This window comes from Erinaceus europaeus, chromosome 2 (genome assembly GCF_950295315.1).
Source record: "Erinaceus europaeus chromosome 2, mEriEur2.1, whole genome shotgun sequence".
Lineage (NCBI taxonomy): Eukaryota > Metazoa > Chordata > Mammalia > Eulipotyphla > Erinaceidae > Erinaceus > Erinaceus europaeus.
In genome coordinates this window covers 58,824,929-58,879,551 of record NC_080163.1, presented here as the reverse complement: position 1 = coordinate 58,879,551, position 54,623 = coordinate 58,824,929, and the positions used below count along the sequence as shown (strand labels likewise).

The 54,623-nt window shown below is 42.9% G+C and overlaps 1 protein-coding gene across 5 annotated transcripts; it reads left to right on the top strand.

Moving 5' to 3' along the window:
* Positions 1 to 728: 728 nt before the first annotated feature.
* SH3BP5L (SH3 binding domain protein 5 like) lies at positions 729 to 18,880 on the top strand. Of its 5 annotated transcripts, none has more exons than XM_007516430.3 (7): positions 729 to 875; positions 1,325 to 1,933; positions 8,796 to 8,858; positions 9,377 to 9,505; positions 13,493 to 13,654; positions 16,307 to 16,480; positions 17,022 to 18,880. In XM_007516430.3, the coding sequence occupies exons 2-7, from the start codon at positions 1,751 to 1,753 to the stop codon at positions 17,490 to 17,492; spliced, it is 1,182 nt and encodes a 393-aa protein (XP_007516492.1). In that variant the 5' UTR covers positions 729 to 875; positions 1,325 to 1,750; the 3' UTR covers positions 17,493 to 18,880. The 5 variants fall into 5 exon arrangements, with proteins under 5 accessions (XP_007516492.1, XP_060037335.1, XP_060037346.1 ...); XM_060181363.1 differs by lacking the exon at positions 729 to 875 and adding an exon at positions 2,140 to 2,234 and having other exon boundaries at positions 1,795 to 1,933; XM_060181352.1 differs by lacking the exon at positions 9,377 to 9,505.
* The last annotated feature ends 35,743 nt before the right edge of the window (positions 18,881 to 54,623 follow it).

Genomic DNA, 54,623 nt, shown 5'->3' with positions numbered 1-54,623 from the left:
ATCAGCTCCTATCATAGATAAACAGAGGCATGCCACAAACTCCTCCTCCTCCCCTTTGGCTTTAAAGTGCCTAGTGTTAGAGCACAGAGACTAGGTGGATGTTTTTAGTTAGAGCTCAGTGTAAATGAAAACCTTGCCCAAATGACGTTTCGTGGGAGAGGTCTCCACTCCGGGAGGGGCCCTTTAAGGCTGCGGTGACAGCGCCGGACAAAATTTCAAAGGAAAAGTATCAAATCTGCCAATCGAGACACCATTTTCCCACTGATTCCATTGACGTGAGGACAATTACTTCTAAAAAATGACCTTACATGCCAAAAGCTAAGTCAGTAAGTCCGTAGACCGACCGTACAGAAACTAGCGGGTTGAGTCCCACAATCCCATTTCTGGCGTCTCCTCTGCCTTCCTGAGCAAGGCCGGAAGTGGCTTTCTCACAGCCAGAGCCGCTACACCGTACAGCAAAATGGCAGCACTCGCTTAAGGGTTTCTTTAATTCTCGTTTTATTTTTAAGTACTTCCCTGCCCACGAGTCTACCTGAATCACACGACCAGTGTTTTCCATCACCGCTAATGCTCAAGTTTCATTTTCTTTCACTCTTGGCGGACGATGGGCTGGCGGCTATGAAAGGAAAGTCTAATGAATGTGAAGCGCCATCTTGTACGGACAACAAAAGCTGGGCGGGCACAAGTCTGCGGAATCTTGACGTGACCCGGCGGCGTAGGTGGGAGGGGCCCGGGAGCTGGGGGGCGTTGTTACCAGATGAGGCATTTCCGCTTCCTCTTGGCCCTGATGTATTTGGTTGGACAGGCTTGTTGCGGGGAGGAGGGGGGAACATTGTTTGCAGTCTGGGAGCTACGCGCACGGAAGGTAAACTGAGGTAAGGCTGTGCCACCGGCCTGTATTCTCGAGTGTGTAGAAAATCTGGTGGCAGGAGCCTTCGGATGGAGACAGAACACGGGGTTGGAGACAGGAAGGCTCAGACTGCCCTCCGGGTTGGCTAGAAGGGGGAGGGCTGCTTGTGGTGGGGGATTACAAGGTGAATTGCTGACCTGGGGCAGGGGTGGAGTGGGCAGGGTGGAAGGAAAGGAGGGGATGGAGGAGAGTGAGAGCTCGAAGGGAGCGTGAGTGGGGAAGGGCTTGGATGCAAGTAGCGGGAAGAGTCGGATCTCCAGACCTTGAGGACCGAGCAAAGAAATGGATGTAGCAAGCTAGTTGGGTCTGGGTGATGTGGAAGGATCTGAGTGGAGTCCCTGGGAAGGCTTGGAAGGGGCTGGCGACCAGTATTGTGATGCTGACCAAGTACTTGGCCTTTTGTTGTCCTCGCAGCTCCCCAGGGACTCATCCCTCAGCCTCTGCTCCTGCCCTGCCTTCTCTCTCCAGCTGCCACTCCAGCCTGGAGGCGCTTGCCTCCTCCCTCCCGAATGGTGCACCTTTTTGCAGGCCTCGGCCCAGGATCCAGGCCCCCTTTGCCCTCTGCCCCGAAGCTGTTGCTTCAGGCCTCTCTCGGTGGATTTTTGGTAAAGGAGAGGAAAGAACTTTTGCACAGACAAGGCTATAGTTCTAGTCACCCCGTCGACAACTTGGATCTTTGCCCCTAACGGAGTGTGAAATTCTTTCTGTGACTCCTTCTTCTACCCTTTGAGAAGATAGATCCTTCTTGTCATTCAGAGCCCAGGAAGCCCCAAACTGGGGCCAGGATCCGAGCATGTCAGTCCTCTCTTGTCCATAGGGCTATGCCCTCTCCCCATCAGCATGGCTGAGCTCAGGCAGGTTCCAGGAGGTCGGGAGACCCCACAGGGGGAGCTTCGTGCTGAGGTGGTGGAGGATGAAGTGCCTCGGAGCCCGGCTGTTGAGGAGCCTGGAGGAGAAGGAAGCAACAGCAACGAGGCCAAATTGTCTCCAAGAGAGGAGGAAGAATTGGATCCTAGAATACAGGTGAGAAAACTGAGTAGGGAGAGACCGGGAACCCAAACTCCACAACTTTCTAAAAAAAACTGTCAGATGACTTAGGAGCTGTTAGACCTGCTCTCTTGCAGGCACACTGGGATGGGAAAGAAAAGCAAATTTATTAGAGCATTTTTTTTTTTTTTTTTGCGATATTATGTCACTTGTACTAAGAGGGTTGTGTGTTGGGTGTGCAGAGAAAGACCCAGCCTGAGTGCCTGGGATGTGTTGCTGAGGCTTCACCGAGGAGTGAAGGTACAGATGGGCAGCAGATGTAGGAGGCACACTTTAGGTAAGTGGAGAGTTGAGTTGCTGTTCTCCTTTCCATATAAAAAGAGGGGCTGGTGGTTCAAGAGATGCGGACTGAATGAAGTGGGAAATTAGGAACCAGTTTGGAACGTTTTTCTCTCTCACCTCCTTATGCCTCCCACAGATGATATTCACATCTGTGAAGGGTGGACTCTTTGATGATTTATAAAGGTGACATTGGGTTTAGGCCTGTAAGAGAATTGGATGTGTTCAGGGTGTTTCATCTGTTGTGATGAGCCCTTAGTAATGCACATTCTTGGTTCTGAGTGTGCTGGATGAACACAAGAACATGATTTATTAGCTTGGAACATTTACAGGCTGATCTTTGTAAAGGAGACCTCAGAGTTATGGGTGAAGAGGACAACTTACATAGACTGGGTTGTACTGTTTATATACAACTGTATAGTAAAGTAGGCATTACATCTTGGAGATGCTGTTAGCAGTATAGACGTAAAATATTTCTCTCATCACGGATAGCACTGTCAATGCTATCAGGTAACGTCTACCATTGTAAAAAGAATACTAAACAGGCATGAGATTTATCTTGTTTTCAGTGAACTTACAGTGTTACAGGAGTTAGACAGGCAGACCTATTCTTGCTAAGCTGGGAGATACGTTTTGGAAGAAAATACATATTTAAGGTATATATTTGGGGGAAAAACTCTTTTTTTCCTTTTTAATTTTTATTGGCACAGGGAGATTAATCATTTACAGTAAATACAACTATTGATACATGAGTAAAATTTCTTAGTTTTCTGCAAAACACTGTCACCCCTAGTCTGGGTCCTTCTCTACCATTATGTACCAGGACTTGAGGACACCCCCACCCCCACATCCTTTGCTTTGGTGTACACAAAACCCAGTCCAGGTTCTACATTGTGTTTCTCCTTTCTTATTTCTCAACTTCTGTCCATGAGTGAGATCATCCCACATTCATCCTCTTTTTCTGGCTTATATCACTTAACATGATTCCTTCAAGCTACATTCAAGATGTGGTGAAGAAGGTGAATTCATCATTCTTAACAACTGAGCAATATATATATATATATATATATATATATATATATATATATATATATATCACAACTTTCTCAGTTACTCGTCTGTTGTTAATACACCTAAGTTGTTTCCAGGTTTGGGCTATTACAAATTGTGCTGCTGTGAACATAGCCATACATACATCATTTTGGATGGGTGTGCTTGGTTCCTTGGGATATAGCCCCAGGAAAGGAATTACAGGGTCATAGGGTAGGTCCATTTCTAGCCGCCTGAGAGTTCTCCAGACTGTTCTCCACAGGAGTTGGACCAGTTTACATTCCCACCAGCAGTGCAGGAGGGATCCTTTGCCCCCCCCCCCAACCTCTCCAGCATTTGTTACTATCCTTTCTGATGTATGACATTCTCACAGGAGTGAAGTGGTATCTCGTTGTCTTAAAAGCTCTTCTTGTAGGACTACCCACCTGTGTCCCCAGTTGATGATACTGTGCTAGCCTTTGCAGGGACTTGGTGTGCTTTTGTCAGTTGGGCAGGCAGGGGGTGACAGCCTTTGTGAATGCTTACGGTTTTCAGCTTTTCTGGGGTTGGGCTCTTCTGAATGAGGAGATGTGTGTGCCTTTGCAGATCCCTTTTAGTGTTGACATGCACAAGTGGACCATGCTAGCCTGAGAGTACCTTTCAGACTTTTAAATGGATGTTTATTTTTCTGGATTCTCAGTGCATTCAGTAGGTCTAGCTTACAGATCCATTAGAACCCTCCTGGGAGCTATAGAAATACTCACTCCTGAGCCATGCCCAGACAGTCTGCTGGTCTGGGTGTGGCAAAAAGTGGTTCTGTCATGAAGCTTGGGTGAGTTCCCTGGGCTGGGGAGATCTCAAATGTAGTCACCCTGTTCACTTTTTTTTTTTAATTACTATTATTATTTTTTAATTTCCAGAAATGGTTGCTGTTGGGGTGAAACTTTTTTTTTTTGATCTGGGGAGTGGGGTTTCTTGGCATGTCAGTGACTTACCCCCCCCCCCCCCAGTGGAATGGGCTTCCTCTGAAAGTTGGAGGGAAGCTAGCTAGAAGCCAGCTCTGGGCCTACCTGGAGTTTGTTGTTCCTCAGACAAGGTCACCAACTGTGTTTCCGTGTCTTGACCTCAGCATAATTCTCTAAGATGAGACTCGGAGACAGTATAGTGGTTATTTATGCCTGAGGCTCTGAGGTCCCGGCTTCAATCCTCAGTACCACCATAAGCCAGAGCTGATCAGTACTCGAGTATCTCTGTGTCTGTCTTTTCTCACTAAAAGAAATACATAAAAAATATGTAAAAAAAATGAATCCTCGCACCACCATCAGCCAGTGCTTAACAGTGTTCTTATTAGAAAGAAGGAAAAGAGAAAAGAAAAGAAAAGAAAAGAAAAGAAAAGAAAAGAAGCTCTCTAAGGTGTCCAGGTTTGTCCTTAGTTTTCTGACCGATAAGATCCCAGCATGGAGAATGAGAGTGGTGCTACACCCCTGAGCCTGAATCTGCTAGCCTTGACTTTTGGTGCCCTTTGTGCTGTGTATCCATCCTCAGATAAGTTAATGGATACAGACTTCCCCCAGATGGATACAGACTTCCGCCGGATGGATACAGACGTCCCCAGATTCTACTTTGCCTGCGTCCTCATTCAAAAGTGTCAGTTTAGCAGTAGCTCCCACAGGACAGTTGTATTTCCCTTACTTCTGAGTCTTTCAGCTTCCTGTCACATTGGCCCTCCTGGCTGACTTTGACTTGAGGGTTTCAGTGGCTCAGACAAGGTGAGCAGGAGCATCTGTAACCTGAGCATCCATGCCTGTGGCTCAGTGGTCAGGCATCTGCGGAATGTGCAGGAAGGTCACCCTCCCGGCCAGCTGACTGCTCATTGATGGATGACGCCTGCTGACTCAGACTTCACCCTCCTTGAATTCCATTTTAGTCAGGTGCTAAGAGTTCCTGGTAGAGCAGGCCAAAATGTAATGTTACCAACTGCCCAAAACAGCCTTAGGTGCTCCTGCTCAGCCTGTTCTCTTTTTCCTATTAGGAAGAGCCTAACAGGAAAATGATAGGTAGACCTTCTTCACAGAGGAATTTATTTGCTAGAAGTACCATGTAGTTTGCCAGTAGTCAGAACCTTTTTCCAGTGGGAACAACTTATGCAGAGCCATTCATTACTTGGATTTCTTTTCAGGGACTGGAAACTTTTTTTTTTTTTAAATATTTATTTTATTTATTTATTCCCTTTTGTTGCCCTTGTTGTTTTATTGTTGTTGTCATTGTTGGATAGGACAGAGAGAAATGGAGAGAGGAGGGGAAGACAGAGAGGAGGAGAGAAAGATAGACACCTGCAGACTTGCTTCACCGTCTGTGAAGCGACTCCCCTGCAGGTGGGGAGCCGGGGTTCGAACCGGCACCCTTATGCCGATCCTTGTGCTTTGTGCCACCTGCGCTTAACCCACTGCGTTACAGCCCGACTCCCTGGAAACTCTTTAGAGAGTTTCTATGGAGTCAAATGGGATTCAGTCTGACTTAGAACTCAGTTCTTCACTGGGCCTTACTTATCTCACAGGAATAACTTCCTCCACAGCATCTCCATTTATTGCTTAAGGCCTGTCTTTGTGCTTTCCTCCCATGGCTGTGGGTTTTTTTTTTTAGGCAGAGGTTTTTCTGTTTTATCTCTGAAGTATCCATCCAGGGACGTCTTTTATACTAAGCAGATCAAATGTGAGGTCTTGAATCCAATTCCAACTCTATCCCTATTTCTCTGCTTTATTATTATTATTATTATTTTTAATTTATTTTTTTGTCTGTCGGTTGTGAATGAAACGAGAAAGGTGAAATGGCGAAAGATCTGACCACTTTATCTCCCAGATAGTCTGAAACACCCTGTGAGTCTGGACACAGTACAGGGAGCCAGACCCATGAGGAAAAAGGTTGCCTCTGACAAAATGGTCTTATCCATGGGCCCTTTGTGTAGTCCCATTACCTGAAGGTGATGTCTTTGTTAGGAAGGCATCAAAACTTATCTGTGTGAGTCAGGTGGAGTTAGTGCTAACCCTGGGCCTCCCGTGAGGTCCTCTGAACCATGTCAGCTGCCTGTTTTCCCATAGTAGCTTGTTATCTATGGGCACTTGTCGATTGACTAATCAGGTTATCTGTGTATACTGCCTTCTAAACCTGCAATAAAGGAACCAGCCATGTGCTACTGACCAAATTGAAATATGCTCTAAGGGTCACGTGCTTGGGAGTTTCAAAGGCAATTAAAGAATAATAAAAAAATAAGTGCTGTTGGTTGTTATTTGTGTTGATATGTGTTGTTATAGTATTTCAGAGGCACTGGCTTAGATTACATGTATGACTAGAACTTTTCTGTTTGAGCTTTTTCTTTTCTTTCTTTTCTAAAAATTATTTTTGTTCCTTTTTTTTTTTTTATTATTAACATGTATCTGTTAGAACTATAAGTTCCACATGAGACTTAGGTAATTTTTTGATGGTCAGTTCTATTTAGGAAAGTTTAGAGCCACATTTGTGGACCTCTTGGGGACAGGCTCTAGATTGTTGTAGGGATAATGTATTTTCACCTTTGTTTCTGTTGTGTTTTTGTTGCTCTTTTTAAAACCTTTTTTTTTTCCTTTGCTTATATAGGACATAAGACTTAATTTCCTCAATTCTTGTTTTTGGATTCAAATAGTTTAGGCTTGTGCAGGACTGCAGACATAGAAAGGGCTACAGGGACATGATATACAGGGCTGCTGGAAGTATCATTTCCTGCCAAGTACACACTGTGTCTGGGCCATGGGACAACAGATAAATGCCAGACTGGGTCACACTGTCTGTCCAGGGATTGCTGAGCTCCTAGAGGAAGATCCATTAGCTGAATACCAGCATTTATTTGGACATTGCTTCTTTTTAAGAGTGTCTTTGGCTTATAGGATTCTGGGAAGTTGATCCAGAAAGCACAGGGGAGGATAGTGGAGGTTATAACCTCTTCCCATTCTTTGACATGCTATAAAAAGACCCAGATGAAAGCCTCCCCTGTTCCATAACTTCATTCACCAGCCCTTAGGCCACCTTTGGGTGCTCAAACCAGTGTGTCTGGTGACTTCTCATTGAGGAGGATCTGCTGGGCAGTGTACCTGGGACTTCTGGCACACCACCCAGTTAAACAGACTCTTTGTTATTCTGTGCCCAGCATTTTCCTGGTTTTTCCTCCCAACTCTTAATACTACAGACATCCTCTATTTTTTTGTCTCCCTGGCCCCTTCCAGAGTTTTACTCCACATTGCTTAGATCTACACTTCTAAACCTTCCCCTACACCCATCCTTTCTGGCCTCTTAGCTGACACCCTGTATGCTTCAAGCACCTACTTCCCAGTTTTCTTGGGCCTGGAAGTAAGTGTTCTAGGCATCTGACCCAGCTTCCCACTGCCAAAGTAGTGACTTTGCTCTCCCCCACATACACACCCACCCTTTTAAAAAATATATATGTATATATTTAAAATACTTATTTATTGGGGCAGGGTGGTGGGGCACCTGGTTAAGCGACATATTACGGTGTGAAAGGACCCAAGTTCGAGCCCCTGGCCCCCACCTGCGGGGGGAAAGCTTTGTGAGTGGTGAAGCAGGGCTGCAGGTGTCTCTCTGTCTCTTCCTTCCCTCTCAATTTCTGGCTGTTTCTATCCAATAAATAAAGATAATAAAAAGAAGAAATTAAAAAAAATACTTATTTACTTATTCCCTTTCGTTGCCCTTGTTTTTTTATTGTTGTAGTTTTTATTGTTGTCATCATTGCTGGTTAGGACAGAGAGAAATGGAGAGAGGAGGGGAAGACTGAGAGGGGGGAGAGAAAGATAGACACCTGCAGACCTGCTTCACTGCTTGTGAAGTGACTCCCATGCAGTTGGGGAGCCGGGGGCTCGAACCCAGATGCTTATGCTGGTCCTTGCACTTTGCACCCACTGCACTACCGCCTGACTCCCCAACACCCGCCCTTTATACAGCTCTTCAGACCACCAGAACCTGTTGCTTACTAACTGGACCATGAGTTACTAAGCTGCCACCTCTGTATTCTGAATTTTTAGGTTTCATGGTGCTGAGTTATAACTATGCAGCAGATTTGTATCCAGTGGGTGGCGGGGGGGGGGAGGCTTGTTTTTTCTCTGAGCTAGAGACTGTTAGCTCAGAGAGAGCCTCCTTTTGGCTGGAGTGAGATGAAGAGGTGGTAGTGGAGATGAATAACAGATTAAGAAGTTTGTTGGAGAGATAGTAAATTTGCTGCCATTTTGTTTTATGCATAGGCGTGTTCCCTGGCAGAATCTCAATTTCCTCTTCTTTAAAATAGGGATTTCCTGTTCTGCTACGGAGTGGGGATTTTAAAGATTGTGGGACACAAATACATTAGATCTCTCCACCAAAGAGGCATTTGATAATGCACTCTTCCATTTTTCTTCTCTGGTCAAGTGGGCCTTTTCTCAGAATATGGTGCTTCCACCTCATCCTGTGCCCTTTCACTGTTCTATTTCTCTGCCCCTCTTTGCTGCAGGAGGAGCTGGAGCATCTGAACCAAGCCAGCGAGGAGATCAACCAGGTGGAACTACAGCTGGATGTGAGTATTACTTCTTTTCTTCACAGTTTTGGATTGGTCCTGGAGGTTTCTCTTTCTCTCCCCATTCTGTGCATGGCCGGGTGGTAGCGCAGCGGGTTAAGCATACATGGTGCAAAGTGCAAGGTCCGGTGTAAGGATCCTGGTTCAGGCCTCAGGCTCCCCACCTGCAGGGTGTGGGGGGTCGCTTCACAAGTGGTGAAGCAGGTCTGCAGGTGTCTGTCTTTCTTTCCTCCTCTTTGTCTTCCTGTCTTCTCTTGATTCCTCTCTGTCCTATCCAACAATAAGGGCATCAGTAACAACAATAATACTATGATAATAACAACAACAATGATAAAATAAAAAGAGTAACAAAAGGGAAAACATAGCCTCTCCAGGAGCAGTAGATTCATAGTGCAGGCACTGAGCCCTAGCAATAACCCTGGAGGCAAAAAAACAAAACAAAACAAAAAAAACCTGAACTATGAAGACTGGGGACCCATACATTTGCCTCTTTGTCTGTATCCCTATTCTTCTACTAGGAGGCTAGGACCACTTACCGGAGGATCCTGCAGGAGTCAGCGAGGAAACTTAACATGCAGGGCTCTCATTTGGGGAGCTGCATTGAGAAAGCTCGGCCCTACTATGAGGCTCGGCGACTGGCTAAAGAGGTAAGGCCAGTTCTACTCTATTGGTATAGAATCTGAGGCAGAGCACCCGTTCCCTCTTCTTCTCTTCCCTGTGGTTTATTTCTCACTTTGTTTATCCCTTCACTCCTTTACTTTTGTTTCTCCCTTTTATTTTTTCTTTCTTCTGTCTTTCCTTTCTTCCTTTTCTTCCTTCCCATCCTCCTTCCCCTCCTCCTCCTTCTTCTCTCTCTCTCTCTCTCTCTCTTTTTTTTTTTTTTTTGCCACCAGGGTTTTTGCTGGGGCTTGGTGCTGGCACTATGAATCTACCACTCCGGGTGGCTATTTTTTCCTTTCTTTTTTTTTTTTTCCTTTCCTCTATTATACTTGAGAGGACAGAAATTGAGGGGGAGGGAGGTACAGAGGGAGAAAGAAAGATAGACGTCTGCAGATCTACTTCACTACTTGTGAAGCTCCCCCCCCTGCAGGGAGTGTGGGGTTTGAACCCAGGTTCTTTCACATTTGTGATATGGGTGCTTAACTGGGCATGCCACTGCCTGGCCTACCCATTTCTTTACACAAATAATGTAGGAAGATAGGACTACTGTAATTATGACTATGACTGTAAAATATGACTAAGAGAAGAAAACCGAGACAGCCTTAAATGTTGCCACATGTATGTTTTGTGATGTTTGTACCTTAGAGTCACAGTCACACATAAGATGACAGACACAGAGGCAGCTGTGTTGAAAAGCTTATTGCTTAGAGCTCCTATGAGGAAGGGGATGCCTCTCTGCAGAGCCACAGGAGGAAGCACTTGTGTTGGTCAGGAGGCAGAAGGCAAGAGAGGAAAGCTTGGCCCAAAGCCTTTGTTGTGGTTTTCAATGAGAAGGAATGGGTAAGGAAAAGTCGGCAAGTTTGAACAAGTTTAGGATTACTCTGAATAATTGTGATTGACTTTGGGGTATAGAGGTTGTCTGGTTTTCTGGTTCCTGGACACAGTGTGATTCAGGGCAGGGGAAATACTGGTTTGATGTATGAGAGGTAAAATAAGTTGTCTTGTTTGTTTGTTTTAAAGGAGAGTCACTGAAAGAAACTACAGCACTGAAGCTTCCTTCAGTGTGGTGGAGGCCAGGCTTGAATCTGGGTCTTGCACATGGCAAAGCAGCACACTATCCAAGTGAGCTATTTCACTGGTCCAAGAAATTGTGAGTTTTAGGTCAGTTGATTTGCATACAAAATGTGTGCTGACAGAGTTCACTGTCCCTAGGAATTAATTTTCTGTGGGAGGTTCATCATAGAAACCAAATGTTAAAGCACTGAAAAAGTATAGAAATTTAAAAACTATGGTTAAGGGGTCCAGAGAGTTCAGCAGGCAAGGACATCACATGCACTAGGCCACAGTAGTTGGTAGATTGGTATGCCATCCTGCTCCCTCCAACCTCCCCCCTCCCACTCTCTCAAAAGTAAAAAGAAAGCTGGGGACTGTTAAGCTAGTTCACCAGGGAGCTCAATGACTTTGCCATATATATATGTGACTCAGTCAAGCTCCAGTTCTTATTGGCACTGGAGTAAAACTTTGGTTCTGTGGTATCTCTCTCTCTCTCTTACCTTTTTAATTTTTTTAAAAATTATTATCTTTATTTAATGGATAGAGACAGCCAGAAATCAAGAGGGAAGGGTGTTAGAGAGGGAGAGAGACAGAGCGACACCTGCAGCACTGCTTCACCACTTGTGACACTTTCCCCCTGCAGGTAGGGGCCAGGGACTCGAACCTAGGTCCTTGTGCACTGTAATGTGTGCGCTTAACCAGGTGCACCACCACCCTGCACATCTGTGGTTTCTCTGTCTATTTCTATCTTTATCTGAAAAAAGTTGTCCTGAGATGTTGAAGTCTTGGTGAAGCTGGGTGACAGAGAAGGTAGCTTGTGCAAGTCTTGAGTTCAATCCCCAGCACTGCTTATGCCAGAGTGATGCTCTGGTTCTCTCTTTCTCATTAACAAATACATTGAATATATATATATATATATATAAAATTGGGGCAGGAGACAGCTTTGTGGCATCTTGCCTGTGTGAGGCCCTAGTTAGTCTCCAGTGCCTCATATGAAAACATGATTAATACAGTGTTAAGAACCCTTTAAATGTTTTCTTTGAGGAAGGGTATATATTTCCTACCAAATTGAGATGCATTTAGTGCTATTATATATGCTTATTTTTTCCCTTCTTGTTGCTAGGGCTTCATTGCTGTGGTCCAACATGTTCAGACAGAGATAAGCGTGTGACACTACAGTATCGAAACTTCCCCCAGTGTGGTGGGGACTTGACTCAGACCTGACCCTCACACATGGAAAAATAGGCACACTATGCAAGTGAGCTACTTTGTTGACCCGTGCTATTTAAGGATTTACTTAATTTCATGTAAAATGGAAGGGGGGGTGGTGGAGAGAGAGAGTGAAAGAGAGAGAGGGAGGGAGGAAGGGAGAGACAGAGGAGACAGAATACTGCTTTAGTACTAACTCTTGAAACTCAGGCATATAAGTCTTGCACTTTATTAGCTGATCTATTTTCATGGCCACATAAGTGCTTTTATTATTATTATTATTCCTTTCTTTTTTTTCCCCTCAATTTTTATTTATGAAAAGGAAACACTGACAAAACCATAGGATAAGAGGGGTACAACTCCACACAATTCCCACCACTAGACCTCTGTATCCCATCCCCTTCCCTGATAGCTTTCCTATTCTTTATCTCTCTGGGAGTATGGACCCAGGATCTTTATGGGGTACAGAAGGTGGAAGGCCTGGCTGCTGTAATTCCTTCCCTGCTGAACATGGGCATTGACAGTTGATCCATACTCTCAGCTTGTCTCTCTCTTTCACTAGTAGTGGGGTAGGCTCTGGGGTAGTGGGGCTCCAAGACATATTGGTGGGGTCTTCTCCCCAGGGAAGTCTGGTTGGCATCATGGAACCTGGTGGCTGAAAGAGAGTTAAGATATAAAGCAGAACAAATTGTTGACTAAATTGTTAACCTAAAGGCTGAAATACTGCAGATGAAGATTTGGGTTCTCCAAATTTTGAAGATAGCTAGTAGGCCTATTTTAGTTACATTCCAAAGGCCTATGACTATACTAGTTTTTTCCTGAGCCTGACATCTGATATGCAGGTGGACCCAAGTTATTGTCTGGGGAGATGATGTCATGGCTGGAAAAAGGGCTAGTACCACTAACTCTTAAACTCTGCCATATAAGTCTTGCACTTTATTAGCTGATCTATTTTCCTTATATAGTGCTTTTTTTTTTTTTTACCCCTTTATTTTACTTAGCATTTTGACATATCATCCGTGCAACCCTCATCACAGGTCTGATTATTTCCCTCAACATAAATTTGTTGTCCTGTAGTTGATGGTTTGGGTTGGACATTCTGTAAGATTTGGTACTCATTAGTCATTTTCCAGTTCAAGTATTGTGAATTATTTTCCATAGGATAAAAGAGCAACAGTCAAGGAGCCGGGTGGTGGTGCACCTCCATGGCGCACCTGGGTGAGCGTACATCTTATAATGTGTAAGGATCTGGGTTTGAGTCCCTGGTCCCTACCTATAAAGAGAAAGCTCCACAAGTGGTGAAGCAGTGCTGCAGCTGTCTCTCTCTCTCCCTCTCTATCAGCCCCATCCCTCTTCATTTCTGGCTGTATCCAATAAGTAAAGAGAATAAAAATTATTATTATTATTATTATTATTTTTAAAAAAAGAGCAGCAGTCTGTACAGAGTGCTGGCTTTTACAGACTCACCCTCCACTGTCAGTGTCAGTCACTATTTTTGCATTTCCTTCTCACACATCATATCCTTATAAATAGGTCTGTATAGGATACTGCTTGCTTGACATTTATCTTTATTTAGTTTAAAATATGAAGCTGAGATTGTGATAGTCTTCCCTCTTATTTATTCATTTATTTTTTAAAATCCTTCCAAGATGGGTCTCTGCAGGTGGTTGGAATCCCTTGGGCTCCTGGTCCTGATAGTTGTTTCCCTCCAGGCCCAGCAGGAGACACAGAAGGCAGCTCTGCGTTATGAGCGGGCTGTGAGCATGCACAACGCTGCCCGGGAGATGGTGTTTGTGGCTGAGCAGGGTGTCATGGCTGACAAGAACCGGTTGGATCCCACATGGCAGGAGATGCTCAACCATGCCACCTGCAAGGTGAGGTGGGCAGGTGCCCTTCACTAGTTCCAGTGCTTTCTTTATTATCTCTTCATCTCAGTTGCCTTTCTCTCTCCCCAGCCTTCCACTTCAGCCGTTCCTATACCTTCCAGTGTTTCAGGCAAAACATATTTCTTGCTAGCTTGCCCTGTTTAGCTTTTAATACTTATTGTGTATTTTTTCTGACCTGGGCTTAGGAGACAGCATCATTAGTAACACAACAGATTTTCATGGCAGAGACAGTGAGGTCCCAGTCACTGTTCAATCACCATAAAGCAATGCTGAGTAGTACTCTTGTTAAAATTAAAAAAAAAAAAAAAAAAAGTTTTTCTGACTTAAATTATTGGGCCCTTCTTCAGCCTTTGCCTCCTAATGTAGGATTGACCTAAACAGTTCATTCCTGACTTCTTACATACGATCTAGTCCATAGAAATAGGTGTCAGCTCCTGACGGTTGGTCAGGTAGGGCATTTTTACATTACTGTGCACAGAGACCTAGGTTCAAACGCCATCCCCCACCTGCTGGAGGGTGGGGAGCTTCACAAATTTTAGGACTGTGCTGCAGATGTCTTTCCTTCTCTCTTTGTCAATTATTCTTTATCAAAACCAGAAAGAATATGAAGCAAAAAGCCCCTCTCCAAACCCAGAAATATTAAATGAGAACACTACTCAGCTCTGGCTTATAGTGCTGACAGATAGAACCTGAGGCCTCAGAGCCTCGGGTATCAGAGTTTTTTTGCATACACTGTCTCTTCAACCCAAGTTTTTATGCACTTCTTAGTGCTTAAGGGGTGCCTGGAGGCCTTGCCTGCTGCTTGCTCAGACATAGTAGCAGAACTCAGTGCAGAACTATGGCTCCCAACACTGGGGCCATCCTTACAGCCCCGGCCCCTGGCACTGAGGTGATGATGATAGTGGCAGATGTATTCACAGACAATCTCAGCTCATGAGCAGCCTGGAGGGCCCCAGCACCTTGGTAGTAACAAAACTGAGTGGCTGATAGCACAGGTTACACTAGGAAAGTGTAAAGACCCACTCTTCTCTTTTGTGTCCTTTTTTTTTTTAACTTTTTTTTTTTTAACTTTTTACTTATAAAAAGGCAACACTGACAAAAACCATAGGATAAGAGGGGTACAACTCCACACAATTCCCACCACCAGAACTCCGTATCCCATCCCTTCCCCTGATACCTGATAGCTTTTCTATTCTTTTTGTCTCTCTGAGAGTATGGACCCAGGGTCATTATGGAGTTGCAGAAGGTAGAAGGCCTGGCTACTGTAATTGCTTCCCCGCTGAACATGGGCATTGACAGGTCACCTATCTCTCTCTCTTTCGCTAGTGGGGCAGGGCTCTGGGGAAGCGGGGCTCCAGGACACATTAGTATTGTCGTCTGCCCTGGGAAGTCCGGTTGGCATCATGGAACCTGGTGGCTGAAAAAGAGTTAAGATATAAAGCAGAACAAATTGTTGACTAAATTGTTAACCTAAAGGCTGAAATATTGCAAATGAAGATTTGGGTTCTCCAAGTTTTGAAGATAGCTAGTAGGCCTATTTTAGTTATATTCCAAAGGGTCTGTGGCTATATTAGTTTTTTTTTCTTTCTGAGCCTGACATTTGATATGCAGGTGGATCCAAGATTTCATGGCTGGAAAAAGAACCAGCAGAAAGCTGGGTCAGGGAAGAGAGTAGCTCTCAAATATGGGAAAGGTGTATAAATATTGTTGACTGTAAACTCCACTGATTTGATGTGATCTGGGGACCTGTATTGAGCTTTGGAGCCTGTGTGACCTCTGCGTCCCTGTAGATCCGACCTCACATTCTGTGGTCATGAGTAGGAAAGTTCCAAGCTGCCCCAATTTCAGGACCCATCTTTCCCAGGTGGAAGATAGAGTATGTTGTCCAGCTTCCCTTCAGAGGATGGAACATGTTGAGGGCAAGGTCCTATGGGGGCCCACAAAGGGCCATATTGTGTTGTTCCTGATAGAGATGACTGGTAACTATGGAGAGAGGGGTTCAGTCGTGGTCTAAGCCCATCATGTCTGTTTGGGAATCTCAGGACTCCCTGTCTAGGGCCCCAGCTTTTTAAAATTTTTCATTTAGGGGGTTAATGCTTTCCAGTGCAATTATTGTCACAGGCATATAATTTCGTTATGCATCTGTCCACAGTTCTCTTCCACCCCTTCTTAACCCCCCTCTCCCCAGAGTTCATTGCTTTGAAGCAATACACCAAGCCCAGTTCATGTTTCACTTTGTTTTCTTCCTCCCTGTCCCTAATTATTAGGTCCCACTTATAAGTGAGATCATTTGATATTTGTCTTTTTGGCTTATCACACTTAACCTGAAGTCTTCCAATTTCATTTAAGATGACACAAGGAAGACAACTTCATCATTTTTTTTTTTTCAACTTCATCATTTTTAACAACTGTTAAAAATGTGTATTTATATCACAGTTTTTTTTTAGCGACTTATCTGTTGTTGGACATCTAGGTTGCTTCCAAGCTTAGCTATTACAGATTGTGCTGTTATGAACATGAGCTCAGTGTTCTCTTCAGGCTCTGCAGTCTCTGGTGTCATTATTCCTAGGGCAGCATTTGGGTTGGCAACCTGGAACAGGAACTGTGGGTAATATTTGTTTTTCCCTCTCCTTGGGCCAGGTGAATGAAGCAGAAGAAGAGCGACTTCGTGGTGAAAGAGAGCACCAGCGGGTGACAAGACTGTGCCAGCAGGCTGAGGCTCGAGTCCAGGCCTTGCAGAAGACGCTCCGGCGGGCCATCAGCAAGAGCAGACCTTACTTCGAGCTCAAGGCTCAGTTCAGTCAGATACTAGAGGTAGCTGAGTAGAAGAAAATGGGTGGGTGGAGGAGGGACATCAGTGGCCAGTGAGCACAAGTAGAGGGGACCCAGGTCTCTCTCTGGGCCAGTGTGTTGGGACAGATGGTGACAGGGATTCGGAATGGCCAGATTGGGAGGTGGAGTTTGGGGGGTGTGGATGCTCGTAGAGAACAGTTATAGGAAGCTAAGCAAAAAAGCGAGAATGGGGAGAAACCTGGGAGTGTGAGGCAGAGGAACTAGCTCGGTAAGAGAAGGAAACATACAGAGAGGAAGGGTAGGTTGGAATAAAGACCTTAGAGAAAGATCTTGGAGGATTGCACTCAGGTCATAAGCAGGTAGGAGTGCTGGTAAAGGGGCAATCTCGGAGGAGGAAGAGGAGGAGGAGGCTGGGGTGAAGCACTGCAGGTTTGTGGTAGGTGGTGAATAAGTGGAGGACAGGAAGTGCCAGCACAGAGTAATCTGTTAGGCTGACAGGATCTATCAGCTCCTTGGGCTGTGCAGAGTTGCCTTGTGGGTCACTTTGTCCTTCCCTTCACAGGAGCACAAGGCCAAGGTGACACAACTGGAGCAGCAGGTGGCCCAGGCCAAGACCCGATACTCAGTTGCCCTTCGCAACCTGGAGCAGATCAGTGAACAGATTCACGCTCGGCGCCGGGGCCTGCCTTCTCATCCTGCGGGCCAGCGGCGCTCTTCTCCCATTGGGGCTGAGGCTGGGCCTGATGGAGGCGAGGATGGGGATAGTGGGATCATTGAGGGGGCTGAGGGTGGGGGGCTGGAGGAGAGCAGCAGCCTAGGCCCTGGACCTGCCGCTGACACGGACACGCTGAGCCTGTTGAGTCTGCGCACTGTGGCCTCGGACCTGCAGAAGTGTGATTCAGTGGAGCATCTGCGAGGCCTCTCAGACCACACCAGTCTGGATGGCCAGGAACTTGGTTTCCAGAGCGGGGGCCGCCGAGGCAGTGACGGTGGGGGCCGAGGGGGCCGCCATCAACGCAGTGTCAGCCTGTAGCCCTTGGTTCAGGACAGTAGGTTCATCTCTTGCTATCACCATCCCACACAGGGCTGGGCAGACCTTCAGCTCTGTCTGCTTAGGTCCCTGCTTCCATAGAAGAAGCAGGTCGGACCGTCAGAAGTCTTATCTCTACTCGTCACGTCTCCCCGCCTCCCCCCCCCAACACCTCAGTCCTGAGGCCCTTTTTTGCCCTCTTTCTGACTTCGTTTATCTGTCTAACTTTCCCCTCAGGAAACCTGGTCTAGAAGGCACAGGGAGGCACACCAGAGATGTGGGTGCTGGACCTGATCCCTGCATCTTGGTTCCCAGCCTGAGTGGATGGACAGGTGCCCTTTCTGTAGTTCCAACCCCTCCCACCACCTCTTCTCCTGGGGGTGCCCTAGGGATGCTGCTGAACCCTCTCAGAGCCTCGTGCCCTGCCCTCTGTGTGTAAACTGTAAGATGCACTGTGGGACTACGTGCCTCCGGAAGACACTACCTGTTCCTTCTGCACCCACCCTCGTGACCTAAGCAACTCTTGCTATGCTTGTTCCAGTGCGGGGCTGAAAGGGGACCGGTATCAGGGTAGTTGAAACCTAACCCTAGTGTCAGCATAGGGAAGGAACACCACCGATTGCACAGGCTCACGTGTGCGTGGCATTTCCCCAGCTGGGCTGGGCCCTTAACGTTGCCAGGGTGCTAGTGAGTCTCCAATGGTGTTCATGTTGAGTGGATGTACTAGGTACCTGTGGTTGAGGACCCCGTCATTCTTGCTGTGGAGTTAGGTTTACTTTTTTTTTTTTTTTTTTCTTTTTCTGACTGGAAGGTGCTGAACTGCATTCCAGCACCTTCCTGCAAGGTGGAGTTAGGGAATTTGGTGCTCAACTGCTCTCCCTTGCTCTTCCCCAAACCAAATCATACCTACTCCAGGATCCCTTCGGGGGGATATTAAAGTTTGACAGCTGAATTCCTGCAGGGAAGGACTGGTCTGGGACGAGGCCCACCCTCTGCAGGGAACAGCTCCAGGTGTCCCATGACGTCCCTGGGCTGTGTATGAATACATAGGGTGGGCGAAGGGGCAGTTGAGAAATCACACCAGAGGGTGCCTTGGGAGAATTGATCCTTCCTGTCCCACTCCAGGAGGGTTGAGAGCTGGACTTTGGGCATGAGATCTGCCTAGCCTGCGCTGCTGCCATTGACTGGAGGGGAGTGGGCCTTCTCATTTAGGGTGTTTTCTGTTCTGGGGTTGAGGCAGGATGGTCACGATGAAAACCACTGGGTTTGAGGTGGCCAGGGGTGGAGGGAAGAACAGGAGAATTTGGGCATGCGTGCATGTATGTGCCAGTGTGTGTGTATGGGAAAGGCTCCGCCCCTGATTTTATTTAAATAAAATAGTTTATGTAACAGTAATGTTTACTGTCCATGTCTGGGAAGGGAAGTGGGGAGGGGGGTAGGGGGAAGAAAAGAGTAACATGGAGAGTTCTCTATGGAGAAGTCGGAGAGGACTGGAGGTGAGCAAGTTCATGGCAACAGGGGAGTTAAGTGTGCTTCGGGGGTTGGTTCCTAGTTGTGAGTCTGGGAGGAGTGAACTGGACCATCGTAGATGTGGGACACTGGCTTGTGTAGTATAAACGGGAGCTAGTGCTGTGAGATGGGTGTTGATGGGTGATGCGTGACTGGATTCAGACTTCAAGGTGTTTGTTGGTTACTGTGTAGGCCAGATGAGAGATGAGAGTGCTTAGAGGACTAAGATCTTGGACATACCTGCTTGTGAGCGTGAAAGAAGGAATGATAGAAATAGGCTGGTGGAATAGCTTCCTGGTAGGGCATGTGTCTTGTCATGTGCAAGGCCCAGATTTAAACCTTGGTCACCAGAAGGGAGATTCTGTGGCACTAGAGGAACCTCTAGTTCTGATTTCTCCTCTCTGTCTGAAAGAGCCAAAAAGGTTTAAGAAAGAGGGAGGCAGACCAGAGCCACAATTTCATTATAGGCAGTGTTGGGTATGGATCCTGCAACCTCATACGTGCAGGAAATGCTCGCTACCCACGGGGAGCCCTCTCCTCAACTTACAAATAGTTCTTTTATCACTGGAAATGCTTCTATCAGAGGATATGGCCTTTGTCTTTGAGTGGGATTGCTGAGATCATATCTCTTGGTAGGTATTATTTCAACCAGCCGCTAACTGTGGGGCCTCTGGTGCACAGGAGTTGCAGAACGGACGGGCTGGGTGTCCTCTCAGTTTCTGTCATCTAGCAGAGAAGGACAAGAGTGGGAGACAGCAGATGAGTTAGAGCTAAAGGCTGATTCTAGATGGAAGAAGACAGCCAGTATATAATGTATCTCCCAGAACGCCTGACTGTGGTGACTTACACTCAACTAGTGCATCTCCTGTGCCAGGAATATGCATTTACCCATCAACTTTAAAGGGATATCCTTTAACAAGCAGAGGAAAACGCTCTCAGTAGGGGTGCCTAGTTTGCCTTCATCTTGTAAAAGGTGATGGAGAAAGTTGAACCCTAGCATCCAAATGCAAGCCCTTGAGTGAAGGTTCTTACAAGGATTGGAAGCATGAAAGATCTTTTAGGGTGCTTAACTGAGAAGAGGAAGCCTTTGAAAGTCCAAGGAATTTCAAAACTGTAATCAAGTGTCAAGCTCAATACCCTCTCCTCAAAGAATTCTGCTTTAATTAATTAATTTTTCTTAAGGCCACCAGGGTTATCACCAGGGCTCAGCGCATAATAGAGAGGGAGAGAAACAGGAAGACACTTGAAGTCCTGCTTTACCACTCATGAAGCTTCTCTCCTGCAGGTGAGGAGGGGGCCTTGAACTCAGGTCTTTGTTCATGGTAACTGCACTCAGCTAGGTGTACTAAGGCCTGGCCCCAGGATTCTGTTTTTTTTTTTAAATTTTTTTTAAAGAGGCAGGATATGGAGTATGTCATTCAATACATCACTCTGGGGTTAATTCTTTTGAATGGTGGGCCTCAGGCACCTAGCATGCCTGACATCTCATAGAGGCTAGTTAAATATGCTTATGTGCCTCCCCAGGGTTACTTATTTTTTAAAATATATTTTATTTATTATTGGATAGAGGTAGAGAAATTAGATGCCAGGCGATGGCACACCTGGTTAAGCACACACTGCAGTGTGTGAGGACCCGGGTTCAAGCCACCTGGTCCCTACCTACAGGGGGAAAGCTTCATGAGAGGTGAAGCAGGGCTGCAGGTGTCTGTCTCTCTCTCTCTCTCTGTCTGTCTTACCCTCCCCTCTCAATTTTTGTATCCAATAATAATAAATATTTAAAATAAATTGAGGGGGGAATAGAGAGAGGAAAAGAGACAGACATTCATGAAGCTTCCCCCCTGTAGGTGGGGACCAGGGCCTTGAACCTGGGTTCTTGTGCATTGTAATGTATGGTCTTAACTAGGTGTGCCACCTCCTGCCCCCCCCCCCTCGGGTTACTTATTAAAACCGTTGTTAGAAGTTAAAAAAATCGGAACTCGCCGCCCTAGGATCTTTTCACATCACTGGGACTGGGGGGGGGGGTTTCTTGAATTTTTGTACATTTCAGTCTCTTTTTTGTATTTATTTACTTACTCCCTTTTGTTGCCCTTGTTGTTTTATTGTAGTTATTGTTGCTGTCATCATTGTTGGATAGGACAGAGAGAGAAATGGAGAGAGGAGGGGAAGACAGAGGGGGAGAGAAAGACACCTGCAGACCTGCTTCATCGCCTGTGAAGCGACTCCCCTGCAGGTGGGGAGCCAGGGACTCGAACTGGGATCCTTACACCCATCCTTGCGCTTTGCTCCACCTTCGCTTAACCTGTTGCACTACCGCCCGACTCCCCACATTTCAGTCTTACTAACTATAAAATGAGGAAGCCTTGATGTGCTTATAATTGATTAATATTACCAACAGTGATACTTGTCAGCACTTCTGCAGTTTCCAGATTCAGTGAACTGCACCCAAGACCTCATCCCATTTCGTGCTAAGAAGCTCGTTATAAACTAAAGAACCAGTGGAGACGTGCATTCCTTTGTCCTGTGGATGTGATGTTGACAATCTTAACCTCTACTCACCTTTCTCTTACCCGTTTGTCAAGGAGAGCTGAGCTTTCTTGCCTGTCATGGTCCTTTTCTGTCACCAGGGGGCAGCACCCACCTAAAGCAGGCGGAACATGATGTAGTCCTGGCTTGGCAGTTTTACTGCCTCTATTCAGCCCTTTGAGATCTGCCATGTATTAGCCTCTTGCACCCCTGCATATCTGTGAGATCATCTGCTACATGTGGAAGCTGAACCAGGCGTGTGGTCAGTCATTTGAGACCCGATGGTCATGTGTGTTGATGGCAGCTGTTTTCTGAGCTCACCTCTTTCCTTGTGGTCCTCCTAGTGTCCTGCACTTATCCTTCCTTAATCTTTCCTAGTCCCAATCCTGGGAGATTTGTCTGGCTTCTGCCTAGTACCATTTCTGAGCCCCAAGCTGTCTCACATTCCCTTAATGAGAAAATTAGGGGACCACTTCACTAACTGGAAGGGAAAGTATCACTATATAGTTTATTATCTACCAGGGTCTTTCGAAGTGCAAACACTGATGGGACTTTTACGAAGAGTAGAAATTATAATATCACAGGTGCACACCGGAACAGGTGATTCAGGGCAGTAAAAAAGAATGACGGGGGCTGGGCGGTAGCACAGTGGGTTAAGCGCACATGGCACAAAGCATGAGGACCAGTGTAAGGATCCTGGTTGGAGCCCCTGGCCGAGCCCTGGCTCTTCACCTGTAGTGGGGTCACTTTACAAGCGGTGAAGCAGGTCTGCTGGTGTCTGTCATTCTCTTCCCCTCTCTGTCTTCCCCTCCTCTCTTGATTTCTCTCTGTCCTATCCAACAACAACAACAGCAATGACAACAATCATAATAACAAGGGCAACAAAAGGGAAAAAAAACTATTTTAAAAATAAATGATATATATTGTATATTTGTTTTAATGAGATTACACACATATACACACACCCCAGAGTACTGCTCAGCTCTGGCTTTTGGTGGTGCTGGGGACTGAACTTGGGACCTTAGAACCTCAGGCATGAAAGTTCGTAACACAAATGTAAAAGACTCAGGTGGTTGTGGGGGGGTGGCTGGTGTTCAGGTCCTGGACCATGATTGCAAAGGAAGACCTGACAGGTGGGGTTAGATTATATGGAAAACTGAGAAATGTTACACATGTACAAACTGCTGTATTTTACTGTCAACTGTAAACCATTAATCCCCCCAATAAAAAAATTTCTTGCATAACCATTATGCTGTCTCCCCAGCCCAAGAGAATAGATTTTTTAAAAGATTTGAAATTTAGTACAAAGTATTTGTTATAAAAGATGGAGGAGAGTGGGTGGGGGTAGACAGCACAATGGTTATGCAAAGAGACTCTCATGCCTGAGGTTCCAAAGTCCCAAGTTCAGTTCCATGTACCACCAAAAACCAGAGCTGAGCAGTGCTTTAGTAAAGAAAAAAAAATGGAGTAAAGAGACTAGAGCACTGCTCAGGTCTAGCACATGTGGTGCTGAGGGTTGAAATTAGGGTCTTAGGCTTGAAAGTCCTTCGTTCAATCACTGAGATAGCTCCCTGGCCAGGATAAAATTCTTAAATCTGAAAAAAGTAAGAACAAGTGGGAACATAAGTCATTAAGATTATATTTGTCTTCTGTAGTCTATTCAGTTCCAGTGTAGACACTGTCACTTTGTTGTTGTTGCTACCATGAAGCCAACCTGTCATCCCTGGCCAGAGGACCTCACCAGTGTGTCCTGGAACCTCACCTCTCCAGAACCCTATTCCACTAACTAGGGGAAGATAGAAATAGGTTTGGATCAACCTGCCAATGCCCATATTCAGCAGAGAAGCAATTACAGAAACTAGAACTCCCACCTTCTGAACCCTCAAAAGAATTCTGGTCCATATTCCTAGAGAGTGATAAATGTTACATGAAGATGACCAGAGGGTTCTGAACTCCAATTCTTTTTTTTAATTTATTTTTATTTATTTTTATTTTTTATTTAAGAAAGGATTATCGAACAAAAGCATAAGGTAGGAGGGGTATAACTCCACACAATTCCCACCACCCAATCCCCATAACCCACCCCCTCCCATGGTAGCTTTCCCATTCTCTATCCCTCTGGGAGCATGGACCCAGGGTCATTGAGGGTTGCAGAAGGTAGAAGGTCTGGCTTCTGTAATTGCTTCCCCGCTGAACATGGGCGTTGACTGGTCGGTCCATACCCCCAGTCTGCCTCTCCTATCAAGACGTAGAGAAGACGAAAAAAAAGGAAACACATTAAGAAGTAGCAACAGGTGTAGATATGACGTAGAAAGGAAGAGAATGTAGGACTATAGGAAAAATGGGCAAATATATACAAATTTGGTTAGTTATGGAAATAATAGTCACCCATATCTGTGACCTTGGGAGAACTATGGCCATTTCCAATGGAGGGAATGGGGACACAGAATTCTGGAGGTGGGAATGGTATAGAATTATAACTTACCTCATAATTTTGTAAATCAATATTAAATCACTAATAAAAAGAAAAAATGTAGAGGTTCAGCTTTCTTTATAGGCTTTACAGTCTTTTATTCTCAGTTCCACAATAAATCTATAAATTGAAGTATTTGTCAGAGTGTTTTCTTGTGAATTTTCTCCACCTACTGAGTTTTAGTGTGAATAATAGTTTATCCAAAGGTCTTTGATGACGTGTGAGTTCTATTAGCTACTCCACTGCCCAGCCCCTAGGCAGAGGACTTTGGATAACCATAACAAAAAAAGTATTAATTTATTTGATACACTTTTATTTAATTTTTAAAATAATTTTTATTTCATAGAGACACCCATTATTTTATTTCATAGAGACAACCAGATAGCGAGAGGGAAGGGGGAGATAGGGAAGAGAGACACTTGGCACTACTGCTTCACCACTAGTGAAACTTTCCCCCTGCAGGTGTGGGTATTTTTAAACAATTATTTTATTTATTTATTGGATAGAGACAGCCAGATATCGAGAGGGAAGGGGGGAGATAGAGAGGGAGAGAGACTGAGAGACACTTGTAGCTCTACTTCACCACTCAGAAAGCTTTCCCTCTGTAGGTTGGGACCGGGGTCTTGAACTCAGATCCTGTGCATTATCCCATGTGAATTCAATCAATTGCACTACCACCAGGCCCCCATAACTAAAAATTTTACTACAATGTAACTGACAAGGAATTTAAAAAAATTATTTATGAAGTAGAACCTGAGCATCACTCCGGCACATGTGTTGCTTGTGGTCTAGTTCAGAACGTGCCTGCAAGTCCAGTGCTTTTCAGCCTTCTTCTTTCAGGTCACTGGACAAGGAATTTGTTCAATTCTGTAACAAATCATTACTTCAGAATACTAACCAGTATATATATGAAACAGTTAGACTTTATATGAACTTATAACACTCAAATGAATTTTTAGGGATTAAATAGGATTAAGCCTTTTCTTATTTATGATGATCCTTTCCATGAACTATAAATATACTAAATAGGACCTGATTTACATGTATTTCTTTTTCAAAAAGGAGAAATTATTGAGATGTCATAAAGGGATTCCCAAGATCTTCTAAAAACCAATTCTCTTTAGTCAATCACATATTTTATTCCCTCTTCCTTTAGAATGTTGACCTTTAGGAAGCCTTGTCATGGATATAGAAGGTATAAAATAGGGGGCCAGCGGTAGTGCAGTGGGTTAAGTGTAGCTGGCGCAAAGCGCAAGGACTGGTGTAAGGATCCCGGTTCGAGCCCCTGGCTCCCCACCTGCAGGGGAGTCGCTTCACAGGTCTGCAGGCATCTTTTTCTCTCCCTCTCTGTCTTCCCCTCCTCTCTCCATTTCTCTCTGTCCTATCCAACAATGACAACATCAATAACAATAATAAAAACAAGGGCAACAAATGGGAAAAAAATATATATATATTAAAAAAAATTTAAAAAAAGGTCTAAAATAATTACCCTTTTCACAAATGTGACGAAGATTTTAAAAGAAATATAAAAACTCAGTTGCCAGAAAACTTAGTTACTTTAAGGATAAATTTCTCAACTCTCATCTCTATTAGTAATTTAAAGGTGGTTTATAAGATCATAAAAAAAATTTTACCCTGTTTTAACTAACATACGTATGCTATTTATATTAAGCTTAGTTTAGGGAAATCCTTTTACAATTTACCAATTATACCAGCTTGATTACATATAAAAATCTTCCTTATCCTCCTAAATCTTCTATCACACACAACTCATGTTTCCACCGTCTCCCATTTTTTTGTCATCTCAGAGCTTCTCTGCTCCTGGCTGCCTTTTTTAGAGACAGAGAGACATAGAGATGGGGAGGAAGTGGTTGGGGGAGTTGTCTGGGCTTGAAGTTGTGTTGTACATATGGCTGAGCGGACTCGTTACATTTTTTTCACTTTACAAGGTACATTCATCTTCATCTTTTATAAATTTTCCACTGAGACTTGTTAATTATTTTTAAAAATTAAAAAATTATTTATTATTTATTCCCTTTTGTTGCCCTTGTTGTTTTATTGTTGTAGTTATGATTGTTGTTGTTGTCGTTGTTGGATAGGACAGAGAGAAATGGAAAGAAGAGGGGAAGATAGAGAGGGGGAGAGCAAGATAGACACCTGCAGACCTGCTTCACCACTTGTGAAGCTTCCCCCTGCAGGTGGGGACTGGAGGCTCAAACTTCTGTCTTTGTGTATCGTAACATGTGCGCTCAACAGAGTGTGCCACCACCCAGTCCCCGTCTTTTCTTTTCTTTTTAAAATTTTGTTATCTTTAAAAAAATATTTATTTATTTATTTATTCCCCTTTGTTGCCCTTGTTGTAGTTATTATTGTTGTTATTAATGTCATCATTGTTGGGTAGGACAGAGAAATAGAAAGAGGAGGGGAAGACAGACAGGGGGAGAGAAAGATAGACACCTGAAGACCTGCTTCATCGCCTGTGAAGCGACTCCCCTGCAGGTGGGGAGCCAGGTGTTTGAATGGGATCCTTAGGCCATGTGCGCTTAACTTGCTGCGCTACTGCCCGACTCCTTTTTTCTTTTTTTCTCTTCTTTTCTTTTCATTTCATTTTTTTATTTCTTTTCCATCTTTCCCTTTTCCCCTTCCTTCCTTCTTCCTTCCTTCCTTCCTTCCTTCCTTCCTTCCTTCCTTCCTTCCTTCCTTCCTTCCTTCCTTCCTTCCTTCCTTCCTTCCTTCCTTCCGACCTTCTTTCCTTCTGTCCCAGTGTCGGGCTGAGCTTCACTGACGGGAGACAGACAACCAGGGACTCATGGTTGAGCTGTATGCAGTATCTCTTTATTCATGCAGGACGCAGCGCAATCTATACCAAGCTAAGCTAAACTAACAACTAACTAAAACGAACAATGTTGTCTTTATATATACTTCCCAAGTAGGGTGTGAACAGGATGTGATGCAGAGAGGGTGGAGAGAAAAGTGACTGGTGAAAATCAGGGTGTGACAAGGAGAGGATCAGGGTGTGACAAGGAGAGGGGGTGAAGCAGGTGAGAATTCTACCACTAAACCACCAATGCCCTGGAGGGAAGGTGGTGCTTTATGTAAATGTAAAATTGATTTATGTAAATAGACGGCAGTGGTTATGTAAATAGAATACAGTGGTTATGTAAATAGAATGCAGTGTTAAGCAGGGGGGATTTAAACCAAATGAAACAGAAGGGGTTTTTAAAAGCAGAATTAGAAGATACCAACATCCCAGAGCACTGCTTAACTCTGGTTTATGATGGGACTGAATCTGGTACTTCAGAGCCTCAAATATAAGTGTCTTTTTGCAACAGTGCTTAAGTTGTTTTCTATTTAGTAACTGTCTCCTCAGTATGGCAGAAATGAGTAGAATGCCAGTGAATTAGGAAGAAGAAGTGTGGCATGATTGCTAGGTTCAGGTTTAAACAGAGACTTTGGAGAGTGTACTGTATTTAGCAATGCAGAGGGTAGTATTACAGAGGTAGGAAAAAGAAAAAGGTCTTATTCCAAGTCACATTTAAGTAGTTGGAAATGACAATGTCCCAGGCATCTGAAAAGAATTTGTTGTCTGTAGCAGGGTAGTTGCCAATGACAGCAGAGTTAGACCAAAGAAGCAATTAGAATGGGGATATCATTAGAGCAGGTGGTTAGTTAGCTATAGGGGTGTGGCTAGACACGGCAGGAGAGTTAAACACTACAAAGTGGTGAGGGAGGTTAAAGGAGACCCACTCAGATTATTAGAAGGATATGGCTTTTTTCCTCGAAGTGAGTCCCAGAGAATGAGTAGATTAAGGCCATCAACCTACTTGGGAAGGAGTAGGAGCTTCTGAACCACTTGGTTGACCTGAAGATGGAGCTGTCCCAGCTAGGTGTCACCAAAGTGACAGGTGGTGTGATGCCCGAGCTCTTCAATATCTTAGTGGTTTGCAAATACCAGTGCTTGTGTTCTCACTGTCATTAACCAGACACAGAAAGGAAACTTCAGAAAATTCTACAAGGGCAAGAAGTATAACCATTTGGAGCTCCCGTCCAAGAAAACTCATGCCATGCATCACCAGTTCAACAAGCATGAGGAGAACCTCAAGGTCATGAAATAGCAGAGTTTTATATTTTTTCAACTTTTGTTTTGAAAATACTCCAAACAAAAAACAAACAAAAAACAAACAAAAAACAGAAGCATGCAAGCTGTTTCTGAGACTTGTGAGAACTATATTTGAAAGCAGGTGGTAGGGACACAGAACTTTAGTGGTGTTGTGGTGTGGGACTATACCTAGTAATTTTAAGATCGTATAACCCACTATTTTATTTTTTTAATTAATGATTTAATAATGATTGACAAGATTGTTGGATAAGAGGAATACAACTCTATACAATTCCCACTGCCAGAGTGCCATATCCCATCCCCCGCATTGGTAGGTTCCCTATTTTTTTATTTTATCTTTTTTTGCCTCCAGGGTTATTGCTGGGGCTCCATGCCAGCATTAGGAACCCACTGCTCCTGGAGGCCTTTTTTTTTTTTAATTTTTAATTTTTTTTAAGATTTTATTTATTTATGAGAAAGATAGGGGAGAGAGAGAAAGAACCAGACATCACTCTGGTACATGTGCTGCCAGGGATTGAACTCAGGACCTCATGCTTGAGAGTCTAGTGCCTTAGCCACTGTGCCACCTCCTGGACCACCTGGAGGCCATTTAAAAAAAATTATTGGATAGACTAGAGAGAAGTTGAGAGGGGAGGGGGAGATAAAGAGGGAGAGAGACACCTGCAGATCTGCTTAACCGCCTGTGAAGCGACCTCTCCCTCTCCACCCTGCAGTAGGGGAGTAGAGGTCTCCAACCAGGAATGTTTTTTTTTTTTCTTTCCTCTTTTTTTTTGCTTGGGTCATTGTGCTTGGAACTACATGCTTAACCTGGTGTGCCACTTCCTGGCCCCTAGGCTTCCTATTCTTTTCCCTCTGTGAGTATAAGCCAAGGATCTTTATGGGGTGCAGAAGGTGGGAGGTTTGGCTTCTGTAATTGCTTCTCCATTGAACATGGGTACTGGCAGGTTGATCCATACTCCCAGCCGGTTTCTGTCTTTCCTTAGTGGGGGCAACCACCATTCTTATGTGTTGCATATTGTCTTCAGGAGGCATGGGGTGTAGAGAGATCCAGGAACTAACTGTAGCTTATAGGGAAAGATCGTGGGAGGTGTAGAGAGATCCAGGAACTGATTGTGGCCTGGTTCTTGTACAGTAATCTAGACGTATGACCTTCTGTATTGTTATATGCCATTCTGCTCATTCTGCTTATACCATAGAGTTGTTAAATGAACCGACTTACATGATGACTAGAAAAATGCTTTTGCTTTCATTTTTCTTTTGTCTGGACTCTCCTAATACAAACATATACTCATGCACCTATGCATGCACACAGATATATGCATGCTTTGTGCAAATGACCATGGTCATCTGATAGTCAAAGAATAATTGCTTGTTGTAGTACTGCCATCAGGATGTGGAGAGAGGCAAATGCCTGTGAAAGACAGACTTTAAAAAAAAGAGTTTTACAAAGATTTTGGAGCTCAACTTTGTTGGGACCATGTGTAAGCCTGATAGAGCTTAGGGAGAACCACCCCCATCTTTGGATGGAGGTCTGAGAAGATAACCTCTTGGTAAGTCTCTCTCAACCGAGGTGAGCATAAGGGGGGAAACTCAGACTTGGTTCTTTCCTTTTTTGACTCTCAGGCCCACAGAAACCCCAATACTTCCCTCCATTAACTGCAGGCCACATAGCCGCAGATTCACTTATTCAAAGTCACCTTCTGATCACAGAAGAACACACCTTATCACAAACCTCATCACACACCTCAGACCCCAGACAAGAGAAATTCCAAACAATATGGCCTTTTGATATCCATCTTCTCTCTATCTCACCCTTCTGGTTTAACCCCTATGCTTCTCTCAGATACCTTTGGATAATTAAGTTGCTTGTGTCATGGAGAATAACTGTCTTGTATCTCATCAATTCCTGTCATACCAGCCCCCTACCTTAGGGGCATGCTGACTGTTAAGAAACCTGTAATTTCTGACATTTTTCAACAGTAATTACCTCCATTGCTTTTCTATTTAACTCATGTCCACTTTGCTAATAAACGGACTCTAGGATTCTGGGATTCTAGGACTCAGATTCTAGGCACGCTGAGAGTCCCCTGGTGTCTTTTACTTCGTGTCACCCCTGTCGTGAGCGAGAAAGAACCAGCCTGTTACCTTTCCCCTGGAGACCACCCTGCCGGAGAGGGAGAGAGATACCCCGAAACAACTTCCTCTATTGACTCCCACCACCCCATTCTCTTTATGTTCTGCAGAATGACAAGTGTCAGATGGAATCTTGGATATTTGTTAGCTTATCTCCTACTTTATTGGTTCAAAAGTGACAAAGATGATTCAGAGTAGCTGTTCCTTGAGTCTATTCTTTTTTAAAAATTAAAAAAATTAATTATGAATGACAACTCCATTGGGTAAGAGAGGTACAATTCCACACAACTCCCACCATCAGAGTTCTCGATCCCACCCCCTCTTTGAGTCTATTTTTGCAACATGGTTTTGACTTTTTGTGCTTCTTGTGTGGCCAGTGTGGTACACAGAAAGTAGACACTACAATGCCTCAAAAGTGTTTATTTTCACTAAGATGTACTTAAGTTACAAGAAAACTTTCCTTCTGCATAGCTGTCTACATTTTTTTTTTTAATTTTCCACTCATTCAGTATGGAGTGAAGTTAGATACTCTGTTTTTCTTATGCCGTGATCTTCCTTAACCATAGGCTTGCCACTGAAAACAATAATCATTTTATCTTACTAACAATTTGGGGATTGTGGAAAGCATTATAGAAGTCCTTAACTATAAGCAAATTTTTTAGTGGAATCTTTATGTATTTACAAGGAACATCTGAGACTGTAGATAGTTGAAGGCTTATCTATGTTGTGTAACCCACTATTAATCACACACACAAAAGACTGAGGCAAAGATTGGAGTGATACAGCCACAAGATAAGGTCTCTGCAGTAACCAAGTGCCAAGCAACACAAGGACATTTCCTTCCTGGGAGCATCTAGAAAGATCTAACACTGGCATTAACTTGATAGCAGATGTCTGTCTAGTCATCAAAGCTGTGTGGAAATTCATTTTTTTAACTGTTTAAGCCATCTAGTTGGTGATAGTTTATTATTACATACCCAGAAAAATAAAACAGTCACTTTTGATTTTGAAGCCAAGAGGACTTCCTGCTTCTTTTGTGACAGTGCAAATCTGTCAGAAGTGGCCCATTCACCATTCCCACACAGACCTGTTATTTTTTACTTTCTAACTTGTTTCACTCTTTGGAAATTCTCCATGCTGCCATCTCGCCACCCTCTTCTCTCTCTCACTCTCTCTTTCTTCCTTCACTTCTTTCTTTCTTTTTTTTATTTCCTCTTTCATATTTTTTATTTATAAAAAGGAAACACGGACAAAAACCACAGGATAAAAGGGGTACAACTCCACACAATTCCCACCACCTATGGGGTGGCCTGATAGTGACCAAAAAGTCATCATTAAAGTATGCCAGTCTCCACCTGAGGAAGATGGGTCAATATTGGGGCAGCTTGGAAGGTTCCTACTCATGACCACAGAATGTGAGTTCAGATCTACAGGGATACAGAGGTCACATAGGCTCCTAAGCTGAGTATGGGCCCCAGACCAAATCAAATCAAGGGGATTTACAGTTAACAATATTTATACCCTTTTCCCATATTAGGGAGCTACTCTCTTCCCTGATCCAGCTTTCTGTCCCTTTTACAGCCATGATATCACCTCCCCAGACAGTAATTAGGATCCACCTGCATATCAAATTTCAGGCTCAGAGAAAAAAAAAAAAAAAAACAGACTGGTATAGCCACAGTTCCTTTGAAATAACTACAGACCAATATCTCTGATGAACATAGATGCGAAAATATTGAACAAAATTCTAGCCAACCGAATACAGCAGTATATCAAAAAGATTGTTCATCATGACCAAGTGGGGTTTATCCCAGGCATGCAAGATTGGTTTAATATACGTAAATCAATCAATGTGATCCACCACATCAACAAAAGCAAGACCAGAAACCACATGGTCATATCAATAGATGCAGAGAAAGCCTTTGACAAAATACAACATCCCTTTATGATCAAAACACTACAAAAAATGGGAATAGATGGAAAATTCCTGAAGATAGTGGAGTCTACAGCAAACCTACAGCCAACATCATACTTACTCAATGGTGAAAATCTGGAAGCATTTCCACTCAGATCAGGTACTAGACAGGGCTGCCCACTATCACCATTACTATTCAACATAGTGTTGGAAGTTCTTGCCATAGCAATCAGGCAGGAGCAAGGAATTAAAGGCATACAGATTGGAAGAGAAGAAGTCAAACTCTCCTTATTTGCAGATGACATGATAGTATACATGGAAAAACCTAAGGAATCCAGCAAGAAGCTTTTGGAAATCATCAGGCAATACAGTAAGGTGTCAGGCTATAAAATTAACATTCAAAAGTCAGTGGTATTCCTCTATGCAAACACTAAGTTAGAAGAAATTAAAATCCAGAAATCAGTTACTTTTACTATAGCAACAAAAACAATAAAATATCTAGGAGTAAACCTAACCAAAGAAGTGAAAGACTTGTATACTGAAAATTATGAGTCACTACTCAAAGAAATTGAAAAAGACACAAAGAAGTGGAAAGATATTCCATGTTCATGGGTTGGAAGAATTAACATCATCAAAATGAATATATTACCCAGAGCCATCTACAAATTTAATGCAATCCCCATCAAGATCCCAAGCACATTTTTTAGGAGAATAGAAAACATACTACAAATGTTTATCTGGAATCAGAAAAGACCTAGAATTGCCATAACAATCTTGAGAAAAAAGAACAGAACCGGAGGCATCACACTCCCAGATCTCAAACTGTATTATAGGGCCATTGTCATCAAAACTGCTTGGTACTGGAACATGAACAGACACACTGACCAGTGGAATAGAATTGAGAGCCCAGAAATGAGGCCCCACACCTATGGACATCTAATCTTTGACAAAGGTGCCCAGACTATTACATGAGGAAAGCAGAGTCTCTTCAACAAATGGTGTTGGAAACAATGGGTTGAAACATGCAGAAGAATGAAACTGAATCACTGTATTTCACCAAATACAAAAGTAAATTCCAGGTGGATCAAGGACTTGGATGTTAGACCACAAACTATCAAATACTTAGAGGAAAATATTGGCAAAACTCTTTTCTGCATAAATTTTAAAGACATTTTCAATGAAATGAATCCAGTTACAAAGAAGACTAAGGCAAGTATAAACCTATGGGACTACATCAAATTAAAAAGCTTCTTCACAGCAAAAGAAACCACTACCCAAACCAAGAGACCCCTCACAGAATGGGAGATCTTTACATGCCATACATCAGATAAGGGTTTAATAACCAACATATATAAAGAGCTTGCCAGACTCAACAACAAGACAACAAATAACCCCATCCAAAAATGGGGGGAGGACTTGGACAGAATATTCACCACAGAAGAGATCTACAAGGCCAAGAAACACATGAAAAAATGCTCCAAGTCTCTGATTGTCAGAGAAATGCAAATAAAGACAACAATGAGATATCACTTCACTCCTGTGAGAATGTCATACATCAGAAAAGGTAACAGCAGCAAATGCTGGAGAGGGTGTGGGGTCAAAGGAACCCTCCTGCACTGATGGTGGGAAGGTCAGTTGGTCCAGCCTCAGTGGAGAACAGTCTGGATAACTCTCTTAAGGCTAGAAATGGACCTACCCTATGACCCTGCAATTCCTCTCCTGGGGATATATCCTAAGGAACCCAACACATCCATCCAAAAAGATCTGTGTACACATATATTCTTGGCAGCACAATTTGTAATAGCCAAAACCTGGAAGCAACCCAGGAGTCCAACAACAGATTAGTGGCTGAGCAAGTTGTGGTCTATATACACAATGGAATACTACTCAGCTGTAAAAAATGGTGACTTCACCGTTTTCAGCCGATCTTGGATGGACCTTGAAAAAATCATGTTGAGTGAAATAAGTCAGAAACAGAAGGATGAACATGGGATGATCTCACTCTCAGGCCGAAGTTGAAAAACAAGATCAGAAAAGAAAACACAAGTAGAACCTGAAATGGAATTGGCATATTGCACCCAAGTAAAAGACTCTGGGGTGGGTGGGTGGGGAGAATACAGGTCCATGAAGGATGATAAATGACATAGTGGGGGTTGTATTGTTAAATGGGAAACTGGGGAATATTATGCATGTACAAACTATTGTATTTACTGTTGGATGTAAAACATTAATTCCCCAATAAAGAAATAAATTTTTAAAAAAAGAAACCACTAGTTAATTAATCTGAGAGGGGGAAAATTAATTGTATGTCTCGAAGTTTTTTAAAACACAGCCTGAGTCTTTTTAATATATAGGCTGTGTATTTCATTTGCGGACTCTCTCAAAAGCCTAGATCAAGTAGATCAGAAGCAACCAATAGCACAGCTATATACAAGATACTGGGTACTGTACAGCAAACCCTAACAAAAGGACTTTTCAAAGTTAACCCAATTACCAAATAATGTGATGATAACATTAACTATCGATTGTCGTTTGGAACCCTAAGACAGCAGGAACCTCACATCTCCACTATAGAGCCCCTACGTCCCCCAGTCCTGGAACCCTTGGATAGGACCCACTTTCCTGTATGCCTCTCCCAATCCATATCAGTAATATTGCATCTGCCGATCACAACCTAACCAACACAATGATTGCCACCTCAACATGCTTCACTTCAGACTGTGTCCAGAGACTTTACATGTGGAATGACAACCCTTCAGCTTTATTACTCGGTCACCAGGTTCCAGATGTCATCAGGATGCTGGCCAGGCTTCCCTGGACTGAAGATCCCACCAATGTGTCCTGGAGCTCCGCTTCCCCAGAGACCCACCCTACTAGGGAAAGAGAGAGGCAGACTGGGAGTATGGACCAACAGTCAACGCCCATGTTCAGCGGGGAAGCAATTACATAAGCCAGACCTTCCACCTTTTACAACCCACAATGACCCTGGGTCCATGCTCCCAGAGGGATAGAGAATGGGAAAACTATCAGGGGAGGGGGTGGGATATTTAGATTGGGTGGTGGGAATCGTGTGGAGTTGTACCCCTCCTACCCTATGGTTTTGTTAATTTATCCTTTCTTAAAATAAATAAATAAATAAATAAATAAATAAATCCAAACCAAAAAAAAAAAAAGAAAATACCTTTGTTAGGATTTGCTATATCATAGAAGACAACATCATCATAATTTGTTTTTTTAATTAATTTATTTATATATATTTATTTGTATTTATTTTTACCTTTTGTAGCCCTTGTTGTTTCAGTTATTATTGTTTTTGTTATTGATGCCGTCATTGTTGGATAGGACAGAGAGAAATGGAGAGAGGAGGGGAAGACAGAGAGGGGAAGAGAAAGACCTTCAGAACTGATTCACCGCCTGTGAAGGGATGCCCCTGCAGGTGGGGAGCCGGGGGCTGTAACCAGGATCCTTATGCCGGTCCTTGCTTCATGCTATGGGCACGTAACCCCCTGCGCTATGCCCGACTCCCCATAATTTATGTTTTTTGACATTATTTGTATTTAGCTGTGCTTTTAAGCTTTTAAGCTTTCAAGAGAGTCAGTAGATCGAAGACAGCCTATGGTTTGCGCATTAAAAAGTTTGAGACATTCAATCAATTTTCCCCTTCTCATATTAATTAAACAGTGATTTATATGACTACAAATTAGTAGGAGTGTATATAAACACCATTCCCACACCAAAAGACTGTGATCTATCCCATCCTCCCCAGCACCCCCAGTGAAGCCAAACTGCCACCCTTGCCCTCAACCCAGAGATTTTTACTTTGGTGCCCTACTCCAAATTCAGTCAAAACCTGCTTTGAGTTTCCCTTTCTGCTCTTCTTTCTCAACTTCTGTTTATGACTGGGATCATCCCATACTCGTCTTTGTCTTTCTGACTTAGCTCACTTATCATAATTCCTCCTAGCTCCTTCCAAGATGGGTCAGAGAAGGTGGGTTCATTGTTCTTCATAGCTGTGTAGTATTTATTGTGTATATATAACACAGCTTTCTCAGCCATTCATCTCTTGTTGGGCACCTGGGTTGCTTCCAGATTTTCTATTAAAAGAATTGTGCTGCTATGAACATAGATGTACCTCTTTCATAATTTTAAGAATTAAGTCAGAGCACCAAAGTAAAAACCCTGTGGTGAGGGGGAGGGTGGACATTCGGCTTCCTCGGGTGGGGGGTGGAATGGGACACAGTCTTTTGGTGGTGCGAATGGTGTTTATGTGCACTTCTATTAAAGTGTAGTCATATAAATCACTAATTAATATCAAAGGGGGAAAATTGATTGTATGTCTCAAACTTTTTAAAACACAGACTGAGTCTTTTTAATACATAGGCTGAGTCTTTGATATGCTGACTCTGTCAAAAGCCTAGACCAGGGAGAACAGAAGCAACCAGTGGCAAAGCTATATACAAGATGCTCGGTATTATACAGCAAACCCTAACAAAGGGACTTTTCAAAGTTAACCCAATTACCAAATAATGTGATGATAACAATAACTATCCATTGTCTTCTTGAACCCTAAGACAGCAGGAATCTCACATTTCCACTATAGAGCCTATATTTCTCCCAGCCCTGGAACCTTAGGGTGGAGCCCACTTTCCCGCATGCTTCTCCCAATTCGTATCAAATAATATTGCATCTGCCGATCTCTACCCAATCAACTCAACGAGTACCACCTCAACATGCTTCACCTCAGACTGTGTCCAGAGACTTCAGGTGTGGAATGACAACCCTTCAGCTTCATCACTCGGGTGAGACCTTTCCTTTCATAGTATTCTCTAATTCCATCCCAGCTGGTTCACTTCCTAACAAAGTCACAAAACCTAGATATAGACCAGGTTCTGTGAGATAGAGCATATGTTCACATGTATCCAAAATATATACCTGAAAGCAGAAGCACACTAGAGTCTGCAGTAAGTACCCCCCAACACTTCATCTCCACTATTCCAAACTTTGGGTCCAAGATTGTTCAACAATTTGTTTGGCTTTGAATGTTAACTCTCTTATCAGCCACCAGGTTCCAAATGCCATCGTGATGCTGACCAGGCTTCCCTGGACAGACGACCCCACCAATTTGTCCTGGAGCTCTGCTTTCCCACCCTACTAGGGAAAGAGAGAGGCAGACTGGGAGTATGGATCTACCAGTCAATGCCTATGTTCAGTGGGGAAGCAATTACAGAAGCCTGACCTTCCACCTTCTGCAACCCACAAGGACCCTCGGTCCATACTCCCAGAGGGATAGAGAATGGGAAAACTATCAGGGGAGGGGATGGGATATGGAGATTGGGTGGTGGGAATTGTATGGAGTTGTACCCCTCCTATCCTATGGTTTTGTTAATGTCTCCTTTCTTAAATAATAATAATAAAAATATTTAAGTCATCTATATTTTTATTACATTTTAGCTGTAAAGATTTTACTTATTTATTTATTCCCTTTTGTTGCCCTTGTTGTTTTATTGTTGTGGTTATTATTGTTGTCCTCATTATTGGATAGGACAGAGAGAAATGGAGTGAGGAAGGGTAGACAAACTTGCTGACCTGCTTCACCACCTGTGAAGCAACTCCCCTGCAGGTGGGGAGCTGGGGGCTCAAAGCCTGATCCTTATTCCAGTCCTTGTGGGTCCTTGTGCTTCTCACCACCTGTGCTTAACTTGCTGTGCTACTGACTCCTAGCTGTAAAGATTTTTTACTTTTTTATTTATTCATGAAAATGAGGGAGAGAGAACCCCTCCTCATGCTCATATCTTATATAAGCACACTACAGATATTAAAACCAGGAAATCAACATTGAAAACAGTATTGTTAGCTAAGAGAAATCATTCTTGTTTCACAATTTCTCACTCATAATACTAATACAATACCCCCTTTTGCCTCCAGGGTTGTGGCTTCCTCCTGGTGTCCATTTTTTTTTTTTTTTTTTTTTGTCGTGCTGTGCCGTGGAGAAGAGAGAGAGGAGGTCCGGAGTGAAGAGGGAACACAAATCTTTATTTGTGCTGGCACCTCAGTGTTGAGAAGCAGGTTGGGCCACGTGGAGGTAGCAAAAATGGCCGCCTCATGCAGTAACCTTTCCTGCTTCTAAACACCAAAGTGAAGCGCTGGCAAGAGAGAGAGGGCAAGAGAGAGAGGTGCGGAAGAAGAAGGGCTTTTATGGGAGTAGCTCTCGGGAGAATGGGAAGGGGGAGGAGTAACCACAGCACTCCTGGGTAGGATAACAACTCTCATGAGAATGGGAAGGGGGAGGAGCAACCAGAGCACTGCAACCATTAAGGGGAATAGACAATGCCCTGAGGGCACAACATGGCGGCTCTGAGAATGTCCCAACTCTCATGGGAACTAGCAATAGCCCGAGGGGACAACATGGCAGATTTGACTGCGTTTGCACAATTTCCCAACATTTTTTTGCATTTTATTGGGTAGGTAGGGCAGAGAGAAATTGAGAGAGGAGGGTGAGATAGGGAGAGAGAAAGATAGACACTAGCAGACCTTTTCACCACTCATGAGTGGACACTCTGCAGGTGGGAAGCTGAGGGCTCAAACTCAGATCCTTGTGTGGGTCCTGGCACATCATATTATGTGCATTTAACCAGGTGGGCCACCACCAAACTTCTGTCACTTATATCCTTTTCCTGATCTATGATCCAACTCTTTGCAAATCTCTTTCAATCTGTGACAGTTCTGGACTCTTTATTTTTATTGACTATTTTTTGAAATGCCTCTCACTTGAGCCCATCTGAAGCTTTCTCATGATGAGAGTCAATTTATTTGTTTCTAGCAAGAGTCCTTAAGAGTAAAATAGGATTAGAGATATTTGGACATAGTGAATTTCACTTCTTGCTGGAGTCAACTGCTGCCACTAGAGAAATTAACATAAATAGGAAAACAGTTATAAAATAATGACAAGGAAGGGGTTAAGATAGTAAAGTTGTTTCCAAATTATAAGAGAATACCCTTCTTCAGTGTGTATCCAAGAAAAGTCTGAGAAAGTGATTGCTTCTCATGGCTTATGATGCCTTCTGAAAGCTTTCTGGCTGTACATGTATGACTGATACTTTAAAACGTTTTGAGAATTCAGAATGCTAAGTGATCAGACTGAATAATTGAGTTGGTATGTGCATAGAGAAGAGTAAAATGGTCTCTGTTCCTAAAATAAAAGTTAAATGTTTAGTAAGGCAAAGAAAATGGAAATGCATAATTTTTATTCTGATGTGCTGACACTGAGGGACTGAAATGCATATAACAATGTTTAAATAATGTTTTGATACTATGTCAGGAGGTCATGCAATTGACCGGAAAAAAAATAAAATGAGCAAGCCTTTAAAAAAAATCCTCAAAAATTCTGTGTCCTAGGGAGTTGGGCTGTAGCGCAGCAGGTTAAGCGCATGTGGTGCAAAGTGCAAGGACAGGCTTAAGGATCCCAGTTCGAGCCCCCAGCTCCCCTCCTGTAGAGGAGTCGCTTCACAGGCAGTGAAGCAGGTCTACAGGTGTCTATCTCTCTCCTCCTCTCTGTCTTCCCCTTTTCTCTCCATGACATCAATAACAACAACAATAATAACTTCAACAATAAATCAACAAGGGCCACAAAAGGGAATAAATAATAAATAAATAAAAATATTTAAAAAATTCTGTGTCCTTATCAGTGCATCTTATCTGAAGGTTCAGGATGTCACTATGTCAATACATAGGATGGTAATAACTTTGACCATAGGTTTCTTTAATGTAATGTTGTGTTTCCCCCCTTCAGAATTAATAAGGACCTGAGAGGTAGTAGTTCATCTGCAAGCTTCTCATAGGCTTTGCCTCAGAGGCAGAGTGGCTCAGATTTGAAAGGAGAATAGGCTGTAAAGCCAGAAAATGTGATTTTAGATTGCAGTCTCGGAATCTCTGATAATGAATGTCACCCTCATGCCCTGGTTTCTCATTTATACTGTAGAGGTAGTGATAATGTCTGCCACATAGGGTTATAAGAGCTGCCAGCACAGTTTTCCTGGAAAGGACTTAAGTGTTAGTAATTTGTGGATAACTCTAGGTTGGATGTCTTCAATCCAGCTCTTCCTACAGGAAAGAGGGGAAACAATTAGAAAAGGCGATATTGGGGGGAAGGCATAGACATGACATATTCCTCTCAGACCAAGCAACCTAATTGAGGGTATAGCTGACTCCACCTCAGCATTCCTCTTCCTTTTTACCCTGGTCTCTGGACCCTTCATGACTGCTATCACCACAGTCCCTTACACCATTGCGAGACTCATTTACATCACATGTGACAGCAGCCAGCTGTGCCAACAGAACTGACAGGCTCTGGGAGCCTCCTGGAAGCTTCTGTGCTCCCATGGTACTTTGGGGAAAACTTTAGAAACCCATGCATGAATGGACATCAGGTTGCTGAAGACTGGGGAGGTGGATTCCAGAAGGTTTTCTCATATTGTAAGGACTTGGGCTTTACACAGAAGACAGAAGAGAGTATGAGAGAGATTAAAAGAAAGTAAGAATTGGTTGGGTTTCCATTCTAAGTGATTCTTCTAGATTGCAGAATACAATCTAGAAGAATACAGGTGGAAAAACAATAGATAGGGAACAGGGAGGGAGAATATATGAAGAGGTTAAATGGAATCTGTTCAAGGCAGATTCTGTCATCCTGCTCTAATCAAGAACAATTCAAAGCATAGAGATGCATTTCTAGTTGTACCACAGTCTTCTGCCTCAGAGTAGGGAATGAAGCAAAGCACAACTCCTGTTCAGTGCTGATCTTCTCTTTGCTGGCAGTCCATGCTTAACTCTGGACTCCTGTCCTTTGTCCCCTGAGATTGGTATCAGATTTCCCACTGGAGTAAAACTCACTGCAGCTGGTTCTCTGTTAGTCCTTGTCTGGCCTATATGGTCATGATCAGAACATTTACAGAGGGGAATATTTCCTTTTTTTCATTGTTGCTCTCATCTCTGCTCACTAACTTCCCTCCATTTGTGGCAGAGCTGGGGTGAGTTGGAGGTGGAGTAGGAGGGCATTGAGAGCTTTGTCTTGAGTTCTGGTGACTTTTCTGTTTTATTTAGAGTCCTTTCGATGTTCTGACATTATCAGCCTTCAAATTAATGCTGAAGACATAACTTTGTGTAGACTTATTTTTTTCTTGTTCTGCACAGATTTAGGATTAAACATGTAGTTAAGTGGCACCATTATTTTTAGCTACAAGGCAAACCTGTATTACTGGAAAAAAAAAAGGTTACGTTAAATTTTGCTGAAAGTGAGATATACAGTCCAATGAGTTTTGGCAAGTGAGTATAATTGCATAAAAATAATCATACAAGAAGTTACATATCTCCTGTATCTGAGGTTTTCTCCATGTCAATCACCTTGACAACCTCATCTATTTTCCGACACCGCAGGTTGGGTCAGAGCTCTCAATTTCATGATAGTGACGTTTGGGGCCAGTTGAGTTTCTGTGGTGGGGTTGATTTATTGCCTTCCACATTGTAGTACTTTCAGCAGATTCTCTAGCCTCTTCCCCTTAGGTGTCCAGTAGCACCCATATTTCTCTCCAAATGACTCTATATTTGGAAGTACAACTATTTTCATTGGGAACCACTGAATTAGGTAGATTAATCTTGAATCTATTATTTTATTTTTGGTTAAATTTTTAAAACTTGGTTGCATTTTGATACTTCATATTCCTCTTTTTATGAGTGATTTATTAATAATTTATAAGATTATAAAATTGCAGAGGTATAATTTCAAACCTTGTGCCCCTCCCCCCCCCCCCGCTCTATGGTGGCAGATAACCACCATAGTTGAACCTGTTCTTGAACTTCATATAAATAGCATCATTCAATGTGTAATAATTATTTTCCTTTAAAAAATAATTATTTATTATTTATTTTATTTATAAAATGGAAATATTGACAAGATTATGGGATAAGAGGGGTACATTTCCATATAATGCTCACCACCAAAGTTCCATATCCAATCCTCTCCCTTGATAGCTTTCCTATTCTTTATCCCTCTGGGAGTATGGACCCAGAATCATTATGGGATGCAGAAGGTGGAAGGTCTGTAATTGCTTCTCTACTGAACATGGACATTGGCAGGTTGATCCTACTCCCAGCCTGTTTCTTTCTTTCCCTAGTAGGGCAGGGATCTGGGAAGGTGGGGCTCCAGGACATATGGTGGGGTTGTCTGCCTAGGGAAGTCAGGCATCATCAGGAACCTGGTAGCTAAAAAAGAGTTAAGATATAAACAGATTGTTGACTAATCATGAACCTAATGGCAAGAATATAGTAGATGAAGATCTGGAGTCTCCATTTTGGAAAAAGCCAATAGGTTTATTTTAGATATATTTCAAGGGGCCCATGACTTTACTAGTTTTTGCTTGAGCTTGACATCTAGTATGCAGGTGGACCCAGGTTATTGTCTGGGGAGATGGTATTAGAGTTGGAAAAAGGGCTAGAAAACTAGATCAGGGAAGAGAGTAGCTCCCAAATATGAGGAAAGCATATAAATATTGTTGACTGTAAACCTCATCAATTTGATCTGGGTCCCATATTCAGTACTTCTGTATCCCTGTAGGTCTGAGCTCTCATTCTGTGGTCATGGCTAGGAACATTCCAGGCTGCACTAATTTCCATCTTCCTCAGGTAGTAGGTAGAGTATGTTGTCTAACCTCCCTTCAGAGAATGGAACATTCCCTGCTTTTGTTGTCACCCACCTCCTATTCCACGTTCCTCAATCACTCCAAAGATGACCTTTTCAGACAAAATAAGTACTACAAAAGCTGAGTAAGGTCAAGAGACTGGCATCATTTAATGATGACTCTTAGTCACTACCAGTCCACTCCATCACCTGGGGCCCTAGTTAGGGAGCCTTGGGGTTCCCATATAGACATGATGGGCCTAGACCTCTAGCAGACTACTCTTGCCACTGTCACTGGTCATCTCCATCAGGAATAACATAATGGGCCTCTTTGTGGGCCCACATAGGACCTTGCCCTCAATGTGTAATTATTTTTTGTGCCTGGCTCCTGTCCTTCAGTTTTATTTATTTATTTTTCTTTCTTTTTTTTTTTTAAATTTTTTATTTAAGAAAGGATTAGTGAACAAAAGCATAAGGTAGGAGGGGTACAACTCCACACAATTCCCACCACCCAATCCCCATAACCCACCCCCTCCCATGGTAGCTTTCCCATTCTCTATCCCTCTGGGAGCATGGACCCAGGGTCATTGAGGGTTGCAGAAGGTAGAAGGTCTGGCTTCTGTAATTGCTTCCCTGCTGAACATGGGCGTTGACTGGTCGGTCCATACCCCCAGTCTGCCTCTCTCTTTCCCTAGTAGGGTGTGTCTCTGGGGAAGCTGAGCTCCAGGACACGTTGGTGGGGTCTTCAATCCACGGAAGCCTAGCCAGCATCCTGGTGGCATCTGGAACCTGGTGATTGAAAAGAGAGTTAACATATGAAGCCAAACAATTTGTTGAGCAATCATGGATCCCAAGCTTGGAATAGTGGAGAGGAAGTGTTAGGGAGGTACTCACTGCAAACTCTAGTGTAATCCTGCTTTCAGGTATATATTTTGCAGTAGTTTATGGATACGTGTGCACATAAGCTCTCTCTCACAGAAACTGGTGTATATCTAGGTTATGGGACTTTGTTAGAAAGTGAACTACCTGAGATGAAATTAGAGTGTACTATAAAAGGAAAGGTCTCACCCGAGTAATGAAGCTGAAGGGTTGTCATTCCACACGTGAAGTCTCTGGATACAGTCTGAGGTGAAGCATGTTGAGATGGCAATCGTTGCTTTGGTTAGGTTGTGATCGGCGGATGCAATATTATTTGGTTTGGATTGGGAGATGCATACGGGAAAGTGGGCCCTATCCAAGGGTTCCAGGACTGGGGGAAGTAGGGGCTCTATAGTGAAGATGTGAGGTTCCTGCTGTCTTAGGGTTCAAAAAGACAATCAATAGTTAATATTATCATCACATTATTCGTTAATTGGGTTAACTTTGAAAAGTCCCTTTCTTATGGTTTGCTGTACAGTACCCAGTATCTTGTATATAGCTGTGCTATTGGAAGCTTCTAATCTACTTGGTCTAGGCTTTTGAGAGAGTCCGCATATCAAATACATAGCCTATATATTAAAAAGATTCAGTTTGTCTTTTGAGAAACTTTGAGACATACGATTGATTTCCCCCTCTCATATTAATTAACTACTGATTTATATGTCTATATTTTGCTAGGAGTGTACATAAACACCATTCCCACCACCAAAGGACTGTGACCCATCCCTCCCGCCCACTCCCACCCCCCACTGGCCCAGGAAGCTACATGTTTACCCCTCACCACTGGGTTTTTACTTTGGTGCCCTACTTACAATTTGATCAGGTCCTGCTTTTAGTTTCCCTTTCAGATCTTCTAAGTCAGCTTCTGTTGATGAGTGGGATCATCCCATACTCATCTTTATCTTTCTGACTTAGTTCACTTAACATAATTCCTTCTAGCTCTGTCCAAGATGGGTCAGAGAAGGTGGGTTCATTGTTCTTGATAGCTGCATAGTATTCCATTGTGTATATATACCACAGCTTTCTCAGCCACTCATCTGTTGTTGGGCACCTGGGTTGCTTCCAGGTTTTAGCTATTATGAATTGTGCTGCTATGAACATAGGAGTACACACCTCTTTTTGGTTGGGTGTTATGGAGTCCTTGGGGTATAACCCCAGGAGAGGAATTATTGGGTCATATGGAAGGTCCATGTCTAGCCTTCTGAGAGTTTTCCAGACTGCTCTCCACAGAGGCTGGACCAATTTACATTCCCACCAGCAATGTAAAAGGGTTCCTCTGTCCCCACATCCTCTCCAGCATTTGTTGCTGCTGTCCTTTTTGATGTATGCCATTCTTACAGGAGTGAGGTGGTATCTTAGTGTTGTCTTAATTTGCATTTCTCTGACAATCAGTGACCTAGAGCAGTTTTTCATATGTTTGTTAGCCTTTTGGATCTCCTCTGTGGTGAATGTTTTGTTCATTTCCTCTGCCCATTTTTGGATGGGGTCATTTGCTTTTTTGCGGCTAAGTTTGCTGAGCTCTTTATATATTTTGGTGATTAGTTTCTTGTCTGATGTCTGGCATGTGAAGATCTTCTCCCATTCTGTGAGGGGTCTCTATGTTTGTTTAATAGTTTCTTTGGATGTGCAGAAGCTTTTCAATTTGATGTAGTCCCATTGGTTTGTTTCTGCTTTGGTCTTCCTTGCAATTGGGTTTGATTCATCAAAGATGTCCTTGAGGTGTATGTGGGAAAGTGTTTTACCAATGTTTTCCTCTAAGTATTTGATTGTTTCTGGTCTGACATCTAGGTCTTTGATCCATTTGGAGTTGATTTTTGTTTCTGGTGAGATAAAGTGGTTCAATTTCATTCTTCTGCATGTTTCAACCCAGTTTTCACAGCACCATTTATTGAAGAGAGCCTCCTTTTTCCATTTAATCCTTTGGGCCCCCTTATCAAAGATTAGATGCCCATAGGTGTTGGGATTTACTTCTGGGCTTTCAATTCTGTTCCACTGGTCTGTGTGCCTATTTTTGTTCCAGTACCATGCTGTTTTGATGATGATGGCTTTATAATATAGTTTAAGGTCTGGGAGTGTGATGCCTCCATTTCTGTTTCTTTTCCTTAAGATGGTTTTGGCAATTCTAGGTGTTTTCAGGTTCCAGATAAATGATTGTAGTGTTTGTTCTATTCTCTTAAAGAAGCCTGGTGGAACTTTGATGGGTATTGCATTAAATTTGTATATGGCTCTGGGGAGAATATTCATTTTGATGATATTTATTCTTCCAATCCATGAGCATGGGATATCTTTCCATTTCTTGGTATCAGTTTCTATCTCCTTGAGTAGCGACTCATAGTTTTCAGTATACAAGTCTTTCACTTCTTTGGTCAACTTTATTCCTAGGTATTTGATTGATTTTGCTGAAACAGTAAATGCGAGTGATTTCTGGATGTCTTCTTCTTCAGATTTAGTGTTTGCATAAAGAAATGCCACTGATTTTTGTACATTGATTTTGTAGCCTGATACCTTGCTATATTGCCTAACAACTTCCAGTAATTTTCTACTGGATTCTTTAGGTCTTTCTATGTATACTATCATATCATCTGCAAATAGTGAGAGCTTGACTTCTTCCCTTCCAATCTGTATCCCTTTGATTTCTTTCTCTTGCCTGATTGCTATGGCAAGAACTTCCAATACTATGTTGAAGAGTAACGGTGACAGTGGACATCCCTGTCTAGTCCTTGATCTGAGGGGGAATGCTTTCAACTTCTGTCCATTGAGTATGATGTTGGCTGTAGGTCTGCTATATATAGACTCCACTATCTTGAGGAATTTCCCATCTATTCCCCTTTTTTGTACAGTTTTGAGCATGAATGGGTGTTGAATTTTGTCAAAGGCTTTCTCTGCATCTATTGAAATAATCATGTGGTTTTTGGCTTTGCTTTTATTGATGTGGTGAATGACATTGATTGACTTACGGATGTTGAACCAGCCTTGCATTTCTGGGATGAATCCCACTTGGTCATGATTAACAATCTTTTTGATATGTTGCTGTATCCGGTTGGCCAAGATCTTGTTTAATATTTTGGCATCTATGTTCATCAGAGATACTGGTCTGTAGTTTTCCTTTTTTGTTCTGTCCCTATCAGCTTTATTTAATTAATTAATTAATTAATTAATTAATTATTCTACCAGGGCTATTGCTGGGGCTCAGTGCCAGCGCTACAAAGCCACCACTCCTGGAGGACAGTTTTTCTTTTTCTTTTTTTCTAACTTTTTATTAGATAGGACAGAAAGGAATTGAGAGAAGATGGGGAGATGGTGATCGGGAGAGAAAGACAGATATCTGCAGATCTATCTCACTGCCTGTGAAGCAACCACCCTGCAGGTGGGGATCGGGAGCTTGAACCTGGGTCCTTGTGATTGGTAATGTGAGCTTAATCGGGTGGGCCACCACACAGCCCCTTATAATTTTTTTTTCACTTTTCCTCGTTTTTATTGGAGCAGGGCCTAATGGTTTACAGTAAGGGCAGTTGTTGACACATGGGTAAAGTGTTTCATTACACACACTCTCTCTCTCTCTCTCTTTTTTTTTTTTTTTTTTTTATTACCAGAGCACTGCTAAGCTCTGGTTTATGGTGGTGTGGTGATTGAAACTGGGACTTCAGAGCCTCAGACATGAGAGTCTCTTTGCATAACCATTATGCTATCTACCCCCTAAAGTGTTTCATGTCATCATGACAGGTGTCTGCAAAAACAGCCTCACCCTGAGCCTAGTTCTCTTCCACTATCATGCACCAGGACATGAAGGCTCCCCCCACCCCCAGAATCCTGTGTTTGGGATTCATTGATACTGCTACATGTACCAAATTTCATTCATTTCATTCTATATGGGCAGAGGCCTGGTTGCTTTTTGATATGTTGTTCCTGATTTTTATTCCAGAGCAAATCCCCTTTTGGAGTGTTCTGACCCAGATTTCCTCTGATACAACTCTATTGAACACAACAATTTTTGTGAGTGCTTATGCTTGATTGCTGTTTTCTTCTGCATTCTTCACCCTCCCCTCTTCACATTATCACTCTTGTCAGAAAAACAGCTCACACAGTCAATGGTAATAACTCTATTGTATACTTAGGTTTTCTATGTGGGTGGATCACATGGTAAGCGGTCTGGGCACACACAACAAAATTGACAGGAAGAAATGTTGAGGGGTGGGAGGAAATGGGCATATCTATGGCTTTGATGGTGATAATGATACCTAAACTCATTGAACTGTGCACTTTATTTTTATTAGATGTTATTTTTGTTATATATTATTTATTTGTTTACTTACTTATTTATTCTTACCTGAGTACTGCTTAGCTCTGGCTTCTGGTGGAGCAGGGACTGAACCTAGGACCTCAGAGTGAATAATATGAGTAATGCTGCTATGGATATAGGGGTACATATGTCCCTTCAAATTAGTGTTTGAGTGTACTTTGGATAAATGTTGAGGCAAAGACTTGCCTTGAACCTAGATCCAACTGATAGTCCAAGTCTTCTCCTAATCTCCAAGGCTCTTCATATATCCACTCTAATAGTAGCAGTAGGAGAATGCATACTAATAAGATACTAAAAGTATCTCTTCTTAGTTGTGTTAATTCTGCCACTTTGGTGTGCTGTGGTGCTCTGGAGACTCTGGTACTGACTGAGACATTGCTTGAATTGAGTTGTTCTCAAATCCTTTTTTTATGTAATTTTCTCCAAATGTTCTGTCACCTTTGCTGTCAAGATGACTGTTGAGGGTTAATTTTAATTAACAATTTCAAAGAAGGCACTCTTTGTCTCTGTCTCTTTCCTTCTCTACTTCCCCCTCTTCAATATCTCTCTGTCTCTATCCAATAATAAATAAATCAAATTTAAAAAGATTTATGATATAAACACTTTGCCTCTTTACAGTTGGCTACTCTCTCCCTTATGTGCACTGTGCCTCTCTGGTGTGTTTTCTGCTGGCCTCTCTGCTTCCTGCTTGACATCCACATTGTTGATGAATTTTCCAATTTCATTCTACACTTTGCCTTTTATGAATTCTCCCATAGATCTGTGAAACCGGCTATATATAAATGCACGTAGTGGTGGTCTAAGCACTGTACTGGGACACTTCTCTCTCTCTAAAATTTTTTATTAGTTGTTTAATATTGATTTACAAAATTATCACTTACTTTTCTTTTCTTTACCTTGGAGTTCTTTGCTTCCTTGTACCTTGGGGCTTTACCCTGGGGCTTGCTTTTTCTATTTCTCTGTGGTGTGAGTTTGAGTCTGGGCACTACTGCCAGCCAGCAGGCCAGGGTGATTCCCTAGTGTGGCTAGAAGATCCCAGAGAATTATTCATTCTGCTGAACTCCTTCAGGGGTGTGGAATACCTTTTCTTCTGGTTTCTTTGGAGGGAGCTAGAGTATACAAGTGTGTGCTACTGAGGGAATCCTGACCAGGGCAACTGTCTGGTGTGCTGTAAAGTTCCAGGTCTTTCTCCTGAATTCTGACAGCCTGTCAGAGTGTGAAACCACCTTTCTTTCCCTTTAACTTTTGCCATCTGTCCTTGGAAACAGATGTTCCAGCCAGTCTAGTTTGCCCAGTGAGATCCTCATCTAGAAGAAGTTGGCAATAGGTGAATCTTGTAGGATACAGCCCTTGAAAGTCTCCTTCAAGGTCACCAATTGCCAATACATGGTTCTAGACACTAGGAAAAGAAACAATTAACCCTGACAGTTTTCAGGCTCTCTAGGTTCCAGGAGAAATATCTTCAACTTGTGGAGTGGCCCTCATCTGTGGTCTCAAACCCATACATTTTGGGTGGTTCTGCATGGACCTTTGATTTCCTCATAGGGATGTCTAGGGGGAAATTTACTGGCCAGCCAGTTCACTGTGGCACTCGTTTGCTGCTTCTCAGGTCTTACTTTTTGGCTATATTCTTTTTTTTTCCTCTTTTTTAAAAAAATTATTTTAAAAAGGAGCCATTAACAAAACCGTAGGATAGGAGGGGTACAACTCCACACAGTTCCCACCATCCGATCTCTATATCCCATCCCCTCCCTTGACAGCTTTCCTATTCTTTATCCCTCTGGGAGTATGGACCCAAGGTCATTGTGGGATGCAGAAGTTGGAAGGTCTGGCTTCTGTAATTGTTTCCCCGCTGACTGGTCGATCCATACTCCCAGCCTGTTTTTGGCTATATTCTGACCCACTGAAAACATTTACAAGAAAAGCATTTAATTTCCCTCTGTAAATCAGACCTCTGTTGCTGCTGGTAAGAAAATTGCCAGAGATCCTAAATGTTCAAGCCGTTGTGGTGGCAAACCAACAGCTGGACTTTTGTAAAGTCTGTGCTGTGTGAAATTTGGAGCCTCTCTTTCTGACCATTCAGAGGACAACCATGTACTCACCTCCCCCAACTCCTTGGTCTCCTCTCAGAAACCCTCAAATCCACTTGGTTTATCTACATCCCCTTTCCCGTGTCAGATATGACTCAAACTAGAGAGCTATTCAGAGGGAGCCTTTCCCTTCCTTTTATTGTAAAATTTTTGGAAGCCTTCTCTTAGTCTTTAATCATACTTGGCAAAGTATCAACCTTACCTTGACCTCTTACTCTACTTTAAAAGAAAAATCACATTTGGATACTCACCTTTCATTATGCATGTATAATGAGGTCATGCCAAAATTAACTACCACACTCACCTTGTTGCTATTCTTCCTGTTTGCTACAAAAATAAATTGTAATTTAAGGATTTCTTTCATTTAAATGGAAGCCCTGAGACTCTACTATGAACAACTATATTTTTCATTTTGCAATGTCCAAAGGAAAAATCTTATCTTGGTACTCCCTTCTTTTTATTTTCTTATTTGTTTATCTTAAAGACACCAGTATTTACTGTGTGCCTATTAAACGCTGAAGATCTTTGCATACATTACTTCTTTAAAAAATTTTTAATTGTCTTTATTTATTTATTGCGCAGAGATAGCCAGATATTGAGAGGGAAGGGAATGATAGAGAGGGAGAGAGACAGAGAGACACCTGTAGTACTCCTTCACCATTATGAAGCTTTCCCCCTATAGGTGGGGACTAGGGGGTCGAACCACAGTCCTTGTGAATTGTAACATACACTCAACAAGGTGCGCCACCACCCAGCCCCTACTTTTTCTTTCGGTTTTTTTTTTTTTAAACCAGAACACTGTTCGGCTCTGGTTTATGGTGGTGTGGGGGACTGAGCCCAGGATTTTGGAACCCTAGGTAGTCTGTTTGCATAAACCTTATGCTATCTCCCCCACTTTCTCACCTTTTTTCAAATTGTTTTATTATTATTATTTTAAAGACTTTTATTTACTGATTCATGAGAAATGATAGGAGAGAGAAAGAACCAGATATCACTCTGGTACATGTGCTGCAGGGGATTGACTTTAGAACCTCATGCCTGAGAGTCCAATGCTTTATCCACTGCTCCACCTCCGGGACCACTTCAAATTGTTTTATTGTTTTTTTAAATTAATGTTTAATGTTTATTTGATAGTTATGTACTCCAAAAGCTCTGGCATATGCTGCGTTGGGAACTTGGACTAGGAACTTCACTATGCCAATCCTGTGCTGTACCACTGTGTAATCTGACCCCTTCAGCTGCTATCCTTTTTTAAAAAAATTCTTTTTTTTTTTTTACTTTTTTTTTTTTATTGGGGAATTAATGTTTTACATTCAACAGTAAGTACAATGGTTTGTACATGCATAACATTCCCCAGTTTCCCATATAACAATACAACCCCCACTAGGTCCTCTGAATCCTTCTTGGACCTGTATTTTCCCCACCCACCCACCCACCCCAGTCTTTTACTTTGGTGCAATATGCCAATTCCATTTCAGGTTCTACTTGTGTTTTCTTTTCTGATCTTGTTTTTCAACTTCTGCCTGAGAGTGAGATCATCCCATATTCATCCTTCAGTTTCTGACTTATTTCACTCAACATGATTTTTTCAAGGTCCATCCAAGATCAGCTGAAAATGGTGAAGTCACCATTTTTTACAGCTGAGTAGTATTCCATTGTGTATATAGACCACAACTTGCTCAGCCACTCATCTGTTGTTGGACACCTGGGTTGCTTCCAGGTTTTGGCTATTACAAATTGTGCTGCCAAGAACATATGTGTACACAGATCTTTTTGGATGGATATGTTGGTAAAAAAATTATTTAAAAAAATCTTTAAATGAAAGAGATACAGAGAGAGACTGATCACTGCTCAGCTCTGGCTCATGTTATTGCTATTTTTAATAGAATTTTTTTACTGTTATTAATTTATTTATAAAATAAAAAAATATCGACAAGACCATAGAATAAAAAGGGTATAATTATACACAGTTTTCACCACCAGATTTTTGTATTCCCTCCAATCCCTTGAAAGCTTTCCTATTCTTTAACTCTCTGAAAGTATGGACCCAGGGTTATTATGGGGCCCAGAAGTGGAAGATGTGGCTTCTGTAATTGCTTCCCCGCTGAACATGGGTGTTGGCAGGGTGATCCATACTCCCAGCTTGTCCCTATCTTTCCCTAGTGGGGCAGGGCTCTGGGGAGGTGGGGTTGCAGGACATATTGGTGAGATCCTCTGTCCCGGGAAGTCAGGTTGGCATCATGGTAGCATCTGCAACTTGGTGTCTGAAAAAAATGTTAATATGTAATGCAGAACAAATTGTTTAATGGTCAGGAATGTAAAAGAAATAATACAGTAGATCAGTTTTGGGGTCTCCATTTTGGGAAAAGCTAGTAGATCTATTTTAGGTATATTCCAAGGGGCCCATGAAAAAGATTTATTAATTTTTGCCCAAGTACTACAGCTAACATACAGGTGGCCCAAAGGTATTGTCTGGGGAAGTGGTGTCAGAGTTGGAAATAGAACTAGAATGCTGGATCAGGGCAGAGAGTGAGTAGCTTCCGAATGTGGGAAAGTTATATAAGCATCATTTTATGGTGTCTTTTTTTTATGGTGTCGTATGCTTTACATTGGTTTGTTCTAGCCCTCCCCCTGCCAAGAGAATTGGATCAGGCCTGCTAATTTCGCGGGCCTGCTTGGCCCCGCCCCAAGGAACCCCGGGAGAGGGTTCCTGAGTTCGAGAGTGACAGAGTTCCTGAGTTCCTGAGTCCGAGAGTTCCAGAGTGACGGAGTGACAGAGTTCCTGAGTTCGAGAGTTGCAGAGTTACAGAGTAAGAGAGAGTTCCACAGTGGAAGAGTTTCAGAGGGTTCCCCAGTACGAGAGTTCCAGAGTTCCAGAGTTGGAGAGTTCCCGAGTTACAGAGTAAGAGAGAGTGTTTGTGCCGCCGCAAAGAGACAGCAGAGTTCTGTTTGGTGATTAGTTTGTCTTAGTTTATGAATCGTTGTTCTTGAATAAAGAAATACAGCTTCCCTGCCCAGCCGTTGTCTCCACGTCTCTGTTACCCGCCGTGAAGCAAGCCAGGCCGGCAAGAGCCTTCTGAAATATTAACAACACTCTTAGGTATTTCTAACTTGTTTGCTGTTTTGAGTCACTGCAAACTATTGTACACTTTTGCTTTAAGTCATATATTTTCCCCTAATTTATGGGTACATATGCACATGTATTCTGTCTCATGGGCCCTAATCTATATCTAGGTTCTGTGACTTTGTTAGGAGGTGCGCCACCCGATATGGAATTGAGGAGTCCTGTAGCTAGGAATGGTCTCACCAGAGTGCTGGAGCTGAAGGGTTGACATTCCACTCCTGGTGTCTCTGGATACCATCTGAAGTGAAACTTGTCGAGGTGGTATTGGCTGCATTGATTTAGCTGAGCTCAACAGATGCAGTATCAAATGATATGGATCCAGTAAAGTTTGTAGGTCTCACTCTCCAAAGGGAGGCTGGATCAACATACTCTGCCACTTGAGGAAGATGGGTCCTGAAGTAAGTACAGCCTAGAATGTTCCTATCTATGACCTTAGAATGCCTAGAATGTTCCTATCTATGACATTAGAATGTGAGCTCAGATGTACAGGGATACAGAGGTTATACAAACTCCTGTGCTGAATATGGGCCCCAGATCAAATCAATGGGGTTTACAGATAATGGTATTTATATACTTTTTTCCATATTTGGGAGCTACTCTCTTCCTTAACCCAACTTTCTAGTCCTATTTCCAACTCTGACATCATCTCCTCAGGCAGTACCTTTAGCCTACCTGCACGTTAGCTGTTGGGCTCAGGTAAAATTAGAAAAGTCGTTGGCCCCTTGGAATATACTTAAAATAGGAAGCTTCCCTATTATTTATCCCTCTGGGAGTATGGTCCAAAATTTTTTATGGGGTGCAGAAGGTGTTAGTTGTTTCAACATAACAATGCCAAAAGGAACAGTCTTTGAGCAGTGTTCTGGTCTATCTCTTTCATTAAAATAAGAAAACTATATATATATTTCTCAAAAAAACAACTAGCTCTTGATGGGGTCATTGTCTTGGGACTAATACAAACATTGAAGAAACAGACAAAAACAGAAAACAAAGATGCAGGCGTTAACAGGTCAATCCATACTCCCAGCCTGTCTCTCTCTTTCCCTAGTGGGGAAGGGCTTTCAGGAAGTGGAGCTCCAGGACATATTGGTGGGGTCATCTGTCCAGGGAAGACTGGTCAGCGTCATGCTAGCATCTGGAACTTGGTGGCTGAAATAAAGCTAACATACAAAGCCAAACAAATTGTTGACCAATCGTGGACCTAAGGGCTGGAATAGTGCAGATGAAGAGTTGGGGGGCCCTCCATTTTGTAAGCATATTTTAGTTATATTCCAAAAGGCCTGTGGCTATACTAGTGTTTATTTATTTATTTACTTATTTATTTATTTTTGCCTAAGCATGAAATCTGATATGCAGGTGGATC

Coding starts and splice junctions, on each gene's coding strand:
- SH3BP5L (XM_007516430.3), top strand. CDS start 1,751: ATGGCTGAGCTCAGGCAGGTTCCAGGAGGTCGGGAGACCCCACAGGGG. Junction 1,934..8,795: donor AATTGGATCCTAGAATACAG/GTGAGAAAACTG, acceptor TCTTTGCTGCAG/GAGGAGCTGGAGCATCTGAA. Junction 16,481..17,021: donor AGTTCAGTCAGATACTAGAG/GTAGCTGAGTAG, acceptor TTCCCTTCACAG/GAGCACAAGGCCAAGGTGAC.